The following is a 70,349-nucleotide window of genomic DNA, read 5'->3' as shown; positions in this document are numbered from 1 at the left end:
ACTATTTTGATGATTAAATTGTATAACCGAGAGGAGTGCATTTAATTTTTCAAGTTTAGCAATAAAACATAAATATAATCGGGAGAGGTATTTATACATTTTTGAGAAAAAGAAATAGAGGAATAAAGAGTTTAATTATAGAAATATTGAGTGAAGTCAAAATCCCAACACCTTAAACATATTTGAATATATATATATATATATATATATATATATTTGTTTTCTACCATTTGTTTTTTAGTTAATTCACCATTCAACTATTTCTGATTTTCTCAAATAGTAATTAAAACAAGAAACATCCGTAGAATAGATAAAACCAATCTCTGTGGGTTCAACATCTTTCTATACTATTATTTGATAGAGGCGAGTAAAAAAATATATATATGCCATTGACTCGTCAAGAACCCTTGGACTTATTAATTTGATAATCTCGCATATTCTCCGGTAAGAATTTAGTTGTGACTTATGGATAAACTTCGGACTATCAATTTTTTGGTAACCTTGCACACTATCTGGTTAGGATGTTGTTGCGGCTTACGGATGACCTATGGGCTATCAACTCAGAGGTAATCTTGCACACTATCTTATTTCAAATAATATGACTTATAGATGATCCTCAAATTGTCAATTTCAAGGAAATCTCATATATCGTTGGCTTCTAGATACCGACTTAAAGACATCCCTTTGAATCATGTACTTTTGATGTATTCAGATGCTGATTCATAAAATAATAAGATATCTTCGACGCCAGCGTATGCTATCTCGCGTGTCGATAGTTATTAGATGTTGATGATATCCTCGACGCCAGCATATGCTATCTCGCATGCCAACAGATATTATATGCTGATGATATCCTCGACGCCAGTGAATGCTATCTCACGTGTCAACAGATATTAAATACAATGGCCCTCTCAGGAATGAAATGAGATGAAATAGACCTCTTGGCAATGGCATGAAATAACCTTCTCGAAAATAAGATGATATAAAATGGCCCTCTTGGCAATGGCATGAAATGGCCCTCTCAGTAATTAGATGATATGAAATGGCCCTCTTGGCAATAGCGTAAAATGGACCTCTCGGCAATGAGATGATATGAAATGGCCCTTAGAAATGGCATAAAATGACCCTCTCAGCGATGAGATGATATGAAATAGCCCTCTCGATAATGACATAAAATGGCCCTCTTGGCAATGACATAAAATAGCCCTCTTAGCAATGGCATGAAATAGACCTCTTGGCAATGGCATGAAATGGCCCTCTTGGCAATGGCATGAAATGTCCCTCTCAAAAATGAGATAATATGAAATGGCCTTCTCGGCAATGACATGAAATGACCCTCTCGGCAAAGCCATGAAATGGCCTTCTTGGCGATGAGATGATATGAAATGACCCTCTTGGCAATTGCTTGAAATGGCCCTCTTGGCAATGGTATGAAATATCCCTCTCGGAAGTGAAATAATATTAAATGGCCCTCTCAGCAATTTTAAAATAGTTTCACCTGAGTCTGTTTGCCTGCATTTTGCTTTCTATATGTACCCGTACTCAAGGTAGACAGTTAGTAGACACAATGTTGCTCTCACTGGCGACCACACTCAAGCTTCATGATAGTTTAATAACAAATACAGAACATCATAATTTGAATGACTTATTATGCTATTAATCTTCTCTTTCTGAAAAAATGAATAGACAGCAGATCCACCGAACACAAGTAAATGGGGTAAAACCCTTGTTTGGCATTACTCAAATACCGTTGCTTCATTTTAAGGAGAATTTTGAGGATGAATTTCTGCTCTTCCTCCTGTTGAGTGATCCTTTTGATTGTCGTATTTATTGTCCCGACTCCTTTAAATGCACCCGAAAACATCGCACTTGAGTATTACATGCTTTGGTGTGGCTCGCAACTCACTTGGGGATTTTTTAAAAAAAGATTTCCATTTCTAATAGATGCCTAGGCAATAACTAATTAAAAGATTTGTATATATATTTTTAAAGTAGTCTTAATCTTTAGAAAATAGTTTCAAAAACTTCTGTAAAAGCTTTAGAAAATCTCTGTCAGTCATGTCATGTACAAGTTCGATGAACGTTTTTCTCTTATCTCTGACTATGTTTGACATTTGATGGAGAATTGCTAGGGACTCAGGATTGTTGGGGCTCTCTGTCAGAAGTCCTATCATAGACAGAGATTTAGTCTATCTAGACTTTGTCGCAGTTGGTGATTTTCAAAACTTGACTTTGACCTCTAATGCTGAGGGTTTTGAAATATATTCCAATATATTATTGGAAATTTTGAGGACCTACTCAAAATTTTTGCCCCAGTTTAAAGCTTCTTGAGACGATCTCAATGCGATAGGATTCGAAGTCATTGTTAGTCTTCGTTCTCTTTGTTTTTGAAAGATGATCTTCTTTTAGTGAATTTTTGAGATTCCTTCTCAAAAATTCTGCCCCAGTTTCCATTTCCTGGAGTTACTTTACTGAGCCGTTGGGGCACCTACGTATCCCATTGAAGCAGGAATCAGATCAAACGTAGTTCAAGACTACGCTAAGGACATATAGTAAATTATAGTGGGTTGACCAAAGCTGACATAGGCCGCCTACGTATCCCTTTCTTGGGAATTCAGGTCATTACGTAGTTTATACATAAAACAAAAGGAATTCTAGGAAATTACACATCGTAAAACAAATATTATCATAAAGGAGATTACAAATAAACCAAGGAAACAGAACTAAAACATCATTCAAACATAGTATCTCTTTACTGCATTAGAATTGTGTGTGCTTGCTAAGTGATCACTAACACTTGTCTCTTTGATTTCATCATGATCGCCTAAGTTGACTACTTCAGTTTCATCCAAGTTGGGCTTCTCTCAGTTTTTTTTCAAATTCCTCTATATTTTCCACTAACTTCTCCTCATTACCTTCTTTCTATTCCTCATCATTCCCTTTGCTTAGTTCGTCTAACCCTTAACATACTATGCCATTGGCAGGCTTTAAATTATTACTACTGAAACAAACCAAATTAGATCATATTTCAAAATAAATTCTTAAATAAGGGGAGACTTTTTGCGAAAATAAATAAGAACTATGGCTCATGACTCGAGCAAATGCGGGCCGATGCCTTTTTGAAAGCAGTAAAACATGAAAAGAAAATTTAAGACATAAAAGGATGGATCATGGGGCCTCCTCTGGATCATCACTGATTTTTAAAAATACTAGTAATTGCCCTTTCATCTATCACGATGGGCGATGAGTTATGAATGGAGAGGAGGTCCAGTTTTGCAACGACTTTCCTGGTGCAACCTTCCTCACCCCACCAAAATTCAGGAAATCCTTAGGTATGACATTGCATCCCATGAACATATTTTCCATCCCATCCCCAATACCATTACCCTATGACATTTCGTGCATAAGAAATGACTGGCACAGGAGTGGCAATGGTTTGGACAGAGTCATCTTTGACTTACCTTCAATATCATCTTCCTTTATTGGCTGATACCTTATCCCACACTTAGATGCTTTTCCTAGGACCATAATGGGCTTAATAATTCTTTCCAAATTCGTACTCAAGGCAGCCACGACTTTCTCTATCTTTTTCACTCCTTCTGTCTTTTTGGAATTTTGTGAATCCACCTTAGTAAAAGTCTTCCTAAATACCCATTCGCCTATTATTTCGATCATGCTAACTGTGTCTCCTCCGTGATTAGGAAATGGATTACTAGTGACATTTGGTGTCGACGCTTGAAGAGTGATGATCTTCTAATAAATCAAGTCTTGGTTCTTGTGTTTCAGATTGATGCAATCTTCAGTATTATGCCCTGGTGCTCCTGAATGATAAGAATAGACTTAATCGACCTGAAAGAATCAGAAATTAAGATTGGTAGGCTTTGGTAGAATAGGATGTAAATAACCATCTTTCATCAATATTTCGAAGAGCTGGGTACGACTTTCAACCAATGGAGTAAATTTTTTAGGAGGCTTTCTTTTTAGGTTTATACTAAGGGGGGGAGAGAGGGAAGGTTATACTGATTTTAATTAGCAGGAGGAGGTACTTGATGATAGTTTGGAGGTGCTTGGACATTTATTTAATTGTCTAGAAGAGTAGCTTGAATATGAGACTGATAATTTAGCTGCGGAATTTGGCACTGGGGTAAAATATTTGGAAATGGAGCTTGATATTGGGGTTGGGCGTAGAATACAGCTGAAAATTTGGTGACGGTGAAGAGGAAAAAAATATTTCTAGGCTTGAATTTCCTCTTCAAGTTATCAATGAAATTAGTAGAGACCATAGTCACATCTTCTCTTTTCTTCTTTGGAAACATGGAAGACCCAGATGATGTTGGAGTTTTGACAATCTTTCCTGTTCGAATGCCTTCTTCTAGCGATTCCCTAATTTTTACCAAATCTGCGAAAGTTGCCCTAACCATAGATACCATCCTAGTATAATATTCTCCCTCTTGAGTGGGAAAGAACACAGACACCATCTCTTCCTCAGACATAGGAGGTTATACTTTGGTAGCTTTTTTACTCCAACTGGAGGCATAGTCTCGAAAATACTCATCATTTTTTTGCTTGAACCGGTCTAATGAATATCGGCCAGGGACTATTTTAATGTTGAATGCAAACCTATCAAGGAACCTTTTAGCCAATGCCCTCCAACTAGTCCATTTTTTCAGTTCTTGAGATGTGAACCAATCTAAGACTTCGCCGCGTAATCTTTGGCTGAATAAGCACATCAATAATGCCTCATTTTTTCCTACTCCCACCATTTGATCACAATAGCTTCTCAAATGGGCCATTGGAGTTCCAGTACCGTCGAACATTTAAAATTTAGGGACCTTGTATCCTTATGGTAGATCTACTCTAAGATGAACACATAGATCATCGTAACCTAGACCATCATTGTCCCTCACCTTATGAGATTCCTTGATCCTCAAAAACTCTTTATTTAGAGCCAATAACTTCATTTCATGCTCGACCCTTCACTATTTTTCCTTCTCTTTGTAATGGTCTATATCGAGATTAGGAAGGGAATTGTAGATGTTAGGAGATATGATGACATGAAGAGGATTTGGAAGAGTAGCTTGGTTTTGAGGATGAAATAAAGTTGGTTGGTATGCAGGGAGGACTTTTTGGAAATTGGAAAAGTTTTGTGGAATTTGAGAGTAGTTTGGTGGGATCTGAGGATTTTGCAAATTTGGAAATGAATTTTGTGGATTTGGTGATAGATTTGGTAGACTCAGGGATGGATTTTTTAGATTTAGGAGCAAATTTTGTAGATTTGGGAGTGGGTTTTGTGTGTTTGAAAGCAGGTTCTTGGGATTTGGGAATAAATTTTATGGATTTGGAGACGGATTTTGTGGGGTTAGGGATGAATTTTGTGGATGGTAAGCATCTGGGTTATTTTCTTGATTGGTGTTTTGGACTAGTTGAGGAGCAGAAATGAATAATATGTTATTTGGATGGTCCCCGAGAATAGGCGTACTGAGGGGAAGGATTTGGAGTGGAGTCCCGCGTCCTCTTAGAGGGGGAGCACTGACAGTGATGGCCAGGTTAGCCAAATCTCGAGTACGATTCATCTCCTCTTGAAGCATTTCCAATTTTCTCGTGATTTTAGCAATCATCTCGCTTTGTTCCTCTATTACATTGTCCCTGATGGTCAATGGATTTTCTTCATCACTCCTAGTCACGCTTGAATGATGATTAGGGGATGGGATCTTATACACTTTTGACCGAGTAAAGTAAGGATGTTCTGCCAGCTTATTTCAATATAGAGTAGTTTTCTATTACCTGTAAAGTAAATAACTCAAAGACAGATGTGTTAGTTTCCATATGTGATAAGTAATGCAAGATATTTGACAAGAAGTAACCACATAGAGTTGTTGGTGCCATACACAAACTGATCCACGGGAGCATAGTGGATAAATTTGTCTTTAACTCAAAAAAAATACATAAACACATAAAACAATTATATCATATAAACATTATAATAACGCGCATCCTAACTGGGGTGACCCTTTTAAGCCAATGGTTTGGGCCTAAAGGATTTTGAAGAAAATATATGCCCTTTTTAAAGACAGACCATTATCCCCCAAACTTTCATAGATCTGTAAAAGGACATAAATGCCTACAAAATATAACAAAAGAGGGATTCAATCGTTAGGGAAAGGAAAAAAGATAACATGAGAAAAAGAACAATGTCCCGCACAGGGGATAGGAAATACTAGTTCCTGAATGCTCTTCTATCAGCCTCCGCCCTCTTAGATTTGTCCACTTCTTGTCATTGGCAACATCTGTTGATGATCAAGATATTTTCCTATAACTGTGCTTTAGATGCAACTATCCAAATTGATCAATTTCTTGCTTGGTTTGCTTCAATTCCTCCCTCACTTGATATATGATATAGGCATCCTTATACAAAAGTAAGCAAATCAAGCTTTCTCCCGACCCCCAAAGGATATTGAATTGGATTAAACAAACATATATTTCTTCAACACATAAATATGATTCGTTTGTAATTGACTCGGGGTCAATATACACAGGGCAAATTTTTTAATAGGCCTAATACCCCCTTGGGTATTGGGTCATCCTAGGATCATGCCTAAAATAGGGTCTTAGTTTCATTCTATCCTAGGTGTCTAGAGTGGGTTTGGACACAGGTTTCCAAGCAGATAAATTGAGTTTGAAAATACGAACAACGTACGATCGCCTAACATGCCGGTAAACTATTGTGTTTCCAACAGTTTATTTAGAATTGAACAATAGGGGCCGAAACATCCACGAAACCCCAAAATAATTAAATAATCAATGCAGAAACATGCCATGAAATGCAATAATTAAATTCTGCAAAAATCAAAATACATTAACACGTAAGCATTTTAAACAGTTAGTCGAAAGATGTAATCAAACATTTGAGTAAAACCTAGTTAAATATCCCCAGTGGACTCACCATTTCTGTTTTGCGAAAATTTTGACTTTTGAAGAGTCGCCACTTAATTTTGAAAAAGAATTAAGAAACCTTTCTACAATACTTTAAACGATCTAAAATAGAAAGAATCATTTAAGTTTCAAATATTCTGAGTAAGCGGTTCCTATTAACGTTTTAGGAGGATTTTAGGCACCTAAAACATCCACAAACTTGCGGTTATCCGGATTGTTTGAAAGTATTTTTTGACTAACTTCAAAAAGATTGATTGTTGAAAAGTGAGTGATTTTAGAAAGCGATTTATGTAAAATAGATTTGGACGACTTAGTAGAGATTTTAAACTAAGTAAAAACAAATGAAAGGCAAATAAATACATAAAAGGGGAAAGGAAGGAGAGAGTAAAGGACTTAGGCCATCAGGCCCAAATCAACAAAACATGTCCTAATCTAGTTGGACTTTCAACCCATTTTTCACCTGTCCTAATCTAAGTATTGGGCCTCTTGACCCACAACCTATCCTAAATTATTTTTTGAACCTTTGGCTAGAGTTTTTGGTTTACCTGTATTAAATACAACTTTGGCTTCGAGGCCCAAATGAATAAATAAGAAAATAAATAAATGAATAAATAAATAAATAAAAGGAAACAATATATAAAAAAAAATGAGACTTTCAAGTCTCTTAGCCGTTTCAAAGATGGGACTTTAACCCATTTTCCTTCTTTCGACTTCTCGTATCCATATGCCACGCCATTATTTTTGGACTTTTTTTCGAAGTTGAATCAGGATCAAAAGGGCCTCAATGTCCCATTTATGAAATGCAAAGGGGAAGAGTCCATTTGGACTCCAAGGTAAATTCATGCAAGGAAAAGATGAAGGAAGATAAGGATTAGGAATTAATTCAACTATAAATAATTTAGAAAAGAATCTTAATCGATACATGAACACTGCAACATAACAACCAATAGTTCAATCAATATCAACATAATATTAATTATATTCAATAGGCAGAAAACCATCTAGATGTAGTGCTTGGAAGAACATCAACACACATTTGGCATTCATCAGTCTAACAACAGTGTCATGAAACCAAAAAAAAAAAGAAAAAATTAAGATAAAGTGAACAAAATTTGGTAGAAGAAATCTCATTAATCTAACACATGTTTAACTGCACCGAGCTTACAAAGCGAGAAAATAATACATAATCTAGTCATTAGCAAACAGTAAAGAACATTTTATCCTAAACTATATCCTTACTCTACTCCCCAAAAAAATAAAAATAAAGAAAAAAGAACTGCTTTCGAGATTTTGTTAAAAAGAGGAGCAATTTCAAATCAAGCATCCCTAATCTCCTTAGTTTTAAGCCGAAGGGAGAGTCATGGTATACCCAACTTCATATTCATGATAGAAAATCCAGAAAAAAAAAAAAAAGATAATGATTCTAAACCAATTGAACAACAATACACAAACAAAAACTTAAAAAAAGCAACAAAAAAAATAAAAAGACAACTCTTCAAATGGAGCTCAATATACGGAAATAGGAATAGTGTAGCAATCTTCACATATCGAGCAAAGAACTGAAATGGATTCAACACTAATTACAGAACTTCAAGAATTTCCCAATAAGGTACTGAAGCACACGACACAGTAACATGATGAACTTCAATTTTCAGTGAATGGAAACCTATGGACTTTTGAGGCTTCTACAACGAACATCCAGAGTGAACATCCAGTATACAAGGGAGAATTAAACTGTTTCTACTCTGAAAAAAAGAAATGATATAGAATCACGAGAAGGAAAATACAAAGTTGAGAAATTTACCTCTTTCGGGGCAGCGAAACGAGACTCGAGCTTTCGTTGGGATCGCAACCACTAAAAAACGATGTCGTTGTTAACTCGAGAAACTCCAACTAGTCAACGATCCTCATGAAAAAAATTACTTTAAGATAAGACTGTGGTTTTCTCAAAAGATCTTTTCAATCCTTCAAGGCTTGCCTCTTTAGCTCACAAAAAGGAGATTTTTATAGAAAGAATTGGACGCTCAAATTTAAGCTCCCACCGATGTGGGAACATCAATTAGGGGGTAATTTTGAGATTTCCAATGGGAAAAAAATTTGAATTCCCGCTCAGTATAGCGTTTCAAAAACAACAATTTATCAAAATTTGGATTCTTCATTTGGAAATTTGATGTGGAGAAACGGAATAATCGCTTAAGCCAATAGAATTCGCCCACAAATATACCAATTCGTCCCGTTATCCCGAGATTTGCAGGGTTAGCCATTGGGGGATGCCACCTAGGCTCATTCTAGAACGTTCTCGAGTCCTCTTCGTTCGAATTCGCGTGGGACGCATGACGAAGACTACAAATGGGTTGGTTGTGAGAATTAGGTTTAGGTTCGCCAGTAAGGGTCGGGTCGCTAGACGGTTCAGAGCAGTCCGATTTGAGATGGTTTTGTCGTTGTTGTCACGATTTGGTTGTTGTTGTAGAAATTTTTTATTTTAAGTTAAACTCAACCAACAATACTTGTACGAGGCTCCATTAACTTTTTGACACATGGATTGTGGGATCGATTTTATTAATTTAAAATTATAAAGGAAAATCAGGAAGAAAGAGAAACTAACATTTGATCAAAAGTTGAAAGTGAAATGTGGGGTCCACAGAAAAATAAATTAAATAACACTAATGTAGTTGAAAGTGGATTGTGGGATCCACAGAAAAATGAATTAAGTAATATTAAAGTTATTGAAAGTGGAGAGGTTAACGTGTATTTGCAATTACAATTTCCAAGCAACATTCAATGGTCTAGACTTTTCCTCTTTCCTTCTTCTTCATCACAACAATTTAATTCTAAACCAAAAAAATTTCTTTGATTTTTTATCTATACACTTTTGTTAAAGATCAAAACTGCATGTTCATATATTGATATTGAACTAATAATTTCTTTAAATATTAATGTTTCAAATATTGGTTAGCAATTTGGGATTCTACTAAGGTTATGAAAAAAGGTTGATTTGTTGAAGATAAAAAAAATTGAAAAATTATTGCCAGAATCTGATTCTTCACTCAAATTTAGCTCACTTACCTCATCTTCATCTGAAACTTCCGTTTATCCTTATTTTCCAGGTATGATTCTTGCTTCATTTTTATAGTTAAATTCTTTCTTTGTGACTCCAGATAAATTAAAAAAAGATAATATGAATGAGTAATAGATTATAGATCTCTACAAATTTTTGTTTGCATGCCATTTCTAGTGTCAAAATAGCAAAAATGCTTATCATATAAATATGTGTAGTGTACATAAAAGTTAGAATCTGCATTAGAGATCTACTAAGTTTCCTTTTCATTGGTACCAATATTTTTCAATGCATTTTTTGAATGCATTAAGTTTTGAGTTAATGATTGGCTGAAATTATTGTATGGATCTCCATATACCTGCATGTTTGATCAATTTTACAAAAAAAAAGTTAAGTTTTTAGATGAATTTTAATATAAAAAAATTATCAAAATTAGTAGATAAATAAAGAAACAAAATAATGATAAAAAATGTTTAATTTAATAAAGAAAAATAACCTCAGAATTTTGTTCCGCGAAACCTTGCATTGAAGTTGATTGCGTTTCGAAATTCGGTGCCATAGCATTCAAAGACTGATATTCATTTGATAATTGTGCTCTATTTTTCAATGTTTTTTGTGATGCTTTTTTTTTCCTTTGCTCACCTTTTGACTTCATTCTTCCATGTCCATTTTCCTTGTCTTTTTTTTTAATTGGATCCAGAACTTGATCCTTACACCCTGTAACAGAATCAGTTCTACTGAACTTGTTCTTACCCTTCTCATGATTTTCAGCATACAATTTACTTTGATGCTTGATTATCTCAATCTTTGCATGATATAAATATTTTCTAGCAATTTTCTCGAATTCCAAGTCATTTGTCGCTAAATTCATAACAGCAAAAGACTCCTTCATTAATCCATTTAGGCGACTTGCCATAGAGGATTTCATTGTCTCCTTCTTTTTGGTGTACTCCTCAAATTCACTGCCATGCTTAGCATTCTTAGTCCACCTTTTCAAAATGTATTTCTCAGGTATACAAAAAAATTTTAAGTCAAAGAATAAGACTTTTAATGCATGACAACATAGCCAGCCCATGGTTTCAAATATTTGACAACTACAGGAAATAGAATTATCAAGAGAATTGAATTGAACAGTTTCAATTTGCTCACTTTCACCCTTTAAAATTGTATATATAGTACAAGTTCCACTAATTTCCTGCTTGATTACTTTCTTGGTTGTCCCTTGCAGAAATTCATGTTAAAATCTTGTAAAAATTCTTCTTGTATATGCACTACCAGCATGCTTTAAGATCCCCCAATCTTCTATGAAAAGTTTAGGCTTTCCTTGGCATTTGTAATCCTCAGTTGCTTCGGTGTCATGTATTTCAGTCGTTCACTGCTCATATTGCTTTACAAATTTAGTTATACTCATTGTTTTGCATGCCATTTCTGTGAAAACTCTGTTTGTGCTTTCACTTCTTTGAGTTGATTTAATGTCCGTGGAAAAAAAGGAACGACTAAATGCAACAACACAATAACAACAAACCCAGTGTATTCCCAAATAGTGAGGTCTGGGGAGGGTAAGATGTACGCAGTCCATACCTCTACCTCTAAAGGAGTGGAAAGGTTGTTTATGATAGACCCCAGGCTCGAGACACGGAATACTAAACAAATTCATGGTAAAGCATGGAACAAGATGGCATAACATAAATACGACACCCACAAGTAATAGTAAACAGAGAAAAGTAAACAGATTCGTAATAAAGCATGAAACAAGGTATCATAACAAGAATAATACCGCCACCAAGTAATTCCCTACACTAGCAATCCAAATTGACCCTAGCCTTCTATTATTTGTACAATCCCAATCAGATATCATATTCTGTCATCTCACTTCAAATTCTAATTCTGACTTGCATCTCCATAAGAGAGTATCGAAGTAGTTTCGAAATCCTTGTTTCCAGTAAAGATGGGGTGTATTGTTTTGAGCATTTCTGATAATGTGCCATTCACATAACCGATGACATGTTTCAGGAAAAACCTCTCTAACGGCAGCCGCTATAGTAGGAGCTTGATCAGTAAAAATTATTGTAGGTGTTTTTCCTCCCATTCCCTTCAGAAATGCTTGAAATAGTCAAGTAAAAGAGCTAGTTGTTTCATTACACAAGAATGCACATCAAAAGAAAATATTTTTTCAATGATTATTTACACCAACAAAGGGAGCACAAATCATGTTATATTTATTTGTGCGATATGTGGTGTCAAAAATCATTACATCCCCAAAACACTCATATTGCATTCTAGAAATACTATCTCTCCAGAAAAAGTTGCACAATCTGCCATCTTCATCAACTTGAAAAGAATAAAAGAAATTTGAATCCTCCAATTGCAAATGCATAAAATGATTTATCAAACTTTGAGAATCTCCACCACTAATTATATTTCTCTTATGTGCTTGTATGAAGTTATGAGCATCTTTCTCAATAAATCCTGTATTTTCAATTCCACCTACTTCTTTTTGAAGATATCGAACCACTTTTTTTGTGCAAATACCAGCCTCAACCATAGAACCAAGAATATTTTTTGTAGCACTTGTAAGCTTTTGACCAGATTGTATGAAATGTCCTAAATTGTCTTCTATCATTGGATGGCTATGCACATCGTTAAATTCGCATACTTCCCACATATCATTTGATATTTTAAATTTTATACGAGCCAAGCATCCACATCTATATTCTAATCTTTGTCACTTCCTTTCTTGAAAAGGAGAAAGCTTATCAGATTGTCCTTCACAAGAACATAAAAACAAGCATTTTGTTATCTCGTTGTTTCTATTTTTAGTTTTTGGACCTTTTCGAACACCAAAACCTTTTGCCACAACATATGAATTATATGCATTGTATGATTCCTCTTCCAAATCAAATTTCATACCAATTTCAAAGACAAATTTTTTGTCGATGGTATAAACATTGTGAGCTCCTGTAAAATATTTTTGATTATTTACTTTGTGATTTTAAGATAGCAGTGCATAAATTAGAAGTAGTGTATAAATTAGAAGTATGAAAACACAAATAATAATAAACTATAAACTAAATTATTTATTTAATAAAATAAATTCATACTTGAACTAAGAATACTTTATAGAAGTGAGAGATTACCTTGTTGAACAAAAGAACCTTTCTCAACATTTACATTTTCCATTTTTTATTTGAACCACAAATAATCTGTACAAACAAAACAAAATAAAAAAAGTGTTAAGAACTGATAAAGTTATTATAGTGTAATAATATTTGCATAATTTTTCTTGTAATATTATAAAGTTTATGTTATAATTTAAAATATGTATGACTATCACTAAATTTGTTGGGATTATTATTCAAAATAAAATCAATATCAGATCTTGATTTTATTTTTATTTTCTGATAAAAATATTTTTATATTGACAGAGTTTTTCAATGTGTCGCAAGGATCACATATGACAACAACAATTGACGTACAGAAGTTCTCTATATAGATGAGAAAAAATAATTTGTTGCATATGCCAAATAATAGAAGCGCTATGTATATATGAGCATAATATAGATGATTTTATGTTGTCTTGCTGATGTATATGTATCAAAATAAAGTTTACTGATAAGTAAGTTTTTCAATTGCACAAATTCAAACAACAATAATAAAGAAGAATAAAAGAACTATAATAAAAAAGGTTAGAAGTAAGTTAATATATTTTCTACATTTAGAGTATATATTTAATAAATTTAGAGTACATAGTTTGTTGTTATAAAAATAAAAGAATAAAGAAAAAAGTGATGAATTTATTACATTTAGAGAAGAGTTTCCAGATTGATGAGAATAGATTTGTTCTCTTTAAGAAAGAAAGTGATCAATAATGTTGTAGTAGATTTGGTATCTCGTTAAGGAAGAAAGTAATCAACAATATTGTAATAGATTTTGGTGTTTGAGAGAAAGAAAGTGATAAACAAAGTTAAATCTTGAGTTGATAAATATGATCAATAAAGTAACTTTTTAAGGAGGGAAAATCTTCTCGTTCCCTCCATTTTTTTCTACAGTGCACTATTATTTATTTATTCATTTATAGAAATAGACCCCACAATCCATGTGTCAAGAAATTAATAGAGCCTCATACAAGTATTGTTGGTTGAGTTTAACTCAAAATAAAACTTTTCGTTATTGTACGCTTTTGTTGTTTGGCTGCTACTGTTTATTGATGAAGGAAAAAAATGGATTTATTGCTGGGCCGGGTCGGACTTTGATGTTGTGGCTGAGTGGGTGAATTGGGCTGGTAACTTTAAAGAAGAAATGGGCTGCTGTTGGGTATTTGGGCCACTAGACATAATTGGGTTTAAATTGGGTTTTAATTGGGGTTATTTAATAACCTCAATTAAATTTAATTAGGGTTAAAATAACCCCAATTAGATTTAATTGGGTTACAATAACCTTAATTAAATTAAAAAATTGGCAGTCTTCGAAATTATTTAGAAAAATAATCTCGATTAGACTAAAGGTTCTATATATATAAAAAATAATTCCAATTATGATCTAGCCTATGACCAAATTAAAAGTTAATTCGCTAATTCCATTGCAATTGTGGCCAATTTAGTTTCAATTATGATCAAATTTAATAGATTGGTTAAATTGAATTGAAATTTGATACGAATTAATACTTTGTTTAATCCCGAGCTTCTCGATTTAATAAAATCGAATAAAATTTTTCCAAATAAATTATATTCAATAATAAATTATATTTAAATCAAGATTTTATTCATTTAAATTTATTTTCCAAATAATCCTTAATTAAAATCTAATATTCCATAGAATAAATATTTAAGTAATCAAATTATATATCTCATATAATTGAAAACGATAATATATAATCGCTACTTAAAATGACAAAATTACGCACAAAATATTTTGAGAAGTTTTTATTTGGATGAAATAAATATTTCGATTTTATAAAAATTGAAGAAACTCAGGCTTAACTTAGTCTTGGAGGTCAAAAATCAGGAGTCAACATTAGGCTTTGATACCAAGTTTGTAACGCCTCGAGTTTGTACCCCAAACGCTATACGGTGCTTACGATCCCGAGGGACCACAAGCTAACCCATGACTAGTATCTGCTGTGAGCACTGAATAGTAATAGTGTAATAATGCGAAAAATAGGTTGAAATGCAATAAGGTTCATAATTTGAATACTGATAAAGAATAACGACTGTAATAAAATCTGATAAATCATCTGAAATCTGAAATACTGTCTGAACTAGTCTAGTCTAAAAAGCCTCTAACTAAACTGTCTGAAAGTGGAGTTGATAGGGCAAGCCCCCAACTAACTCCGACTTCTGAAATACTAAAGATAATAAAAATGTTAAAATAAAGCATATCCTCGATAGATGAGGACTCACTACTAAATCTACTGCCGCTATTTGAATCTGTCTATGCACGATCAGGAACCTGAGCGTCCGAACCTATGATATGAGACATCATAGCGCAAAGAGAAAGTATGCGTCAGTACGTGGAATGTACTGGTATACCAGATGAGGGAAGACTGAATGCAAGTGTTCATATACATGAACATTAACTGACTGAATGATATGAAGTAACTGAATAAGAGTACATGGTTAACTAAAACTACTGTAAAATACTAAGTATGCAATACTGTGCATATATGTGAATACTGTATCTGAGCTTTTACTGAAGCTGAAAACTAATTTCTGATACTAAGTAACTGATATCTGAGATTGCTGATAACTGAATTACTGATAACTGAGTGACTATGTCTGGCAGTCCAGATTCTGTAGAACTGAACTGAGTTCTATAATGAGACTGAAACTAAAACTGTGAAAAGTAATCATCTAACCAACATGCCCCAAATAAGATAACTGGGGTCCAACCTGTAACCTCCAGTTGGAAGGGTGTCAGTACCGTGCCACGGGTAAAGACAACTGAAGAGTTACCATCATTTGGCAGTTACTCAAATAAGAACGGTGATACCCTTAACTAGCAGGTTAAATATCTCATTAACCCTCAACTGGTAGGTTGATGTCTCAACCTACAGTGGCTACGTAGTTCTGGAATGCAAGGATTGCTTCTAAGGATCACACCCTTTACTGGCAGGTGAGCCCCCATCCTTAGGTTCACTCAATGCTAAATCCTTCTCCCAACTGAATAGATACTGAACTGATTGCTAAACTATACTAGGTTGGACTGAATTGTTATAGATCGTGTTAACTGATTGAACTGGACTGAGTTCACTGAGTTCTGTAACGGACTAAGTACTACTGTTTTGTGACATAACTGAGACTATTATGTAACTACTGTAGCTTTAGATAAATAGCTAGATTGTCGGGTATTAGATACTCCCAGGACTCGATAGCATGAAAAGTAAAGCATAGCATGATCTTGAAAAGCATAACAAGGTCCATTTGTTTATAATTTATTTATAGAGACATTTTATCAAACACTTGTAGGGCATAAGCTTGTACATATGCTAGCATGTCATGATTTCACCATTTAATTCACATGGACATTCTATCAAACACATGGGGAGCACAACTTAATGCATACAATCATGGACAAGATGTAAGCATTGTAACTACAACACCCAAACTTTCTAATTCCAGGATTATAATATCGGAATTACACAATTCAATATACATGCTATTTTCGTTTCATGGAATCTACAATTAATCATGGATTGAAAATCAATTAATGTCATGAACATGAATACAATTCAATTTCAAGCATGTAAATCATGAATCAACAATCTTGTAGTTTTAAAAATGGATTCTTGGACTCTATGGGTGAAAGGAACTCATAGATAAACACCTAACATACCTAAGAAGATGAGTTCTTGAAGGAATTCTTGAGTTTGTTCTTGATTTCTTTAAGCTAGGGTTTCGCCCTTTGAGAGAGAATGTTTTAATTCTTGAGAGAAAGTGAGTAAATAATGAGATAATATGTTATTTGGGGGTTTAAATCTCGTGTTTAGATTGATTAGGGCAGTGAAAAAAATATCAAATTCCCCCTAGGAATAATTAAAAATTTGTCACTGAAAATCTCGATTTTAGGCTTCACCCTGATGCGGTGGCATCGCAGTGAGCCACTGGAAACCTGGCTAGAACAGTGTAAAAGGGACGATTGGGAAATTGGCTCATGGCGCGATGCGGTACCATCGCGGAGCCTCACTGAAATTTGACAACTGGGAAATGGTCCTTGGCGCGGCGCGTGGGATCGCGGTCCCCCACTGAAAAATGACAATTGTGAACTAGAACATTGGCGCAATGCATCATTATTGCGAAGCTTCACTGGAAACTGACGAATGTCATTTGGCTGGTCTCCGTGACGCAGTGATGTGCCATTTGGCTCACTGTTTTACAAAAATGGCACTAACTCTTCGCCCGGGTACTGGATTTGGGCCAACTTTATATCGTTGGAAAACTGACTGAATTTCCTACGCATTGGTAAGCTCTCAACTGAAAAATTCTGAGTATTTCAAAAAATTTACATATAAATACTCATGTACTTAGAGTTAAATTAAGCTAGAAAAATACAGGGTATTACATTCTCATACTATGACACATGCATCAAGTGCAAAGGTCCATATAGAAAAAAATAAGATAAAATAATTTCATCTATATCAACCAAATGTCACAGTATTATAATATTAGGAAATTAATTAAATTACCATAAAAGATAAAATCATGACATAAAAGTAATTAATTGAAAAGATTAAAATTAAGTTGAAAACTTTTGTGAGGACTACCAAAGTCCTTGAATTGTCTCTTATATATAATAGTAATATATATATATATATATATATATATATATATATATATATATATATATATATATATATAATATTTAAATAAGAGGCAGTTCAATACACTAAAGCTCTCGTAATATGGAGGGTTCGAAAAAAAATTCGGCCACAATAATCTATTATCCGCAATCTTAACTTGGCATGCTTGACAAGAGGTTATTTCATAGGCTTAAACCCATGATATTAACTGTGGACATTTAACTAATTATGAAGTATTAAATTACAAAATCATAGCAAACAGTTCCAAATACTCATTTAATTCTAGCTTCTAACTACCAACTCAGTACAACAAACTTAACAAAAAAAAATAAAAATTGAGGAAGAGTTATATTTATTTGTATATTTTTATGAGTTGAATAGAGTGAATTAGATTAGGGTGTGTTTTATTTTTAAAAAATGAGTCATTTAATGTTGATTTGATTTTTTCTGTTAAAAAAAGGGGTATATGTGAAAAATTTCTTAACGGAGGATAAATTTGACCCCAAAAATATCACATCAAAGATAAATTTGATGTCATCAGTCAAACTACGACGAATAGAAATTTAGCTAAATTTTCAAAATATAAGGATAAATTTGGTTCAAAGTATGGCAGTGAGGATAAATTTAATCTCAAAATATAATAAAAGATATATTTAGCTAATTTTTTAAAGTAAAAAGGATAAATTTAACCCTTTTCCTTAAAATAAAATTACCAAACAAAAAATAAGATCAAAATGAAATGGAAAAAATAATCATGCTATCACATTAAATTGACTGTTATGAAAAATGAAGTAACACTTTGATTATGACAGTACAAAAACTTAATAATACAAGGACAAAATCTAAATAGCAATTAAAACAAATAGTATTGTGCTTAAAGCAACAATACACGTTCAACTAAAAGAATATTCTTAGGTGATGGATTCATATATAACATGTTCAATGTTAAATAATGAAAACAAAATATTAAACTTAATTGAAAAACACTGACAGAGAGAAATGAAAATAGCTGTAGTTCTTTTCTTATTACTCTTAGATCTTACAATGTACAATTAAAGGATATATATAGCCAAATTGCAAATTTCTCCACTAAGCCAATAGACAGGCAGTGGAAAAACTTATTTTACAAGAATGCCTTGGTGCATTCACATGGTCATCCATAACATATTATTTAATATCTAACACTCCCCCTTGGATGTCCATGTAGAGGATGATCTAGTAAATAAATATTTGAATGCTGCCTCATTAAAAACCTTATCAGAAAAAACCCAGTGGGATAAAAAAAAACCTTGGTTAAGGAAAAAAGAGTACAACGCGTATTCTTACTCCCCCTGATGAAGACCTCGATTCAATTAGTTCAGTCTTCGCATTCCAATCTTATGTACCATCTTCTCAAAAGTTGAAGTTGGTAAAGACTTGGTGAACATATCTGCTGGATTGTCACTTGAACGTATTTGTTGGATATCAATATCATCATTCTTCTGGAGATCATGCATGAAGAATAATTTTGGCAAGATGTGTTTTGTTCTATCTCCCTTTATAAAGCCACCTTTTAATTGAGCTATGCACGCTGCATTGTCTTCAAATATGATTGTAGGCATCTTGATATCGAGCTTCAAGCCACATCTCTGTTTGATGGAATGTATCACCGATCTCAGTCATATGCATTCTCTACTTGCCTGATGAATAGCTACTATCTTAGCATGATTTGAAGAAGTAGCAATGATGGACTGCTTTGTAGACCGCCATGATATAGCAGAACCTCCGAACGTAAACACATAACCTGTTTGAGATCTTTCTTTATGTGAGTCTGATAAATAACTTGCATCTGCATGACCAATAAGATCTGGACTAGCTTTGTTAGTGTAAAACAGACCCATATCAATAGTCCCTTTTAGGTATCTTAGTATATATATTTAACTCCGTTCAAGTGTCTTCGTGTAGGAGAAGAACTATACCTTGCTAGCAAATTAACAGAAAATGCTATATCCGGCCTAGTAGCATTAGCAAGATACATAAGTGCACCAATAACACTGAGATATGATGCTTCAAGACTAAGAATCTCTTCACCCTCTTCTAGAGGTCGGAACGGATCTTTACTCACCTCAAGTGATCGAACAACCATTGGAGTACTTAATGGATATGCTTTGTCCATGTAAAATTATTTCAAAATCTTTTCAGTATAGGTAATTTGGTAAATGAAGACCCCATCTGCTAAATGTTCAATTTGCAGACCAAGACAAAGCTTGGTCTTTCCAAGATCTTTCATCTCAAATTCTTTCTTTCGATATTCAGTTTTCTTTTGGACCTCTTCTGGAGTCCTAATGAGATTTATGTTATCCACATAAACAACAAGTATGACAAACCCGGATGTTGTTTTCTTAGTGAAAATAAAAGGACAAATGACGTCATTTATGTAACCTTCATTTATCAAGTACTCAGTAAGGAAATTATACCACATATGCACTGATTGTTTTAGACCATACAATGATTTTTACAATCTGATTGAATATAATTCTCGGGACTTTGAACTATGCTTCAAGCATCTTTAATCCTTCTGGAATTTTCATGTAAATATCATTATCAAGTAAGCCATAAAGATAAGCTGTAACCACATCCATTAGATGAATTTCAAGATTTTCATGTACAGCTAGACCGATGGGGTATCGAAACGTTATTGCATCCATAACGGGTGAATATGTTTCTTCATAGTTGACACCAGGTCTTTGAGAGAATCCTTGTGCAACAAGGCGTGCCTTATATCTTATAATTTCATTTTTCTCATTTATTTTACATACGAAGACCCATTTATAGCCAACTGATTTTACACCATTTGGAATTTGGACTACAGGTCCAAAAACTTCCCGTTTAGCAAGTGAGTTCAATTCTGATTAAATCGCCTCTTTCTATTTTGGACAATTTTTTCTTCGTCGACATTCTTCGACAGATAGGGGTTCAAGGTCCTCATTGTATTGCATAATATTTAGTGCACATTATATGCAAAAATACTATCCACCGTAATTTTTGATCTATCTAAATTTACCTCATTACTAGTAGAACTTATTAAAAGTTCTTCATTCACTTGAGTCTCGGGTTCACTGATTTCTTCAGGAATATTAGGATTAACCAGATTTTGAGTCTCTTCAGGAGAATCTTTTATAATATTAGCTTTATCATTTTTCGCGCTTCTTTTTCTAGGATTTTTATCCTTTGAACCTAATGTCCTACCACGCTTCAGGCGTTCTTGGGATTCAGAAGCTATGATATTAGTAGATGGTCCTTTTGGGACTTCAATTCGGACATGCACATTCGCTGTAGGGATGTGTGACTTAGTTATTCTTTTCAAATAAGTAAATGCATCTGGCATTTGATTTTCCAGTTTTTGTAAGTGAATGATATTCTGGATCTCATTTTCACATATGGGAGTACGTGGGTCAAAATGAGATAATGTTGAAAATTTTCACGCAATTTCTCTTTTCAGATAACATTTTCTCCCCTAATACCGGAAATTTGTTTCATCAAATCGACAATTTGTAAATCGAGCAGTAAAGAAATCTCCCGTCAATGGTTTAAGATAGAAAATTATAGAAGGTGACTTGAATCCAACATATATTCCTAACCTTCGCTGAAGGCCCATCTTAGTGCGCGGTGGTGGTGCAACTAGCACATATACAACACATTCAAAAATTTGTAGATGGGCAATATTTGGCTCATGATCGAGGACTAACTGTAATGGAGAGTACTTATTATAATGAGTTGTCCTGAGAAGAACAAGTGATGCTGCATGTAAGATAGCATGACCCAAACAGTAGTGGGCAATTTCATTTTCATAAGCAGTGGTCTTGTTATAAATTTTAGGCGCTTAATGAATGACTCTGCAATGCCATTTTCAGTATGGATATGAGCAACCGGATGTTCAACTCTTATCCCAACTGACATACAATAATCATAAAAAATTTGGGATGTAAATTCTCCAGCATTATCAAGGCAGATAGACTTAATAGGATAATCTGAGAATTGCGCCCTTAATCATATTATTTGTGCCACTAGTTTCAAAAATGCCAGGTTGCAAGATGACAAGATGCACACATACGACCATCTTGAAGATGCGTTTATTAGGAACAGAAAAATATCTAAATGACCCACTAGGTGGGTGAATAGGCCCACATATATCTCCATGTATACATTCTAGAATCAGAGGGGATTCGACGCTAACTTTTAGTGGCAATGGTTTAGTTATCAATTTGCCTTGATAACAAGCAACACATAAAAATTCATCAGTTGTAAGAATCTTCAGTTTCTTTAACGGATGCCCTTTTGAATTTTCAATAATTTGTTTCATCATTATTGAGCCAGGATGGCCTATTTGATCATGCTAAAGCACAAACGTATTTAGATCAGTAAACTTCTCATTTATAAATTAGTGTGCTTTAGCTGTATTAATTTCAGCATAGTATAAGCCGAAAGACAAAGTTGGTAATTTCTTCAGCACTTGTTTTTGACCTGAGACATTTTTGGTGATGCCAAGATATTCAACATTCATTTTATTTATTGTCTCAATATGATATCCATTTCGGCAGATATCCTTAAAACTCGGGGATTTAGAAGAGAACAATGCATTTTCTATATCTAATTTTGTCCCCGTAGGTAGAAATATATTAGCTCTTCCAAAGCCTTTAATTAATTTTGAATTACCAGAAATTATTATAACATTTTTTTCTTCTAAGTGGGAAAAGTATTTTTCATCTTTAAATATTGTGTGCGTTGTCCCACTATCGATTACACAAATATCCTCACAATCGATTGTTGATCCAAATAAGACTTGAGGAGCATTCATATTTTCTTCAAGATGAAAATATAAATAAAGTAAATATTACAGCATTATTAGCACATAATGTATTTACACAAACTTTAGTTATTTATAAGAATAGTGAGATATTATTAATAGAAATGTAAACTAATACAACTTGAACAGAAAAGTAAAATAATCAGACTATTTCATAATCATCACCGATAGGGTGATTAACATGTTCTTCAGGAACTACAAAGAAATCTGAAACTTCCATGGGCTTAACATTATCTTCAGAGAGGAAGTTTGCTTCTACATCATTATCTGTTTTCTTAAGGGACGCCTAATAGAGCTTCACCAGACACTTTGGCGTACGATAGGTGCGCGACTAGAGCCCCTTTCCTCTGCATCGATAACATTTACTTTCAGAGTTCATCCTTGGCGCTGCTTCAGGAGCTTTACCCTTATTTTTGCACTTCTGGTGCTGAGGGTTTTTATTTATTGCAAGGCGATCATCCTGATTAAAATAATTTCCATGACCATGACCTCGACCACGACCACGACCATGACCACGACTGGGGTCAGGACTTCTTTCACGCCTGGTTGGGTAAAAATTTGCAGCATTCACTTCAGGGAATGGAGCAGTACCAGCAGGTCGAATTTCATGATTTCTCATTAAAAGATCATTATGTTGTTTAGCAATAAGAAGATGAGAAATCAATTCAGAATATTTTTTTAAATCCCATTTCTTTATACTGCTACTGTAAGAGCATACTCGAGAAGGGAAAAGTAAAGAACATTTTCTCTAACATGTCATTATCTGTGATATCTTTTCCGCATAAATTAAACTACGATTTAATTCTAAACATCGCATAATTATAAGAGGTTATATTTTTAAAATCTTGTAACCTCAGATAGGTCCATTCATAATGAGCTTGTGGAAGGACGACCATCTTTAGGTGGTCATATCTTTCTTTTAAATTATTCCACAATATCAGGGGATCCTTAATCGTAAGGTATTCCATTTTCAATCCTTAGGTGATGGATTCATATATAACATGTTCAAAGCATGTACCCAATTTTTTTAGTTTTATTAATTAAGTACAAAGTGTGTTATGTGGATTAAAGAACGTCTATGCATAAAAGTCTAGTAATTAAATGGAGAAGACATTAATATACAAAAGTGTGATATGTGGATTAGAGCACATCACATAATCAAATCTTATGATAAATAAAGGAAAAATTAATTAAGAAAACACCTTAACTTTTCTATATTACTTTAAATACCATACTACTAAATATATTACAAAAATCCCTTTTGAGACCTAATACACAAGCTTTTACTGATACATTTCAATCCATATATTAACATAATACCCAAATACTATTCTGTCGCCTAAAATCATGGGATTGTTGCAAAGATTATGCCAAAATCTGATCTTGAAGCAACAACCATTATCTTCCATTATCTTCCATTACAATTACTCCATTAACTTAATTATTCTAAATTTGTTTGAGGTTAGTTTGTTTATACTTGATAATATTGTTTATTAGTTTTGAAATTGAACAAATCCCTTTTTAATTTTATGTTCTTCGAACATTATAACATTATTAATGGATTCTGCACCCTCTTTTAGTTTGGGGCTTACTCAAATTCAGTCAACTTCTAATGAAATTAATGTGTCTGGGTTTGTTCCTGGTGATTTTGATTATAAATATGTTGGTTTTCATGAAAATAGATCTAAGTATCGGAATGATCCGACAATCATGAAAAAGTTATGGGATGCTGCTAGTGTTAAAGGGAAGAAGACTATTGTTGCTAGTTCAAAGGAAAAAAATGATGTTGTAAAAAGAGACCCATTACCACAGGTATGATATTTATGTGTTTGATTGATGAATTTCTTCATAATTTGTTATTGTTAGTAACAAATGTTAGTGTTACAAATTAGTATGATACATATCGAGGAAGATAATGTTTGTGCATGCGTTATGATACATCACAAATTTGTGCATATGATACATAAGTAAGAATTTATCAATATGTCTGATACATATGTTATAGTTATATATCATAATCTATGATGTAATGACTCTCAATGCTAATTATTAATCTGATACATAACTTATGTATATAACTATAATCGAATACGTTTTGATACATCACTGTTTCGAACTAAGTAAGAATTTTACATGGATTTTTGCTACAATTTGATACATAAGTAAGAATTTTATCAGTATATTTGATACTTATGTTGGAACTTATGTTGGAAGTTATGTATTATATTCTGATACATATGGTATAGTTATGTATCATAATCTATGATTAACAACTCTTAATGCTAATTATTAATCTGATATATAACTTATGTACATAACTGTAATCGAATGCATTCTGATACATCAATGTTTCAAACTAAGTAAGAATTTTACTAGAATGTCTGGTACAATCTGATACATAAGTAAGAATTTTATCAGTATGTTTGATACTTATATTACAAGTTCTGTATTATAATCTGATACATTACTTATGTATCATAAGGTCAAATAAATGTGTCATGATACATCATGTTTCTTAATGCAGGGGATGAAATACGTTATCAAAACTGTTCTACCTCATCCTTTGAGGTTTGGCATTTCATTCAAACATAACTTTGCGACTGATGTGGAATACTATGTGGGCAAAAAGTGCTAAATATGTTTAAGGAAACATGCTTTGGTGTGTTTGTTGATATGCCTAAATCAAATTTTCAAGGTCAAATAACCAAATGTTTGTTGATGCTTGAGTATAAACAAGATAACCCAAATGAATTCCATGTTTATGTCAAGGGAATAGTTCTGAAATTTATGATATTTGAATTTGCTCTCATTAGTGGTCTGAATTGCACCTCAAACATTGAGGACTTTCAGTATTCGACTTCAGATGGCTCTGTTTTAATGACAAAGTATTTCCCAGTGGCAAAAAATAGAATATCCAAAAAAAAATTTGTTCAGTGGTATAAGATGGGAAATTTTGACAATGACCAGGATGCATTGCAGATGACCATATTATTTTTTATTCATGCATTTTTGTTGTCTGAAATTGATGATGCAGCTGTTAGTTATATAGAATTCAATATGGTAGCGGATGGTCGATATGAACAATATCCGTGGGAGAAGATTTCCTTCAACAAGTTGATGAACTCGTTGAGACAGGACTTTTTTGTTGAAAAGCAGCTTTATCGGTTAGGAGGAATGCCATATGTTCTCAACATCTGGATGTACAAATGTTGTTCTGAAGTAGATAAAGATATTGCTTGTCGTATTGGTAATGGTATCCCGAGGATATGTAACTGGTTTGTTGTTGGAACAAAGCCTAAATTCAAAAAGTTCATGAATGGAATGTTTAGCAAGGTAATTTCTATTTATTTTCAATCTCTTTTTGTAGTTTGTGTTGCACACATGGAATTTTCTTTTATGTTTTCAATATATATATTCTTGTCAATATATGATTAAGCATGTAACTTGTTTATACTATAGTATATATGATGATCAGACATCTTTCATATCAATCCATGCAACAAAATAAACTTTTTTCACTGTTTCATCATACATTACAGTACTCATATGATACATTCACATACTTAACAGTATAGTTTTTGGTATACCACTACATGTTATATAGAATACTGATACATTATTGCCATTACATTCATATCACTATATTTGTTATTTTTTTCAATCTTAATTATAGTATGTGTACACCAACATTAGTCCTACAGTTGATGAGCTAAAATGTCTTCAACTGCCAAATCATGATGGAATGGATTTGAAAGATTCTGTCAATTCGACTTTGCCATCCACATCTTGTAGACAACTGATAAAAGTTGATCAGAAAGGTAAAATGTCAGCTGGTTCATTACTCTTGGATGATTTTGATGATTTTACTACACCACCGCCGGACTGTTAAATAGGACAAAAGCCAAGTCTGCTATAACTTTGGCACCGCCTTCAAAAAGAAGAAAGACAAACATTAAGCAAAAGGAATCGGTGACAGATCAAGAAAAGATTAAATGTCACCCCTCTGTTAAAGAAGTCAATAAAGCACCTTCTGGCACATCAAACACAATTACTGACCCAATCAATGAAGAAGCTCCATATGAACCATCTTTAATGGATTTCGGCAAACAGACACCAATAGCAGAACAAAACCAACCAGCTGTGGAAAGTGTGTGTGAGTCTACACAAAAAAATAATGTGTCTGGAGGAACATACCATGAACAAGTTTTGATGAAAGTTGATATGAATGCAATTGAATCATTAGTCAAGACATATGTAAGTGCAACATGAGTTTTAAAAAAAAAATTGGCTTTATTGACATAACTAATTTACTCTATTAAACTTATGCAGGTTGATAAATGATTTGATGACATTGAAGCATTAATGAAAAAACATCATGAAGAAATGAAAAAACAACATGAAGAAATGATGTTAGCTATGAAGGAGAACCATGATGCTCCACAAAAAGTAACTTTTAATATGATCACATCATATTTTATTAAATTTTATATATTTGTATTTTTTGTAAAAGTTATATGTTTTTCAGGTTATTATTGAAACCGATAGTCCAAATAAAGATGTGGAAAAGAATGAGCCACATGGTGATGATTTGGGAACTCCGAAAGAACATCCAAAGGATATTCCAGAAATGGTAAAGTTGTAGGGATGTTAAAAAAAAGTGTCGTATACTATTTTTATAATTTAATGAACTTTTTGTGGTTCAGAATGATGATGGAAATGATGTATATACTGGAGATAAAAAGCGGGATGAAAACCCTTCAAATGAGTCTTCTCACAACTTTAATTTTGATGATCCGGCTTTTCGGAGACAGACTATTGAAGTTCAAAATGTACAGAAGGTACTGATAGTGCAACAATCATATCGATTGTATGTTATTAATATGGAAAATCATTATGTTCTCAACAGTGTTGTTATTTCATCATATATAAGTCTTACGTGTTCTTTAATATCTAATTATTTTTATGTTTCAGGAAAGTGAAACTGAGGTTAAGAATGCTGCATTTCAGCATTCCATTAATAACACCATAGATGACTTTTCCTCACCGGTTAGTGCAATACAATCTGAAGAGCTTTTACAGAAAGAAAATCTCCCTGATCTCATTTTACCAACAAATAATACTGGAGTTCAAAATGAACTGCAGGTATGTAGAACATACGGTTGTGGATTATTTCATATGAGATATCTTTCATCTAATTAATGTTAATATAATGCTATAACTGTTTGTAGCTGTATCTAACAATTTGCATTTTCCAAGTGTCCTGCACTGTGATATCATTTGAAGCATTTCAGGAAATGATAGATAATATCATAACTGACATGTCTACACCAATCATTGCAGTGGCAGTAAACTCCGAAGATTTTTCTAAAAAAGCCAATCTTCCTGATCCGTCCTTACAAACGGCCAATGTTGAAGTTCCAAATGAAATGCGGGTACGGATAACACACGAAATTTGAAATATATATGCTATTACTTTGGAATATCTTTGTGTAAAATAAGAATAAATACGTTATATAATTTACCTGATACATTACATACACCAAATTAATTTGTTATGAAATGTATCAGACCTTTATTAAATATTATGATACATAACAGTTTCACAAAACTGTATGAGTACTATATTATAATACGGCCACATAATGTTAATGGTGTATTTACTCTATAGATGTCATATTGGTTATCATACACATTTAATTTATATCTAACAATTTTTGTTTTTCAGGAGTTTACCAATGTTATTTCAACCGATTCGTCTCAGGAATCGATAGATAACATTATAGCTGGAATTTCCACACCAGTTGTTGCAATGAAAATGAAGTCTGTTAGTCCCACTGAAATGAACGACAATGAATGTCAAATCCATGGTGCTCGGTTTCAATCAGATCTTCCCGAAGTAGAATTGGGTAAATAGGAAGCCATTAAAACACGTGCTCTAAGAAACAGGAAGCGAACTACAATATTCAGGTCACCATTTACAACTGAATTTGGTTCAAGTTGTAAAGGCAAAAAATCTGCAACAGTTGATTTTCCTCAAAAGCATCAGTTTGATGGTTATCTTATTTCCGATGAAATGCCGATGGGACTAATAGAAGAGTACTTTGATTGGATTGTCGAAGGATTATTAAAGTTTCATGAAAAGAAGTAAGATATTTTTAGTTTTTTCATTATTCTTTTATAATTTTAAAATCACAAAGATTTTATAATTTCATTATAATCATGTAGGAAATTGAACGACAATCACTACAAAGCTAATAAATCAGGAATTAGTTTTAGTTCGTTGGATTTTGTTATTGCGCAACCAGATTCAAAGAACTGGTTCTACACAATGTCACAGCCCAACACCTGCTGGAATGATAAGGTATTACAAAAAAATATTACGTACATGTACAATAAACAGATTTTGATACATATGTATACATTATTATGCATTCTGATACATAACTTACATAAAAAGTACATAACTGTCATTCTTAAATTTTATATACCAAATTAATTTTCTTACTTGAGTAGACTTTATGGATATCAATAACTTATTTATTTTGTTATTTTAAGCAGCATGTAGATGTTATATTCTACTACCTTCGGAAGAAATCAAAGCAACAAAAGCATCAAGAATATCGATACACCACTGTTAATTGCTTGTTCAAAACATACATCGATGTGACATACAAACATTACATTGAGGATGCAACGGGTGATTCTCTCTCAACTCAAGATGATTACAAAAAAATGAGTTTTGTTGCAAGCAATGAAGGAGCACTGATAAACATCATCAAAGGGTTCAACATACCAGTTGCTTTGCCGTGGCATTTAGTCGATGAGGTATACGTTCCTGTAAATTGTGATGGAAATTTTCACTAGGTGCTAGCTATGATATCTTTAAAGAAAAGATGTATCAGGGTGTATGAATCAATGTTGTCATCGCAACATAGAGAGCCATCACATGAGATCAAAAGGTTATCTGTGATGCTTCCAAAATACATTAGTTACAGTGGATTACTGGAAAACACTGAAAGAACTGTATGGTCAAGTCTCGAAGCTTATGAAGATAAGATGAGTAAAGTGGCCGGTGATTTGAATGACACCCCATTTGATGTTGAATACATTGAAGATATTGCACAACAAGTCAGTGAAAGTTTGTAAGTATATCCTCACAGTTTTATATATCTTAAAATATTTCATCTCAGTTTTTATTTTTGAAAATTTTATAAAGTAACATAATTCAAGCTGACAAATTATTATACATTTACTGTCCATTTCCATAAGTTTTGATACAACAATAATTCCCACATTATTAAGCATCTAACTAAATGATTCTTCATGCTTAGGTACTGTGGCGTATTTATGGCAGCTTATGCAGAATTTCTTAGCGATCAAATGCAGATTTCTTCATCAAATCTTGATGCAGAATATCTTCGAAAGAGATATGCAACACTCTTATGGAACTATGGAGTTAAAAAGTCTAAGAAGATTTATTCTAGTGACCATGACGATCCACCAAGAGTACGGCCATTTTATGTCCCTCGGACTGATGCGTCTAATATTCTAGCCATAGAGTAGATGCTAGGTTGTGCCATAGCTAAGTTCTTAACATTGTTTTTGTTGCTATCTTATAGGCCTCGATTAATGTAATTTCACACTACTTTTAATAGTAATGTTTTTGTGGCAGAAAATTTTCATCAATTTTTTGAATCAATTAACATTTAATTTATGATATGTTAAATTTTCATCGACACATGAAAAATGATGAATTATATATGTTCCAATTTTCAAAAAGTTTTTCTTGTAAAAACATGTATCATACAAAAATTTTAAAACTAATATATGAAACATATATGCAATGTATCATATTAATTCAAAGTAAATCAGATCAAATCTGAAACATATTTAAAGCAAATTAATAGGTAAAACAAATATAACTAAAAAAAACGTCACATTCAGTTATGATAAATCGCATATTCATCTATCATATATTTTGAGGTTATAGTACAAATATCTATAATACAGTTATTATAAAGTTGACAATAATAAACAATGTTTACAATTACTTCTTGCAATGTATCATAATACAAGCTACGTTGTATCATGAATCCTAAACTAGCATCAATTATGCGTAAACTATAAAGTTTTTAGAGCAATTACATACAAGAGTTGTTTTATGAAACTAATTATACCGAAAAAAAACAACAGTAAAATGAATAGCCTTTCATGATAGAGTTGCTTTCTAATTCGAAGAACGCTAAAAAATTGTATTTTAATAGATTACTTAAGAAACATATTAAATAGTAAATGAAATTAAAATGAAAAGGCAAAAATAAGCCACTTAAAACAAACACTAATTCAAATTAAACATTGTTCAAACATTATTCAAACATAGCCAAATTAAAACCAAAATAACAGTGATGAACTAAACATAGATCATTCAATGTATCAGGTAACCAAAACATCAACTCTCCTTTGGAAAGAAGTTGCAAGTACATCTATTGTGAACTTTTCGACCACATTTACCACAACAATTTGTACTGGAGGATAGTTTTTCACTTGCTTTCTTACTCCTACTCTTTTTCGGCCTACCAGGTGGTCTTTTGTATTTGGGTGGTATGACTTCTTCTTTTTCGACACATTTAGGCATATGCCAATTCTTCTTATCTGGCATAGGTACTACAGAAAGCTCATATGTCTTCACTAATGTCACAGACTTATAGTAATCAGAGCACCACGGACAAAATTTTGTAACATTTATACTCTTCAATACTGCAATCGCGTGTGGACAAGGAATTTCATCAATCTGAAATCTACAACAGTTGCATTTGTTAGCATCCAAGTCCAAAACTTATATTCTTCTAGATTCATAAACTGAATAATGATACTCTGATGCAACCTTGACCTAACAAACAAAAAATCACACACAAACAAAATATAACGTACAAGAATTTTTTATTCAATAAATAAAATATAAAATGAGTAATTATTAATGCATACTATCATTCTAGATGCTTTAACTCCATTAGCTTTGAGGATTTTGTCAAACCTTCTCCCTAAAGTTGTTTCTGTATATGAAGCAATTTCTCTATTTTTACAGTTCCATGCTCCAAATAATTTTCTGACTTCCTCCAAAAAACCTAAAATCGGCAATTTACGCGCCTCCACTAAATAACCATTTACACATTCTGTAATGTTAGATGTCATCATCCTACCTCTATTTATAGGAGAATGAACTCTTGACCACTTTTCATATCCTGCATCATATAGATAATCTTTCACCCGATGATCAATTTTATCAACCTTTGACATAATATATTCAAAATCTTCCTTTCTGTACACTTTGGCCATCGAATAAAACAGGTCGTTAAGTCTGTCCTTGCTCCTTCTGAAATTTGTACAAACGTTCTTCCAAAGATTCCAAATGCATGCTAAGTGAGGAACATTTGAATAGACATTGCCGACACTTTTAATTATTATTTCATTGCGATTTGATACAACACACATGTTCTCACGCTCTCCAAAAGCATTCTTAAATTGGTCGAAAAACCATGTCTATGCGGAATTATTTTCCGAGTCAACAACACCATATGCAATTGGTAATATGCAAACTAAATTTTTTTTTTAAAGCATGACTTTTAATAAATTGTTGTTATTAACAAGTTTATACACCTAAAAAAGAATACGATAAAGTTTCATATAAACAGTTATGTATCAGAATATATAATGATGTATTATAAACTATATAGTTATGTATCATAATATATTCTATATGTTCTGGAACTTATTGTAACAATTATTAAAGATGGAATAACATACAGTTTCGTATATACAGTTATGTATCAGAATATATAATGATGTATCAAAAACTATACAATAATGTATCATAATATATTATATATATATTATGGAATGTATCATAACAAGTATTAAAGATGGAATAACAAGATTAGTCATACCTGCACCATCAAGAGTGCTAGCAGAAAGAAAAGTCCCTTTGTAACGCCCCAATTTTTTGAACCAAAATGCTACACGGTGCTTATGACCCCAAAGGACCACAAGCTAACCTATGACTGATATCTTTACCTATAACTGCATAATATACATATAAAATGCAGAAACATGAACAAAGAGGGCGTAAGGTTCAATCTTGAATAATAAAATATCTGAAATAAGGTGGTATCATAGTACCAAAACAAAACTGAAAATATGAAAGTCTGAATATCTGAAAGCCTCTAAACTGTCTGAATAAGGAGTTGAAGGAACATGTCTCCAACTAACTCCCTAAACTGAAAATAAACTAAAATACTGGAATAATAAACGTACGATCATGTCCTCGAAAGATGAGGACTCACTTCTTATTGAACTGCTACTGCTGATCTGGAATCTGCACCTCAGAACCTATGGTGTAACATAAAAAGAAAGCACCATAGCGTAAATGCATTAGTACAACTAAAGTACTGAGTATACGTGGGGGTAGGCTAAATGCATGGGGTTTATATGCATGAGCATACTGACTAATATGAATATGAGAATACATACATACATACATATGTAACTACTACTGAACTCGTGGAGATACTAACTACTTGAGTTTGAACTCTAGCAACATGAGTTTCGTGATACTGAGATACTGAAGGACTGATAACATGGATGACTGTATCTAACAGTCCTAATTCTGGGGAAAACTATCTGAGTTCCAAAATGTATCTAAACATCTAAGTCTGAGATCAGTCCTAGGTAACGAGTGATTTTTAAAATTGATAATGAGAATACTCGACTGAATCTAAGATTGAGATCAAGCCTGTCTGCCGGGTGACCTCTAGATCCAATAATAAGCATCTGAATATGGGACCAAGCCTATCTGATGGGATGGTCTAGGAATCAATGAAACTATCTGAGTTCCTTACTGAGATTGATGACTGTATCTGACAGTCCTGATTCCTGATTTCTACACTGAAGACTGACACTGAAACTGTAACTGTAATTGTGGCTGTGGGAGGTAGTAACCTAATTGACATGCCCCGATACTGTACTGGTGAGTTCTAATCTTTGCCCTAATTGGAAAGGTGTCAATACCATGCCACGGGTAGAGACCTCTACTATGGTCAAGCCTCTCTGACGGGTGACCCTGAACAGAAAATCAAGCCTAAGGCAATATAATAGTTAAGTATAGCCTTAATCTGATGGGTAACTCCTGTCCTGCACTGGCTACACAGTTCTGGAGTATAGGGATTACTGCTAACGGCTCTTTCCTTATAACGAGAAAAAATCGCTATCCCTGCACTCGCTCGGTGCTAGTCCGTACTCCCAACTAAAAAACTCTAAAAAGATTAACTGTTGAACTGACTAACTGAACTGAACTAATTTATAAACTGATTAACTGAGCTGATAATATTTTCTTAGCTGAACTAATCTGAATTCACTGAGTTCCATTGACTGACGGAAAAGCTACTTGAGATCTTAGGTCTGACTGAGAGTACTGAAACTATTGGGACTATTGAACTACTGAGATTTCTGAGTTTTTCTGAGTCACGTGACTAACTGAAATCTATGGAGTATAGCTTGATTGAGGATGTCTTGAAACATGACACTAGCTCTAGGCACACGGCTATAGTTTTCGGGTACAAGTACCCCCAGGACTCGATAGAAGGAAGCTGACACACATAACTGACTTGATCATAAGAGTAGAGTCCATAATTCACAATATCATAAGTAAGGATTTCATAATAAGAATGATTCTCAACAAACTATCACATGATCGGGAATGCATACAACATGTATATACTTGCATGGCTTCAATAACATGGTCATTCTATATCACAACAATATCATGAGCATCTCATACAACATCTTCAATTCAAGACAATAGCATGGGGATCACGTTGAACATAAACTTAGAACATGGACTTATTATGTCATAAAAGTATGATTTCCATTCCCTTAGGTATTTTCACAAACACCTTACATGCACATCTTAGGCATAGGTGGATTCATCAAGATTACAAATATTCAACCACCAATTTTACATAATTATACATTAAATAACACCATATCCTCACACAAAACATACAAAGATCCCATCTTAGGCATCATCAAACTCCAACCACATGAACATCAACCACCAACAACATAAAGATCATAATACATAATTTAGAAGATGGTTCTTGAGCTTCATGGACGAAAGGAGTCCATGAATCAACTCACACGTACTTAGAAGGAAGATTCTTGATGATTGACGGAGTAATTTCCTTGAAATTGGATCTTCAAGCTTAATTATGCAACCCTAGTTGTTTTTCTCTTTTAGTGCTCTTGGATGATGAACTTAAAATGTTAGTAGGGTTGTAATGTAATTAGGAGCTATATATTTCGTAGGGTTAAGTTTAGGAACGTGTAAGGAGTGTTAAAAGACTTAATTTCCCTCAAAATAACTCAAAACGGAGTGTTTAAGTCACTTGAAACCATAAGATATGCGTCGCATATGATATTGCATATATTTACATAGGCACCGCATATGATATCGCCTAAATTTATATAGGCGCCACATATGATATCGCCTATATCTACATAGGCACTGCATATGATATCGCCTATATTTACATAGGCGCTGCATATGCTATCGCATATGCTTTCCAGTGGCCATGTGCGATTGGTTAGGCGACGCACTCTACTTCGGAAAGCCATAACTCCTAGATCGGGTGTCAGATTTTGATGAAATTGGTATCGTTGGAAAGGTAATTCGATTCTCTATAATTTGGTGGGTAGAAATATGAAGAAATACCACATTAAAATCGAGTTATACTTGTTCAAATATGACCCTTACAAAATCAAACACTAAAACTTAATGGATTCAAAAACTCTTAGCTTGTATTACCTTAAGTGACTCATATGAACATGCTTAACGCATCATAAGATATCTAATCGCTAGGATACTCATTGTAAGTCATATACTCAAGTATGAATCACAGGATAGGAGATTTCATATGTAGGAAAAATGGTTCGTCTCCTAACTTAGAAACATGCAGGGTATTACACCTTTGGTATGGTCCACTTAAATGAGCACCGTCTACCACAACAACTGGCCTACAATGCTTTAAACGATGGATCATTGGTTGTAAAGATATAAAAAATATTTGAATTCATTATCTACAGCCTTATGCATCCTGATGTATGATCCTGGATACATAGAGTTTAGCATGTAGATGTATCTCGGCATTTGTCTATATCCGTCAGCAGCTCCACCCTAAGCATTTCTATAGCACGCTTCTTCGCACACCAAGCTTTCATGTAATTGATGTCAGCACCATACACAACTTTCATTTCTTCAATAATATCTGCTGGAGTGTGTTTCCTCTTGTAGTTTACTAACTTTGGCTTTGTAAAATTACTAACAAAGTTAACTGTAACCTGCAGCTATTTTAGCATCCTATCACTCGTTGAACACGTATATTCATCATTGAATTTTTGAATTTGAAAAAGATCAGAATGCAAAAAGCAAGATGCTTTCATGTACCAACTGCACTTTTCATTACGACATTCCAATCAATAACTGCATATTAAAACAAATAATCACAATTTAAAAAAAAAAAACTAAATATCAAAACAATAATGTATCAGATACTTTTAACTGTTAAGCTACTTTAAACAATTTTTATAGTTTTTATAACAACATTCTGTCATTTGTTTGCTTTAAACCAATTCACCTTCATATACGATATTGTTTATGAATAACACAATCAAAACATACTTTACAATGTATCCTAATACCTATACATAAACGCCAATCACACACAAAAAACCAAGAACAACATAGTTTATAATACCTTTTTTTGTCAGATCTTGATGCTCGAAAATTAAAACTATGATCTAACGCATACTTTTCCATTACAGTTTTCAGAGTTTTCTTATCCTTATACAACTGCTTCACCTTAACTTCAGTGTTTTGGCAATCAGTGATGAATTTTGTTGTTTCAATTTCTGGTACATACAAAGAGTATTGATTATTCGCCTCAACAACAGCAAGTGCAGCTGCATCTGATTCTGTTCCTTCGACGTACATTATCGCACCAGTTTGAGCATCAAATTCTACATCTTCATTCGATTTAGAGCTTGTTGTAATGCATAATGGATACATTACAAAATCTGTGCATATCTTTTTCAATTCAATGTAAACCTTAACACCATTGTCGTTTCTAATCACCATTGGAGTTTTATTTCCATCAACAATGTAACGAACATCTATATTTTCTTTGCTTGGTCTATCTCAAGTTTCGTCGCAATAACAGAAATCAACCTGAAATACAAAACACTTTTGGTAACTACAATTCCATCACTCTTGTAATTTTCATAAATAATTTCGTTTTGCTAGAAATCAGAATGTCTCAGCAAAATCGAAATATTCATGACAAAAATTGTTTGAAAGAATCGACAACAAATTTTTTTTGGAAGCAATGGGGTAAAAAATAATTGAAAATGACATTCAAATTTCAAAATGGTTTGTTACGTGATTTATGTATTAAGGGATTTGATTAATCAGCATTATGCTTAATTAATGGCATTCAAATTTCAAAACGGCAAGTCCTATATTTAAGGGATTTGATTAATCAGCATTGTGCTTAATTACCTTTGTTTACTAATTAACTGCGTTTAATATGGTACTTATGTATCATACCACAATGTATCAGATAATCACGTAATGTAGCATAAATAAGATTTTTAGTAATTTTTTAAAATGTTGGGAGAGAAGGTAATTATATAAGAAACTATTGTTATTTAAGTAGTTTATACATAAATAAAATCTGATAGTTAAATGGAGAGGACATTCTATTAATGCACTACAAAGTGTGCTATGTGGATTAGAGTACGTCGCATAATCAAATCCTACTATAATCAAAGTCTGATTGTTAAATGGAGAAGACATTCTATTAATGTAGTACAAAGCGTGCTATGTGGATTAGAGCACATCATATACTCAAACCCTACAAAAAATAAAAGTCTGAGAGTTATATGGAGAAAATATTTTATTAATGCAGTATAAAAGTGTGCTATGTGGATTAGAGCACGTCACATACTCAAACCCTACGAAAAATAAAAGTCCGAGAGTTGTATGAAAAAAACATTCTGTTAATGCAGTACGAAAGAGTGCTATGTGGATTAGAGCACGTCACATACTCAAACCCTACGATAATAGAACTCTGATTGTTAAATGAAGAAGACATTTTGTTATTGTAGTACAAAGTGTGTTATGTGGATTGAAGCACGTCACATACTCATGCCCTATGATAATAAATGTTTGATCGTTAAATGGAGAAGACATTTTGTTAATGCGGTACAAAGCGTGTTATGTGGAATAGAGCACGTCACATACTCAAATCCTATGACAATTGAAGTCTAATTGTTAAATGGAGAAGACATTCTGTTAATACAGTATAAAGCATGCTATGTCTATTGGAGCATGTCACATACTCAAACCAGACGACAAATAAAAGTTTGATTGTTAAATGGAGAAGACATTCTGTTAATGCCGTACAAAACGTGTTATGTGGATTAGAGCATGTCACATACTCAAACCCTACTACAAAGAAGTCTGATTGTTAAATGAAGAAGACATTCTGTTAATACAGGACAAAGTGTGCTATGCGGATTGTCACATACTCAAACCAGACGACAAATAAAAGTCTGATAGTCAAATGGAGAACCAACAAACAAAAGTCTGATAGTTAAATTGAGAAAACATTGTGTTAATGCAGTACAAAGCGTGCTATGTGGATTAGAGCATGCAACCATAAAAGTCTAGCAGTTATATGGATAAAACATTCTGTTAATGCAGTACAAAGTGTGTTATGTGGATTAGAGCACATCACATACTCACCTACAACAAATAAAAATCCGGTAGTTAAATGGAGAAGGGTAGAAAGGCTAACTAACTTTACACCAAATACACCAAAAATTGAACTGGAAGCCACCAACCTTCAAAAATTTCTCAATCATCAAGAAAAAAGAAGTGGTAGAACTAGTCATTACAAGATTGCATAGTTCATGAGTGGAACAATTTCTCTCTTGTTTTCAGCATGTATGTTGCAAAATCTTATAAAATCCATTGCACTTCTGAAACACTCTCATCAAAACCTACAAATATTTACTTTCATTCCGAAACTATTCGTTCAAAAAACAAACTTTGAACAACTGAAATGGATCTTGAATCATTCATAACTTGTATACGCCTTCAGCTAAGTCAGTGAGATGTAAAACTATGTTTGTTAAAACGACGTGTCTAATCTGTAAGAAGCAAATCAGTTTGCGACTTGAATCTCCCAAGAACCAAATATGGCATTATAACCATGCAAGCCATGAATAGAGTGAACCGCAAAACATAGAAGACAAGGCAATGTTGTTCAATAAGATTTAAGAAACTAGAAAGCTAAACAACAAATGGAAACGAAGTGGTTGCCTCAAATGATGTGCTAAATATAGATGATTCCTTTTTCTTTTTCTTTTTTTTTGCCGAGGAACGATTGGAAACAGTCTATCTATCTCTACGAGTTAGATATAACATCTGTGTAGACTCTACTCTCCCCAGACCCCACTTGTGGGATTACACCGGGTATGATGTTTTTAATGAATGGGCGGACAGCCAATAGCACACGGATCAAAACATGGTGGATAATGCAGCAGAATTCAAGCCATGTATGTTAAGACACACATCACTTACTGCGTTCTTACCACTAAACCAAAGCCCATGGGGCACCATCGTGATTTGATTCTTTTACATCGAGTTATTTCAATCTGGTAAACTGTTTATCCATCAAACAATCCGAAATAGTTCTACTGGTAAATCGGTAACATAAAGGGGTAGTAATAGTGGAAGGAAAATAAATCACATTTAGCAAAATTCAGGACATACCACAAGAGGAAGGGTCAACAAGCTCCATATCGGCCACAGAGCATAACAGAACTTGAAACAAATGACTTGTTCTTTTACCAAAACAGTCTCATTTGATCTAGACGTTTGAATTGAAACTATATCTGTATGTTATTATTTGAATGCATGTGTAATTCATGTGATCGTAATGTCTCTTACAAGAGGAAAGATAGGATCCCAAGCATAGTGATGAAGGGAAGTGCAGCTGTACTGGAAATCTCCCACATCTCATACAACTTCCGGACGCCCAAAGCCAATATACCTGTATATATGAAAAATAAAACATTCAAACCAACACCATACATCCCAATGTATAATGGTATTCTGCAGCAGAGATGTGAAGAATCAATGAAGGTACTTGATATCAAGATATCAAACAACAGAAAGCTCCGACATCATGCCAAAAATGGTGAAAGATGCATTTGCTCAAGGCATTATAAGTGAAAAAGTCAAGCAGCTAGTGATTCCTGGATATCAGATGCATGTTGCTAACAGGCTAACAAGTCCAATTTTCCAAGTCATAAGACCCTAACACGAACGAACTCTGTAGAAATGGCAGTAAACAAACACGAAAGAGTGCAAGTAAAAACAGATTTTACAATTCAGATATTTCGTATTTACAAAGATATTTGGATATATTTGTATCCGCTGTTCTACAAAAAGATCTTTGAATAGTTGCTCTTCACCAGACTTAATATTTATATTAAAACGACATCTTTACCCAACAGGTTATGAACTAAGTTCATGATGCTAAACATTCAATTTTTCATTTCTCAACTTGTCGTGATTTTAACATAAGGCTTTCAATGGAGACGTGGAAGTGAAATGACACGGTCCAAAATTAAGCGCTTGTTGAGCTTTATATATATGAATGAATCCAAAAGATCACAATTAAAAATGCACCATATGTTATTTTATTTCTTTGATCTGGAGTACAATTAAAAGTGATGAGGGCAGGACAACCAGGTGCACATAGCATCCCGCAGGGTTCGGAGAAGGGCAGTGTCACGATCCGATTTTTCTAGTCGTGATGGCGCCTACTTTAACCCACCAGTAGGCAAGCCAAACCATAGTCCAGAATGATAAGTAACGGGCTAACAGGCAGAGACCAAATAAAGGATCATGTATAATAATAATAAGTAAAAAATAAGAAAGGAGCTTATATATTACATCAAAATGAGATGAGGAAAAAAAAAAAAGACCAACTTACAATGAATCCCTCCCAAGACCTGATAAGGTCAGTACTAGAGCCACTACTAACAGATACCCAAAGTACTAGACAAAAATAAAATAAAACGTACACAATATACACAAGCAGTCTTGAGTGCAAAAGACAAACTGGAATAAATAGAGGAAGATTAGCCTCGGACGACAGCAAACTCACTCTTCTCTGAGTCAGTAATGGAAGATAGGAATCACATCAACGTCGACTGCTGGTGCCCGGATCTGCATCAGAAAAAGATGTAGAAGTGTAGATGAGTACCAAAAACCACGGGTACTCAGTAGGCATCATCGGCCAACTGAGCTCAATACAGAAAAGGTATAACTACAATGCGAAGGCGTAATCTGAGTCATTAGTAAAAAGGGATCAAAAGGTAAACAACTACCAAGCTACACAACGACTGTAAAGGAATAAACTGATGCGATATCGAAAAATAATAGTGCAGTAATAATAGACAAATCAAACATAACCTAACTGGGACCTCATAAGCCCGCTAGACACAACATAAACTAAATGGGCCTCCATAAGCCCGCTAGGCATACTGAAGAAGGCAATTAACCTAACTCCCATAAGTCGGTGGGACAGACAAGTAATGAAAATAAACATAAATAGTCTATAACTGCGCTGATTCCCATAAATCATAATAGTTTTCCAGATGTGCACCGGACTTGAACCGACACCAATGGGTAATAACGAGAGGCCAGATATATAGAACCCATAATCAGATGCCGGACTCAAACCAAAACTCATAATAACCATAATAATCATTTGCCGGACTCGAACCGGAACTCATAGTAACCACAACCATAATCAGATGCCGGACTCGAACCGGAACTCATAGTAACCATAATAATCATTAGCCAGACTCGAACTGGAATTCACAGTAACCATAATAATCATTTGCCAAACTCGAACCGGAACTAATAATAACCATAATAATCATTTACCGGACTCGAACCGGAACTCACAGTAACCATACCCACCAGAAATATTAAAATTCATACCATATCATAACAATGTCAATGTCTAAATAATCATCCGTTAATCTTAATTAAAAAGGGATAAATTCAAGGTTTTGCAATTTAATTTTACATCCCAAAGTGATAGATGTTTTATTATATTAAAAGATACTTTTTCCAAAAATTTACTAAAACGGGGTCCTAATACAGATAAATAAGACAGTTTATATATATATATATCAAAAATACGCATCTACAAGGATTTATCCAGGCTAACATAATAGTTAACATTTTCAATATATAAGCTCAATCTAAAAATAGGGGTAAACCTAGCCTACCTTGGCGCCAAAGCTATAATATCTGTTCGCGAAACCTTCAAATAGTACTAGCAGAATCCGAGCTTGGATAATATCAAAGAAACTATTTTTCAGACACCTCCTAACTTATAAGTAATTTGTAAGACTCACTAAGAACCCCAACCAATTTAAAAGAAGCAAACGAAGGTTCAGATATGGAAAAACAAAAAGCAACATATGTATTATGTACTAACAGTGGATGGTCACTTTTCTTTTCCTTTAAATTGGACAACAGATACGAGACATACATACAAACATATGCGCGTTGCCAATTATAAAAGTAAAGTTGGTCTGCTAATAAGCAGCAACAAGTTGTTGCCAATCTTCTTCACCCACGTGTACGGTTCTAACAATTTCCCTACATTGCGTATAAAATCGGCTATTGCATAAATTCGTGGCAAAATAATTATAATATTTTGAATATACCATAATTAATAGAAAATATTTCTAACAAAACTTCTATTATATAATAATAATATTTTAATGTTTTTAAAAAAATTTACTATCTCTGTTTAAAATATTAATAAATTATAAAAGTCTATAATAAAGTGATATAAATATCTCATGACTTAAAGAATTTTACAAATATCGAAAATATTTTAGAAGGGTACTAAATTATATTTTTACCAAATGCCAAATTAAATTAAATAATCCACGATATATATTTAGATAGTACTAAAATTATATGAAAATACAGTAAAATGACCGTAAGGGTCATTACAACATCCACTACTAAAAGGACTTTCGCGAAAGTAAAAGATAAGGAAATACTTGAAGTCTCAAACAAGTAGGGATACTGGGCGCACATATCACACTCGATTTCCCAAGTAGCCTCCTCAACTGGACGGTGACGCCACTGAACCTTAACTACCGGAATGTCCCTGGAACACAACTGCCTGATGTCCCTTGCCAAAATAGATGCGGGCTTCTCTACAAATGTCAATTCCTCATCCAACTGAACCGAGTCCCACTGAAGTACGTGTGACTCATCTGGAATATACTGTCGTTACATAGATACATAAAACACCGGATGAATGGCTAAGAAGGCAGGTGGCAATGCCAATACATAAGCTACCTCCCCAACTCTCTGTAAGATCTCAAAAGGTCCAATATATCTAGGGCTAAGCTTGCCCCTCCTCCCGAACCTCATCACGCCCTTCATGGGTAATACTCACAAAAAGACCCTATCACCAACTCTGAAACTCAATGGACGACGTCTGCGATCAGCATAACTCCTCTATCTGCTCTAAGATGCTTGTAGCCTATCCTGAATCACTAGAACCAGGCCTAACAAATCACGAAGCAAATCTGTGCCACGAGTCCTAGCCTCAGAAGTCTCAAACCAACCAATAGGATATCGACATCGCCTACCATACAATGCCTCAAATGGGGCCATCTGTATACTCGAGTGAAAGCTGTTATTATATACAAACTCTGCCAAAGGTAGAAATGGTCCCACTGACCTCTAAAATCCAACATACAAGCGTGTAGCATATCTTCTAAGACCTGGATAGTCCGCTTTGACTGCCCATCAGTTTGGAGATGAAAGGCTGTGCTAAGGTCAACCTGGGTTCCCAACTCCTCTTGAAATGTCCTCCAAAAGCTAAAAGTGAATTGAGAGCCTCGATCAGAGATAATGGACACAGGGACCCATGTAGTCGAACCACCTCTTGGATATAAATATGAGCTAACCTCTCGGTACTATAGGAAACTCGAACAAGGATAAAATATGCAGACTTGGTCAATCGATCCACAATAAGCCAAATGCTATCAAAACCACGCAAAGTACGTGGTAATCCAGGTACGAAATCCATAGTAACTCCCTCCCATTTCCACTCGAGAATGGGTAGCTGCTGAAGCAATCCACCAGGTCTTTGATGCTCGGCCTTTACTTGCTGACAACAAAGACATCGCACCACAAACCCTGCTATATCTTTCCACATACCACTCCACCAGTAATGTTGCCTCAAATCTCTATACATCTTAGCTATCCCAGGGTGAATAGAGTATTTAGAGTTTTGAGCCTCATAAAGAATCAACTAGATCAAATACCCAACCCTTGGAACACAAATACGACCGTCAAACCTCAAGACACCCTTAGAATCTAGGGTAGCCCTCTGAGACTCACCTCTCAACACCTGCTTTCGAATGCTACGAAGCCTGCCATCTTCGAACTGACAACTTTGAATCTTCTCCAACAAGGTAAATCTAGCCTCAACACTAGCAATGATTCCCCGAGGGTCAGAAATATCCAAATGAACCATCATGTTAGCTAAGGATTGAATGTCCAAAGCCAGCGGCCGCTAAGAAGCTGCAATGAATGCTAAACTACCCATAATGACTTCCGAATTAAGGCATTTGCTACCACATTCGCCTTGCCTGGATGATAGAGAATAGAGATATCATAGTCTTTTAGCAAATCAATCCACCTGTGCTGCCTCAAATTAAGCTCCTTCTGGGTCATAATGTACTGCAGACTACGATGATCAGTAAATATCTCACAACAAAAACCATATAAGTAATGCCTCCAAATCCTAAGCGTAAATACTACCACTGCCAACTCTAAGTCATGAGTGGGATAGTTTCGCTCATGCACCTTCAACTGTCTCGATGCATATGCAATTACACGGCCACGCTGCATCAGAATACACCCCAAATCAACACCAGAAGCATCACAATAGAAAGTAAAATCCTTTCCCTCAACAAGAAGAGTCAGAATAGGAGCTTAAGTAAGCAATTCTTTAAGCTTTATAAAGCTTACCTCACAACTTGCAAACCACTGAAACGGAACTTCCTTCCTGGTCAATCTAGTCATAGGGGCTGCAATAGAAGAAAAACCCTCAATAAACCGCCTGTGGTAACCCGCCAACCCAATAAAACTACAAACTTTAGAAGGTAACGTAGGCCCAGCACAACTACGAATAGCCTCAATCTTTGTTGGGTCCACCATAATATCGTCCTTGGACACTACGTGCCCCAAGAAAGCTACACACTCAAGCCAAAACTCACATTTTGAGAACTTGGCATAAAGCCTGTGGCCTCTCAAAGTGTGGAGCACAGTCCTCAAATTTTACTCGTGCTCCTCCTTACTCCTCGATTATACAAGAATGTCATCAATAAATACTATCACAAAGGAGTCCAAATATGGCCTGAACACATGATTCATCAGATCCATAAAAGCTGCTGGAGCATTACTCAACCCAAAAGACATCACCAAGAACTTATAATGACCATAACGAGTCTTGAAAGCTGTCTTAGGGATGTTCGCAGCCCTAACTCTCAATTGATGGTAACCAGACCTCAAATCAATCTTAGAAAACACCATCGTGCCCTGAAGCTGATCAAACAAATCATCAATATGAGGCATAGGATACTTATTTTTCATCGTTACCTTATTCAACTGCCTGTAATCGATACACATACGTAAGGATCCATCCTTTCTCTTTACAAACAGAACTGAAGAACCCCAAGGAGATACACTCAGTCTGATAAAACCCTTACCCAGAAGATCCTGAAGCTGACTATTTAGCTCCTTCAACTCATCAGGAGCCATACGATATGGAGTAATATAAATAGGTCAGGTGCCTGGCTTGAGGTCAATAATAAACTCTACATCACGCTCGAGAGGAAGGCCAGGTAGGTCGGTTGGAAATACATCAAGAAACTCACGAACAACAAGGACGGAGTCAAGTGGGGGACTCTTAGCACTAACATCCCAAATATATGCAAGAAATGACTCGCAACCCCTTGATATCAGTCTTCTAGCCCAAATGTACGAAATAATCCCCATCGGCGCGCGACTAACATAACCCTGCCACACAACTAGGGGTATGCTAGGCAAAGCTAAAGTAATGGTCTTAGCAAAATAATCCAAGACCGCATGGTAAGGGGAAAACCAATTCAAGCTTAGAATCACATCAAAATCTACCATATCTAGGACAATGAGGTCAATATGAGTATCAAACTCTTGAATAGCCACCAAACAAGATTTATATACCCAATTCACTACTAAAGAATCACCCACTGGGGTAGCCATACGTAATGGCAGAGATAAAGACTCCGAACATAAACCCAGTCGTGATGCAAAATAAACAGAAACATATGAAAATATAGAACCGAGATCAAATAAAATAGAAGTTGGCTGATGGCATACGAAGATCGTACTTGTGATCACGACATCTGAAGTATCAACCTCTGGTCTACCTGGTACAGCATACAAATAACCCTGTCCAATACTGGATTGGGTACCTGCCCGACCGCCTGCCCTACTTTCCCACGGACCACCTCCATGACCCTGTACACCACCCCTACCTAACGGCAACACTGATCTGATCGGATACATAGTCAAATGGTTGTGTTAGCTTTCGATGACATCATTCAAAGTCAGTACGTGGGGCATCAAAATTTGGTCACACTAAGGACACGGGATCCTACATGGAGGGGCTGATTTGAGTACAACAAAGAGCAATCCCACGTGTGGAAGATTGCTTAGAGCATTGAAGATTGAGGACTCATGATTTTGGGCCTTCATTAAGGGAATTTTGGTCACTTAGCCTTGTTCAAGTAACACTCCATGACCACCCTTTTTCATTAAGGGTATTGTGGTTATTTTGTTATGTAATAAGTTATACTATAAATAGGTTCTATTAGTTCATTTGCTAGGGAGTTTATGAAAGAGGAAATATTGAAACACTTAAAATCCTCTCTTTTGAGAGTAGACCATCTTAGTGTAGTTTTAGTATAGGGCTTGGAAAAGCTAATATTGTTCTTTCTTGGAAATGGTGGATCTTGAGGCGAGTTAATTCCCTTGGAGGTCACCGTAAGAGTGTGGTTTTGATTATTACATTCATTAGGAGTTTTTGAGTTTAATACACTCTTTAGTTCTTAATCTTGTAATAATCTTGGTCTCACTATCTATCCTTTACTTTTGTTGTTGTTATCTTGTGTAGTGGACTGTTTTGGGTCATTTATTGAATCCGAAACTTGTGTTATTGTTGTTCATATTTTTCATCACATTTTATATCTGTTTTGGTGTTGAAATATACCATTGTATCTTGTATTCTTGTTGTTGGTAGTTATTCCGAGTGTGCTCTCTATCTTGATCCTCGAATCCTTAAGATTAATAGACTGATTTGGAGTATGTTTTGATACTTCCATTGTTGTTCTTGTATTATTTGGTATCAAAGTATGGCTTGATCTTGTTCCTACAATATCAAATCTTGGGTTAGCTCACTTGAAAAATAAAAAAAAAATTAAAAATCTGAAAATTCCAGAAAAAGAACAATCTGTCCAATTTGTGTTCTTGGCCAAAAATTGTGTTTTTTTGGTCTCTTGGCTGAGATTTTTACTTGTCATTGTTATTTATAGTGTTAGTTTTATCATTCACTAACACTTTTAGTCTAAATCTAAGTTTGAGCTTACATTGTTGATGTTGTTGTGAACTTGAAAACTTGAAAGTGTTTTGGACATTTTTGGTTGTGATGGACTGTTTTGGCCTTGTGTTCTTCATCTTGTTGTTGTTCTAAGCTTGTCCATGTGATATTTTTGTTCTTTGGTACCCTAAGAACCTTTTTTGATGAAGTTGTTGTTGATTGATGGAACTTGAGAAAGTGTTGATTGAAGTGTGAGACCAACTTGAACCTTAAACTCCAAGATTCAAAAGTTTGTGTTCTTGGTGTTCTTCACCAGTCTTCATCTTTTATTGAAATAAAAGTAGATGTTAGATCTAAAAAGTTTGGATTAAAAAGGAGTAAAATTTTTTAGTATTGAAAAAAAAACTCCTCAACCACCAAAGACCTTAACAACCACTTACCAAACAACTTCAACCACCAAAGAAGTTATTCACTTTTTTGTACTTTGGACAAATTTTAAGGCTTATATCTAAGAAGTTTTTGTGTTCTTTGTTTATTTCTAGTGTTAGGTTCTTGTTCCCTAACACTAAGTGAGTCTAAATCTTTGATTTGAGCTTAATCCGGGTAGTTTTGAGATATTCTCCATTGTTGAGTTAAAGGTTAAAAAAAAAACTAGAAAGGTGAATCTCAAAATTTTGGGTTGTTGTTGAGAATTGGTGGATTGAAAATGTGTTGCTGTTGTTGTGGAATTCATGTGTTCTTGAAGAAATAAAAAATCATTCAATTTGGAGGCTATTTGCTTAAGGTGCACTTTTGAGTGTTCTTGATGTTCTTCATGTTCTTCATTTATTGTTGAGCAAAGAACATTCAAAAGAGATGGTTTGATCTAAAGAATTGGAAAAATAAGGTGTTGTATTTTTTTGTCTTGAAATATATTCCAAGACATACGATAAAAAGAAAAGAAGATAAGAAAACATTAAAAAAAGTCTTGTTACCCAAAAGAAGGGACAAAGACTTTCAAAAAGCCTATGTCAAGGGAAAGGTGCAAGGAAAAGTTAAGGGTGGGGACCAATAGAAATTCAAACCTTTTGGAATATTGAAAAGGAATCCAAGCCTTAATTCCCTCCCAAATCTGATTTTTCACCATTCCAAATTGAAAAATTGACCAAAACTTGAAATTGGACAACAAAATTATGTGGGACCACGACCAATTACATGGCTACCACATCATCACATTTTACTATTCACGCAACATTATTAAGCTCAAATTATAGATTCTTGGTTGCATTTTATTGTTTCATTAGTTGCATTACTTGATTCTAGAATTAATTAACAACTAGTAATCACCAACTTAGTTGTAGATTAATTGTTGAATCTGTTTCTTTTGCGTCTTCGTTATTTGTGTGCTTTTCTTGTTTTTAACTCGTAGTAACTTCTTGTTTCAAGTTCATAAGTAAATTTTATTTTTGTCTTGAGTCGATCAAACAAGAATCCATTCCGGTCACCAAGTAGAATTGACATCCTATTGACTATCGGAGTATAAGCAACTTTCAATATTCATCGCTCCAATTGTAAGACTCACAAAGGTTGTATATGAGGGTTGATGAAAATCTTTTACTACTAATATTGTTTGTTTATTGTGTAGGTACAAAGGTGATATACGGGGAACATGTCTTCGATAGCCGGGGATTATTATGACTACAATATGGGAGACTATGATTGTAGTGAGGATTTTTATGGCTACGAAGTTGAGGGAGATTGCCGAGGCTATGAAACAGCCATGATCAAAATTTGGGCAGATTTGAAAGTTACTGTTTTGAGGGAGAAAATGAGGTGAATAAAGTGCCTAGTGCTTATGGTTACTTTGGAGATGATATAGGACCTTGTGATGGATCATATGATAATGTTGGGGCATGTGAGGAGTCTTACACTTCTTACTCCGAACCTAGATTTGGTGTTAGGTATAACCCTTTCATTCATAAAGTTTATGAGATGTATGATGAGAGTACACTTGAGGAGTGTTAATATTCATATTCTCCACCTTGTAGTACTTCTTATCAAGGTCGATATAGTGTGAATGGTTATAATAGCTATAGTGGAGGTTGTCCAATGAAAAGAAAAGGGTATGCATCTCCAAAACCGAGGGGTACTCGTATGCTTAACAATGTTGATCCAAGAAGGAGTGTACACTCTAGAAAGGTCACCATTTGTGGGATACCGGGCTGCCTTGTTGTGTTAAATGATAGGTACTATAGAAACTACATCATTCCATCCATGATTGACTACTTGGGGTTATTTTGCGAGCCTTTACTTGTTCCATACTTCTTGGACGGGTTTAAGGTTACCGAGATGGTAAAAGTTATCTTCTCCCAATATGAATACCATGAGAAGGTGTGGTACAATATTCTTCCATTGGCCTACGGTCATGTATACTTAGGTGCCGATTGGTTTGCACAACATCAATTTCCTAACGTGCAAAATTGGCCTAATATTATAAGAGACCAATGGGGGAATCGCCTCATGACTTACTTGCTGCCCAAGCCATGAAGAGAAATATCTACCTACTCCAATCTGAATTATTATGAGAGACAAAAGATTGAGAGGAGTAAAGGAGTGCAAGGTGGTAATCCGAGAGTGGAAAAAAGAGAGATTATGTGGAGCGAAGTGAGGGGATTACCACCCAACCGTGCTAACATTGGTTGTCCTTCTATTTCAAAGGACATTTGTGTAGGTACCAACATGGCAAGAGAAGGCGAACAATGCCAAAAGAAAGTTGCTGCCCAAGCTTGTGGAGGACCTTCACACCATGACAAAGAAGAATCTACTCAAGAACTTCAAGGTAAAATAGCTAACGCTTACACTTTTGTGCATGTGAATGATAATTGTGTGGCTAGTAGCCCATTAAGTGTGAGTTGTAGCTTGCTTATATGTGAGTCTATTATTTTTTTGCCACTTAATGATGATGTGAATGTTGTGAGTATGGATACACTAGTTGATCCTATTGATGACCGAATCAACTATTCTTGTAAGATCGATTTATGTCCGCCTAGTGTTGACACTATTGTGTTGAATGAAAGTATATTATCTTCTGAAATTTGTATTGATCAACTTATGTGTGAAAATTACCCACCACTTGAGGATGTGTATGATGTGATTAATGAACCTCAAGTGTGTGATGATGTTGAAAATGATGATCAAAGGGATAGGAGTGAACTCGAGAGCTATTCTTGGGATAATCTTGCACTTGAAATCTCTTTAAAACTTGATATTAATCTTTTAGAGAGTGATGAACGTATTTGTTTCGAATCTGCCCGTGAAATAGATTATGCTCTCTTTAGGTATAATGTCTTGTTTGAAGATGATATAACCACTCCTAATGAACCTAGTGGTGAAAATGATGGTATAGCTTAAATAAGAAGCTATAGCCAATATGCTAACCCACTATAGTGTGACAACATTCTCCTAAAGATGGAAATCTCTTCTTCGGAGATGAAAGTATTCTTAAGGGTAAGGGATGTGTGGTCGTGGAAACTACTTCTCCTTCTACTTTGTGTGACTTTATTGTTGAGAGTAGTCATGGTCATAATTGTGAAACTAGTAGTGAATACACACATGAGTATATCTTAGTAGAAGTCGACTTGAGTAATACCTTTTTCTACTCTCTATTTGCTTTGGATAATATGTATGCTATTGTAGAAAGTATGTCATTTAGTTTGGGTAGAGACCATAGGAAAGCAGAGTGTTGTCCAGACCCGTGTCTATGGCCACTCTCCCCGTTTGACCCCGGTGACAGATATAGATTTGATGACGATGGTGCACCCAACTTGTTGCTTGGTTTACATGACAAGAAAAGTATCATTGTTGGTGAATTCCATAGCCAAATCCTTTATTCATTTTTCATTAATTATTTAATATTTAGTTCAAAGGATCCTTGGTTATATTCTAAATATGTGGAACCTTGGCATATTGAGGTGATTTATCGTGCTAACCCTAACCCTCATGCCATGAGGAGTATGTATTTGTGTGTTATTTCCTTGGTAAGGTTTGGATTCGAGGTCTAATCCTTTTCAAGAAGGGGGGGATGATACGAGTCAAATGGCTGCCTTAGCTTTTGATGACATCATTCAAGTCAGTACATGGGGCGTCAAGCTTTGGTCGCACTGAGGACATGGGATCCTACATGGAGGGCCGATTTGAGTACATCATAGAGCAATCCCACGTGTGGAAGATTGCTTGGAGCATTGAAGATTGAGGACTTACGATTTTGGCCCTTCATTAAGGGCATTTTGGTCACTTAGCCTTGTTCAAGTAACACTCCATGACCACCCCTTCTCATTAAGGGTGTTGTGGTTATTTTGTTATGTAATAAGTTAGACTATAAATAGGTTCTATTAGTTCATTTGCTAGGGAGTTTGTGAAAGAGGAAATATTGAAACACTTAAAATCCTCTCTCTTGAGAGTAGACCATCTTAGTGTAGTTTTAGTATAGGGCTTGGAAAAGCTAATATTGTTCTTTGCTTGGAAACGGTGGATCTTGAGGTGAGTTGATTCTCTTGGCTGTCACCGTAAGAGTGTGGTTTTGGTTATTACATTCATTAGGGGTTTTTGAGTTTAATACACTCTTTAGTTCTTAATCTTGTAATAATATTGATCTCACTATCTATCTTTTACTTTTGTTGTTGTTATGGACTGTTTTAGGTCATTTATTGAATCCGAAACTTGTGTTATTGTTGTTCATATTGTTCATCACGTTTTATAGCTATTTTGGTGTTAAAATACACCCTTGTATCTTGTATTCTTGTTGTTGGTAGCGAATCTGAGTATGGTTTCCATCTTGGTCCTCGAATCCTTAAGATTAGCGGACTGATTTGGAGTATGTTTTGATACTTCCATTGTTGTTCTTGTATCATTGAACTAGACGACTAGGCTGACCCGAATGCTGAGAAGACTGCTGATGAGGGTACCTACCATGAAATTCTCGGCCTGAGAACTGTGGATCGCTGTAGCTACCCTGGTAGCGTAGTTTCTTATCGTTGTCTCTTTGGGCCTCATGATCCATCTCCTCTATGGAATAAATATACACGGCTACCTCCGAAAAAGAATTTCCTGAAGTCACCAAACTCTGTGTAGCTCTACGGAGTGACAATCTCAATCCCCTGACAAAGCATCGAATTCGCTCGTATCCGTATCTAGAATCATAGTAGCGTGTCTGGCTAACTCGGGCAATCTCGCCTCACATTCAGCCATAGTCATAGAACCCTGTCTCAATGCTGTAAACTCATCCCGGAGATGCCCATGCATGCGACGAGGCATATACTTCCCCAAGAAAGCCTCGGAGAACTGAGTCCAAGTCATTGGTAGAGATCCATCTGGCCTGGAATCAAGATAACCTCTCCACCACCTTCTCGCTGCCGTGTCGAATTGATAAGAAACAAAGTCCACTCCCTGTGCCTCAACTAAACCCAAATTCCGCAACTGCTACTCACAACTAGATAGGAACTCCATAGCATCCTCTCCCGGTATCCCAGCGAATCTGGATGGAGCTAATTTCAAAAATCTGTCCAACATCTTTCGCTCCTCTGAAGACATAACGGGCTGGACTACTGCCGTCTATGGGACTACTGGTGCTGGAGGAATCTCTACCCTAGGCGCCGCTACTGCAGGTTGTGCCCCTAAGTCAACACCACCCTGTACTGCTCTACCCTGCCCCTGATATCTGGGTCGACTTCGACCCCAAACTAGAACTCTAGAAGCGTGCCCCGACTGCTCGCTCTTGGACCTCGTATCCTAGCCATCTGGGTAGAGAGTGAACCAATGAAAGAAGATTACAACCAACCCAAACTCAACGCACAAAAAAATGGATCAAGAAAATGAGATTTTTTTCCCTAAAAATGCTCGGTAGCCTCCCAAGGATAGGATACAGATGTCTCCATACCTATCCGTAAGACTCTACTAAACATCGGCTCCAGTACTAATAATACCAGTAAGACCTAGGGTTTGATACCAAACTGTCATGACCCAATTTCTCTAGCCGTGATGGCGCCTACTTTAACCCACCAGTAGGTAAGCCAAGCCATAGTCCGGAATGATAAGTAACGGGCTAACAGGCAGAGACCAAATAAAGGATCATGTATAATAATAATAAGTAGAAACTAAGAAAGGAGCATATATATTATATCAAAATAAGATGAGGAAAAAAAACAACTTACAATGAATCTCTCCCAAGACCTGATAAGGTATTACTGAATATAATAAGTTAAACTTAAATTAAAGTAAAAAGAAAAAGTTTTATAAGGTAACTGTTCGCTTTAAAATCGAAAATGGATTTGATACAATTCAACAGAATCTAAGAAATGATCAAATTCTAAAATCATTTCTATTTTGATTCTATAAAAATTCAATTTTCATTTTTGAATGAAGTTAGACGTCAGTACTAGAGTCACTACTAACAGATACCCAAAGTACTAGACAAAAATAAAATAAAATGTACACAATATACACAAGCAGTCTCGAGTGCAAAAGACTAACTGGAATAAATAGAGAAAGATTAGCCTCGGACGACAACAAGCTCACTCTGGTCTGAGTCAGTAATGGAAGATAGGAATCACGTCAACATCGACTGTTAGTGCCCGGATCTGCATCAGAAAAAGATGCAGAAGTGTAGATGAGTACCAAAAACTACAGGTACTCAGTAGGCATCATCGGCCGACTGAGTTCAATACAGAAAAGGTATAACTACAATGCGAGGGCGTAATCTGAGTCATTAGTAAAAAGGGATCAAAAGGTAAAGAACTACCAAGCTACGTAACGACTGTACAGGAATAAACTGATGCGATACCGAAAAATAATAATGCAGTAATAATAGACAAATCAAACATAGCCTAACTGGGCCCCCATAAGCCCACTAGGCAAACAACATAACCTAACTGGGCCCCCATAAGCCTGCTAGGCATACGGAAGAAGGTAATTGACCCATTCAAACCCCCGTAAGCCGGTGGGACACAGAAGTAATGAAAATAAACATAAATAGTCTATAACTGCGCTGATCCCCATAAATCATAATAGTTTTTCAGATGTGCACCGGACTTGAATGACACCAATGGGTAATAACGAAAGGCCAGATATATAGAACTCATAACCAGATAATAATCATTTGCCGGACTCGAACCGGAACTCATAGTAACCACAACCATAATCAGATGCCGAACTTGAACCGAAACTCATAGTAACCATAATAATCATTTGTCGGACTTGACCCGTAACTCACAGTAACCATAATGATCATTTGTCGGACTCGAACCGGTCATAGTAACCATAATAATCATTTGTCGAGCTCGAACCGGAACTCACAGTAACCATACCCACCAAAAATATTAAAATTCATACCATATCATAACAATGGCAATGTCTAAAGAATCATCCGTTAATCTTAATTAAAAAGGGATAAATTCAAGGTTTTGCAATTTAATTTTACGTCCCAAAGTTTACGTCCCAAATTTTTTCAAAAATTTACTAAAATGGGGTCCTAATCCAGATAAACAAGACAGTTTATATATATATATATATATATATATATATATATATATATATATATATATATATATGTATATATCAAAAATACGTATCTACAAGGATTTATCCAGGCTAACATAATAGTTAACATTTTTAATATATAAGCTCAATCTAAAAATAGGAATAAACCTAGCCTACTTGAACTCCAAAGCTATAATATATGTTTGCGAAGCCTCCAAATAATACTAGCAGAATCCGAGCTTGGATAATATCAAAGAAATTATTTTTCACACGCCTCTTAACTTATAAGTAATTTGTAAGACTCACTAATAACCCCAATCAATTTAAAAGAAGCAAATGAAGGTTCGGAAAAACAGAAAACCAACGTATGTATATGTACTCAGTGGATGGTCACTTTTCTTTTCCTTTAAAAGCGACCAATGATACTATATATATATATATATATATATATATATATATATATATATATATATATATAAAAGTAAAGTTGGCCAAAATTGCAAACTTTTCCAAAAGTTATGGCTGCTAATAAGCAGCAACAAGTTGTTGCCAATCTTCTTCATCCACGTGTACGATTCTAACAATTTTCCTACATTGCGTATAAAATTGGGTATTGTATAAATTCATGGTAAAATAATTACAATATTTTGAATATACCATAATTAATAGAAAATTATTTCTAACAAAACTTCTATTATATAATAATAATATTTTAATATTTTTAAAAAAATTTACTATCTCTACTTAAAATATTAATAAATTCGAAAAGTCTATAATAAAGTGATATAAATATCTCATGACTTAAAGAATTTTACAAATATCAAAAATATTTTAAAAGGATACTAAATTATATTTTTAATAAATGTCAAATTAAATTAAATAATCCACGATATATATTTAGATAGTACTAAAATTATATGAAAACACAGTAAAATGACGTAAAAGTCATTACAGGCAGCATCCCGCAGGGTTCGGAGAAGGTTGCACCCCAAAGTGAGGAGAAGAGAGCTTATTCATTGATTACCAAGAAATATTTCAAATAACCTATCATTGATTGGATACCCTACACCTGATGCAGTGTTTTTTATCTCTGAAGAGGTTTCAGAGACTACGTCCTCGAATTCATGATTCAACTAAAGGAGAATTTTAGTACTTAACAAAAGGTGCATTACCAACTCAGTGGGAGTGCCAAATGGATCCAACCCGACGGATCCATATTAAGACATAGACGAAGCAGAACAAATGAAAAGATGACCAACGACTAATGTGCTCCAAGACATTCATGACATCTAAGTATTCGAGTGCCTTTAAACAGAAAAATAAGTTACTTGAAGCACTAGAGTGATTAGACATTTCTTAACATTAAAGAATTTCATAAACTAGAATTAAAGTACTTCTGCGAAACTAATTGTGACGGTGGAATTAATTGAATATACCTAATCTTTTTAAATAATAGTTAGGCAAAGAAATAAGATCCTAGATGTAGCTCATGTATATAGAAGACCTCTTTTTTGTTGTTGTCGGCTAGACCCGTTTTCATTATATCAACGTATTTTTTTCATATAAATGCATATCACTTTAAAGTAGTATTAAATAGTAATTATTTTATTCTTCAAATTATTATTTAAGACTTATGATTAAACATCAATTATTGGCCTTAAATTTTGGGGCTACAATTTTTTTTTTTCAATTAGTGTGAAGTATTTGCATTGAATTTCAAATTAATTTAATTTTGAGGTTGGTTCAATTTTGAGACTTAAAGGGAAAAATACTATCGAGCAAGATTTTTTGATTCAAAGTCTAGAATTCAAAATCTCTTGTGAACGGAGGACAAGGCTCAAATTTTACGTATAATAGATTCATAGGTGATGTGCTCTATAATTAAAGACTTAAAGTTTGTTTTAGACCACCATTTTTGTTCAGCCACCCGCCTATATATATGTGGATGGACCCCACAATATTGTCAATTTGTGAAGATCTGGCCACTTCACAAGACCTCTAAATCATCATCAATATTTCCACCTGTTCTAAGGCATTATAAATAAGAGTTGAGTTCTCATCATGATTCAGTGTATAGCTAGGTTGAAGAAAATTTTAATTTGCATTTTGGCCAAGTTCATTATCAGGTATTCCCTACTAAATTTCTTTTTATCAAGATCATTTTAGATAACAGTTTAATTTTGCAGAGAAGTCGCTTAATAAGTGAAGTATTATTAATTTTTTTCCTTTCTAGTAGCAATATATGGATAGTCAGTTCAAAATTCCATATGTAGAGAAAAATCCACTATACTCCCTAGCTAGGTGATTTTTAGATCATAAAAACAAGAGTTAATGGAACTTTTGAGGGTTGCATCATAACGACCCAGTGGAAAAATTAGAAATTTCATTGGTTTTAAAGGTTTAACATGTATAAGTAAAAAATAGTTTTTGACCTATATATGTTGTATAATTTTCTATATACAAAGTATAATTTTTTGATAAACGTTGTTCAAACTGATCATCCATCGATCTGTGTAGCTACAGTTAGAACATGCACATGAAAGCAACAATTCTACAGGATCAATAACTTACATAATATCTAGATAACATAACAAAAACGAAAATCAGAAAAGTTACCTCTTGAAACTTTCACACAATATGTTCAATACCTTGTTTGCCAGGTCTGCTGCCTCCTACTACTTCCTGATTAACTTTTTTAATCAATTTGTGTGGGCAAGTGACTTATTTTTACTGAAAAAGAATTATCTTACTTTACTGAAAAAGACTCCCTTATTTATGTCAATCTTCCATTGAAGAAGACAAGGGAAAAGATAAACGTTTTTTTTAAGCCATTATCTCTACCTTAATGGCACTAAATGGGCAAAATGTTTTTTTTTTTTCTTAATTAGCCCTATTAAGGGTAAAACGTTTTCAGCCCTTTTAATGATATTAAAAACCCTTGTTTATTGATATTAAAGACCCTTTATATAGAAGACCAGTAATATTACTTCTTCTAAAAATAATCGTTTTCCTTTTCAAAATTGATTAGTTAATCAGGCATATTAGGGACCGCAGATTTATTAACTGAGGCTTTCAATCGTGATATTAATTCAGTGATGAAAGAATTATCATATCATAATAAATTACAAATTATTCCACTAAAAACCTGTAATTCCACTCCTCGAATTAATTTCAAAATCTACCATTACATCTTATTTAACTCCCCATGTTAGAATTACCAACACTAATCAATTAAATTAAATTTTCTGAAAAATTTAACTCATTGATTAATTTAATCCTTTATTTATAATGCTTAACTTATTTCGCATGACGGATACAAAATCCACCTGCAGGGTTTTTCACGTGAAAACTTATAAGCAACCATAAAGGGGTGTCTTCTATCTCAAGTCTGAGACATGGTTCTATCAACTAATTAATATTTCACTAAGTGATTCATCATTATCCAACCTATCAGGAATATGTTGACTCACAAAACAGTCTCACCTTTTAATAGATTAAAACGACAAAACAAACCACATAGATCATAATAATTATATCAAGATTAAGAGTATAAGTACATGTAAAGGACTAGAAAAATCGTTTATTAATATTCAGAATATAAACAAATATCTCTAATTAGTCAGTTCAATACATACGAAATGTACTAGCACAAGAAGCCGGAATATTATCACTCCCATAATTAAAGATCAAATTATATTTAATCTTATGCTACAATCATCAAGATGTTTGTCCTACCTCATCTTTGATTGTGAACATTAATTTATTACTTATAAGAACCGATAATTTTAATCTTCCGTGCATGAGTTAAAATACTCCATACACAAAATTGTCTACTATACAAGTAAAGGACACACATGTTAATGCAATGATCTATTCAAATAAATATTTTATTAATATAATGAATAGTCTTTACATGGGATGAAAATATAATTTTATAACACAAATTACATGGTTAATAGTATATCCTAGCAATCTCCTACTTAGACTCATAACCATGAATGCACAATTTTAACACTCATTTCTTCCACATTCTTATCAAAAACCTTCTGGGTTAAGCCCTTTGTAAATAGGTCCGCCAAATTATTCTTCGACTCAATGCTCAAAACTCTCACATCACCCCTTTAAGTTATATCCCGAATCAAGTGATATTTTCTCTTAATATGCTTACTTCTTTTATGACTTTGTGGTTCTTTCGAGTTTGCAACTGCACCACTATTGTCACAATAAAGTGGTAGTGGTATTTGAACTGAAGGAACAACTCCAAGCTCTTTCATAAAGTTACCGAGCCAAACAACCTCTTTAGCCGCCTTACAGGCAGCTACATATTCGGCTTCCATGGTGGAATCAGCAATACATGATTGCTTGATACTCCTTCAAACAATAGATCCACCTCCTAAAGTGAACACATATGTTAAGATAGATTTTCTAGAATCTTTATCCGACTGAAAATCTGAATCAGTATACCCAATAGGTACAAGATCCCCAGAGTGAAAAACAAGCATGTAATCCTTAGTCCTTTTAAGGTACTTGATTATATGCTTAACCGCAGTCCAATGTTCTTGCCCAGGATTAGATTAAAATCTGCTAACCATGCCAACAGCGAAGCAGATATCTGGTGTAGTGCATAACATAGCATACATGAGGCTCCCTACAGCAAAAACATAAGGGAACGCCTTCATTCTCTCTATCCCATTGGTCGTTTTGGGTGACTGGTCTTTTGATCGAGTAATTCCATGCCTAAAAGAAAGGAATCCCTTTTTGGAATTTTGCATGCTAAATCTTTCAAGAATAGTATCAATATAAAGTGCTTGAGATAAGACTAATATTCTTTGTTTACTATCTCGCATAAGCTTGATCCCAAGGATATGAGCCGCTTCTCCCAAATCTTTCATATCAAAATGCGAGGACAACCACATTATTTCCTATGAGTAAAATGTCATCTATGTACAGAATAAAAAATTCTACTCTATCTCTATCCCATTATTTATAAACACATGACTCATTTTCATATTGATTAAAACCAAAAGTCTTAATCGAATTATCAAAACAAGTATTTCATGCTCTAGATGCTTGTTTCAAAGCATAAATGGATTTCTTAAGTTTACAAAACTTTTGTTCATTACCACTTTCCATGAAACCTTCTGGTTGTGCCATATTTAACGCCTCAAAGTTTTTCTTAGCTAAATTTTATCCCTAAAATATCAAGCATTGGATTCTAGAATGATTTATACTTATTTCCCTATGGAATCTCATAGGTTTCAACTTTTTATTATGTAGATGACTGAATAAGTTTTCCGTCGATATAAGATTCGTCCAAAAAGGACACTCGGTGAAGAAGTTATGGCTATTTTATGTGCTAGTCGTAAAACATCATCATTCTGGTATTTAGTGCGTCGCGGAGAGGGTTTAATTAGCAATTGTCAAATTCGAGTGGGACCTCATGATAGTGACGCATCACGGAGGATCCCAATTTCCAGTTCGTCAATTTCCAATGAGCCACCGCGATAGTGGAGCGTCGCGGTGGCCCATAAAATTGGGTTCCCAGTTTAATTTTTTCCAGCTTCGTTCAGAAGTTAACAAGGGTAATTTGGACTTTTTCCAAGCCTCTTAAAATGTCCAAACAGTAGATTAAGACCTCTACAAGCATAATATATGACATTCTCAAGATTTTCCTCAAAACAAAATCCCTAGTTCATATACTTCTCCTCCAAGAAACTCAATATTCAACCGTGGGTTTTTGAAATTAATCAGAGATTTGGAATCCCCAAATCATAGGCTTCAAGGATCAGCCATTATTCTTCATAATCGAGGTACGTGGGGTTTATCCTAAAAACTTCATGGGCTTGAAATTGTTAAAGCATGATTTAAAGGTTTTGATGCATGTATTTTATGGGGATTTTGAAAACTATATTATTGATTATGCATTTCGAAAGTTTCAATGCTACTATTGCTTTGGCCTTGTGGTCTTTTCCCCTAAACTGATTTACATACATATGTATATGTATGAATTTGAGATTTAAGATTCTTGCGAGTATAAATTATGAACTCCCTCTATTGTATTGAATTAAAGATTATAGTTTTGTAATTTGAAAGATGTTTTTACAATATCTTGGTATTTGAACATGATTTGGAATTGTTGAGAGGGTATTTCTTGATATCAATATGTTTTTATGTGTATGAGAAAGTCTTGCATGTGTTTACATGAGGTTTGAGAAAAAAGATTCATTGAATTGAATTATTGAAATGCTGGTCTCAAAACTTGTATTTTGAATACAGAGATTTATGATAGACTAATAATGGCTCAGAGATGTGACTTGCAAGTCAATGGTATGACGATACCATATGTATTTATGCCATAATATATTATGTTTTCAGAGCATGTTTTTAGAGTATGTTTTCAGATACTGCATGTTTTAATAGATTTTTAAAAGGGGCTTAAAGAGGGTTAGGTGGTTACCCGAAGAAGGCGCGAGTTCAAGCAACTCTTAGCCTGAAACTATATTTGCCGATATGGGTAGATTATTATTGTACGCTGGCGACGGTCGTGTGGCGTAGTAGATTCAGAGATTCCGACCCTTGCGGCACACTTGGGTCGGGGGCTTCGCTGTCGAGTTAATGGCAGTTTCCATATAGCCCATAGAATTTTTTAGAGTTGTAAGGTATACCACCTAGCGCAGAAGTAACACAGATTTCTCAGAGTTGAGATGATTTTTACAGAGTCTTTAAAATGCCCATGTGAATTCTTACTATTTGATATACTTATGAACTGTTTTAAATTGCTCTCATATATGTTAAATAATAAATCATTATTTTGGATATTCTCTCCGTACCAGTACATCTGTAATGACCCCCTCCCCCTACCTCTCAGGTTCAAGACTCAGTCTAGGGGTCCAGATAAGCAGTAGATAATTCAGACAGCTGATCAGATTGTGCAGTGGTGAGCCTTCTCTATTCCAGAAGGCCTGTCTTTTCAAATTATGTCACTTATTTCAGTTTTAGTCTACTGGGGGCCTTATCCCAGTTTCAGAAAGTTGTTAGATTTTTATGTAGTAGAGATTTTGCAGATTGAGTCAGATGTTATTTAGATGTAGTTGATTTATAGTTTCCATACTTATGTTGAATTCAGAATTGACCATGTTTTCCGTAGCAGATTATGTTTCCGTATCTTCTTTTATTATATGAATGTTGTGCGTTATTACCAGATAGAGAAGGGCATTTCGGTCCTTTATAATTCGGGATGTCCATCACGGCCAGGCCCTAGTTCGAGTCATGACAAACTTGGTATCAGAGTACGGTTCATGGTCCAGGGTATCTGTAAAATCGCATCGGGTAGAGTTCTGTTTATGGATGTGTAACGCACCACACTTATAAGCAGAAGGCTACTAGGCATTTAAGAATGTTTCTTTTTTTTTTTGATTTAGTTTGTGCTTCAGATTCTAATCTGTCCACTAATGAATGACCTCTTGCTTTTCAGAAAACCAGTGATGCCTCCCCATCGCACCAACGTTAATGCTCAAGATGATGAAGTTTGTACCACCCATGGGATGCGGACCCATAACAGAGCTCATACCCCAGAACCTGTTCCTACTTCGGGAGTACCTCCTATGCTGACCAATCCTCCTAGAGCTCCCCGGATGGGGGCCAATCGCACTCAGCCTTGTGAAGGAGAGGTTTTTAATGTTGAATTCAGACAATCTATTCACATGCTTGCACAACTGGTAGCTGCACATACTTAGAGTTCAGAGGATACTGGGTCTGCATCTGTTACTTCTAAAGTTACTAGAGTGGGCTAGTTCATGAGAATGAACCCGCCCAAGTTCTCTGGCACTAAGGTAGAAAAGGACCTGTAGGAGTTCGTAGAAGAAATGGAGATGATTTTCAAGGTAATGTATGTTGATCAGGTGAAGGGTGTTGAGCTAGCAGCATACCAGCTAAAGGATGTAGCGAACCAATGATACAACGAGTGGGAAGAATTGAAAGGTGACAGTGCTGAGCCCACAGTTTGGGACGAGTTTGTGGAAGCTTTTCTTAACCAATTCTTTCCTCTGAAGCTGAGGAAAGATAAAGCAGAGCAGTTTATAAACCTTAAGCAGGGTAAAACAAGTGTTCAGGAGTATACTTTAAAGTTTAACCAGCTGACCCATTATGCTCTTGAGATGACGAATAGTATGAGGGCCCAAATGAGGAAGTTTACTTTCGTCTTTTCAGATGATCTGGTACTTGAGTGTCAGGGAGCTATGCTGAACAAGGATATGAACTTTGCTAGACTGTCAGTCCACATGCAACAAGTTGAGGAGAAGAAGAAGAAGAAGAAGATAGCCGAATCTAGGGAAAAGGACAGGTAGGCAAAGAGAGTCAGAGCAATAGACCAAAGTCATAGTTAGCAGTAGAGTAGTAATTGGGGCTACAAATGGCAAAAAAAAGAATTAGGGTAATGCACAGTCGGAAGCTAGTGCTCTAGTTTCCAAACCCATAGCTGAGCAACGCACCCAGAATTTTTAGTCTAGTCAAGGACCGAGGATACAGGGTACGCAGTCATAGGGAAGTATATCCCAGACCTTTCGATCCTATCCGCGTTGTGGGAGATGCAGAAGGAATCATCCAGGGAGATGTCAGTTTGGCGCTTTGGTGTGTTATTCATGTGGCCATCCAGGCCATATCCAAAGAGACTATCCGACAGCAAAGAGTAATATTTGAGGAGCCAAGTCGCAGGCGAATTCATCTGCACCACCACCTCAGAAGGGTACCACTTCAGTCGCCGAAAATTATCGGAACCGGTTGTATGCTTTGACCAACCACCAGGAGGCAAAGGCCTCACCAGATGTAGTCATTGGTACATTGCAAATGTTTTCTCATGATATGTATGTATTACTTGATCCAGGGTCTACCTTGTCTTATGTGACCCCATACATGGCTGTTGGTTTTGGGTTTAAGCCTGATGTGATTGCTGAACCTTTTTCAGTTTCCACCCCTGTGGGATATTCTGTTGTGGCTAGGAGGGTGTATAGAAATTGTGTTGTGTCTATTTCAGCCAAGATACTAAGGCAGATCTCATAGAACTTTATATGGTTGATTTTGATGCCATCTTAGGGATGGAATGGCTCCATTCGTGCTATGCCACCTTGAATTGTAGGACCCGAAGAGTCACCTTTTCTTTTTTGAATGAGTCGGTGATAGAATGGGAGGGACATTCTCTAGCACCTAGAGGGCATTTCACATCTTATCTCAAGGCCCGTAAACTTATTTCCAAAGGTTGCTTGTATCATCTTATTTGGGTTAAAGATTCTAACACTGAAAGTCTTCCTCTTCAGTCTTTCCCCGTAGTGAATAAATTCCTGGAAGTCTTTCCAGATGATCTCCCAGGAATACCACCTGATAGGGAGATAGATTTTGGTACTGATTTATTGCTAGATACCCATCCTATTTCTATTCCAACATATAGGATGGCTCCTTCAGAGCTAAAAGAGTTGAAAGAATGGCTAGCAGATCTTCTAGATAAAGGTTTTATCCACCCCAGTGTGTCTCCCTGGGGTGCACCTATACTTTTTGTGCAAAATAAAAATGGTTCCCTTCGTATGTGCATAGATTACCGCTAGTTGAATAAGGTCATGATTAAAAATAAATATCCCCTTACTAGGATTGATGATCTTTTTTATCAACTTCAGGGTGCTAAATGTTTTTTCAAAGATAGACCTTCGTTCGAGATATCTCCAGTTGAAAGTTAGAGAGTTAGATATTCCCAAAACAACTTTCCAAACTAGATACGACCATTATGAATTTTTAGTCATGTCCTTCGGGTTGACTAAGGCCCCTACTGCTTTCATAGATTTAATGAATAGGGTTTTTCATCAGTTTCTAGATTTGTTTTTCATTGCATTCATTGATGATATTTTGGTATATTTTAAGAGCGAGGAGGACCATGCCAATCACCTTTGAATCATCCTTCAGACCCTTAAAGATCATAAGTTGTATGCAAAATTTTTGAAGTCTGAATTCTGGTTGAATGCTATTGCATTCTTGGGGCATGTTGTGTCTAGTAAGGGGATTAAGGTTGATCCCCAAGAGATTGAGGCAGTGAGAAAATAGCCCAGACCCACGACTCCAACCGACATTCAGAACTTCTTGGGTTTCACGGGTTATTACAGAAGATTCGTCAAGAGTTTTTCTTCCATAGCTTCACCACTTACTAAGTTGACTCAAAAAAAGGTAAAGTTTTTATGGTCTGACTCTTGTGAGAATAGTTTTGAGAAGTTGAAAGATAGGTTGACTAGTGCTCCTGTTCTGACTCTTTTGGAGGGTACAGAAGGTTTTGTTGTATACTGTGGTACGTCTCGAGTGAGACTTGGGTGTGTTCTTATGCAGCACGGTAAGGTAGTAGCTTATGCATCTAGGCAGTTGAAGGTGCACAAATAGAACTACCCTACTCATGACTTGGATTTAGCGGCTGTGGTTTTTACACTTAAGATCTGGTGGCACTATTTGTATGGGGTACATGTTGATGTATTTAATGACCACTAGAGTTTTCAGTATGTTTTCTCACAGAAAGAATTGAATCTCAGGCAGAGGCGGTGGTTGGAACTTTTAAAAGACTATGACATGAGCCTGCACTATCATCCGGGCAAGGCAAATATGGTAGTCGATGCCCTCAGCAGGTTTTCTATAGGAAGTATTTCACATTTTGAGGAAGAGAAAAGGGAGATGGTGAAGGATATTCACCTACTTACGACTTTTGGATTTCAAGGATAGAGGAGTGGTTGTTCATGAGATAGCTAAATATTCCCTTTGCGTAGAAGTTAAAGAGAAGCAGGTTGAAGATCCCATATTGATGTAGATCAAGAAAGATGTAGTTCAACAAAAGGTAATGTCATTTGAAATTGGTGGTGATGATATTTTGAGATACCAGGGTAGGTTGTATGTGCCAGATGTAGATAGTCTGAGGAAGAGAAGAAGCTCACACGTCGAGGTATGTTGTTCACCCTGGCTCTACTAACATGTATCAGGATTTGAAAACCATTTATTGGTGGAATAATATTAAGCGTGATGTGGCTAACTATGTTGCCAAGTGTTTGAATTGACAACAATTTAAAGTAGAACATTTGAGGCAAGGAGGTTCTTCTCAAGAGATAGCTTTGCCTTTGTGGAAATGAGAGATGATTAATATAGACTTTATTACAATACTTCCGAGGTCCCGAAACCAGTATGATTCCATTTGGGTGATTGTGGATCGGCTGACCAAGTCAGCTCACTTTCTACCTGTCAGGACAAATTATTCGGGGGAGGATTATACCAAGCTGTTTATTGCAAAAATAGTTCGTTTGCATGGGGCACCTGTGTACATCATATCTGACAGAGCTACACAGTTTTCTTCACAGTTTTGTAGATCGTTTCAAAAGGGTTTAGGTACCCAAGTGAATTTGAGCACAGCTTTCCACCCTCAGATAGATGGGCAAGCTAAGCGCACCATCCAGACTCTTGAGGATATGTTGAGGGCCTGCGAGATTGATTTTAAAGGTAGTTGGGTAGAGCACTTTCCATTAATAGAGTGCATATAATAATAGCTATCATGCCAGTATTAAGATGGCTTCGTTTGAGGCCTTGTATTGGAGGAGATGTAGGTCGCCTATAGGGTGGTATAAAGTGGGCGAGACCCAGTTCTTCGGGCCTGACCTTTTTCATCAGGCGATGAAGGATGTGAAAATTATTATAGAACTACTCAAGACAGCTCAGAGTTACCAGAAGTCTTACGCTGATGTAAGGAGAAGAGACTTAGAATTTGAGGTTGGTGATTGGGTATTTCTTAAAGTCTCTCCTATAAAGGGAGTCATGCAATTCAGGAAGAAAGGTAAGTTGAGTCTTCTCTATATAGGACCATACCAGATTATGAGAAGGATAGGTAGAGTTGTGTATGAGTTAGAGTTACCTGCAAGTTTGGGTTCCGTTCATCCAGTATTTCACATATCCATGTTGAAAAAGTGTATTACGGACCATTCATTAGTATTGCCTATTGATGAAATCAAAGTGATATACTCCTTATCCTATGAAGAAGAGAATGTAGAGATTTTGGATCGCCAACTTTGAACATTGAGGAAAGAGATAGCCTCAGTTAAAGTGTTGTGGAGAAACCAAAAAATTGAAAAAGCGACTTGGGAATCAGAAGTTGACATGAAAGCTAGATACCCAAACCTTTTTTATCTAATGGATGATGAAATGGAGGGTACAATCCTTGCCTTATTCTATTTATGCTTTAGTATTCTTGAAATTAGACTTTTCTGCACTCCGCGTCAACATTCGGGGATGAATGTTCCCAAGAAGGGGATATTGTAACGCCCCAAAGTTTTTCTTAGCTAAATTTTGTCCCTAAAATATCAAGCATTGGCTTCTAGAATTATTTATACTAATTTCCCTGTGGAATCCCTTAGTTTTCAACTTTTCATTATGTAGATGACTGAATAAGCTTTACATCGATATAAGATTCATCCAAAACGGACACTCGGTGAAGAAGTTATGGCTATTTTATGTGCTAGTCGTAAAACATCATCATTCTGGTGTTTAGTGCATTGCGGAGAGGGTTTAATTAGCAATTGTCAAATTTGAGTGAGACCTCGCGATAGTGGCACATCATGGAGGATCCCAATTTCCCATTCGTCAATTTTCAGTGAGCCACCGCGATAGTAGAGCATAGCGGTGGCCCATAAAATTGGGTTCCCAGTTTAATTTTTTCCAGCTTCGTTCAGAAGTTAACAAGGATAATTTGGACTTTTTCCAAGCCTCTTAAAACGTCCAAATAGTATATTAAGACCTCTACAAGCAGAATATATGACATTCTCAAGATTTTCCTCAAAATAAAAACCCTAGTTCATATACTTCTCCTCCAAGAAACTCAACATTCAACCGTGGGTTTTTGAAATTAATCGGAGATTTGGAAGCCTCAAACCGTAGACTTTAAGGATTAGCCATTATTCTTCATAGTCGAGGTACGTGGGTTTTATCATAAAAACTACATGGGCTTGAAATTGTTAAAGCATGATTTAAAGGTTTTGATGCATATATTTTATGGGGGTTTTGAAAACTATATATTGATTATACATTTCAAAAGTTTCAATGCTACTATTGCTTTGGCCTTGTGGTCTTTTCCACTAAACTGATTTACATATATATGTATATGTATGAATTTGAGATTTAAGATTGTTAAGAGTGTAAATTATGAACTCCCTCTCTTGTATTGAATTAAAAATTATGGTTTTGTGATTTGAAAGATGTTTTTGCAATATCCTGGCATGTGAACATGAATTGGAATTGTTGAGAGGGTGTTTCTTGATATCAATATGTTTTTGTGTGTATGAGAAAGTCTTGCATGTGTTTACATGAGGTTTGAGAAAAAAGATTCACTGAATTGAATTATTAAAATGCTGGTCTCAAAACTTGTGTTTTGAATACAGAGATTTATGATAGACTAATAATGGCTTAGAGATGTGACTTGCAAGTCAATGGTATGACGTTACCATATGTATTTATGCCATAACTGATTATGTTTTCAGAGTATGTTTTTAGAGTATGTTTTCAGAGCATATTTTCGGAGTATATTTTCAGATACTGCATGTTTTAATAGATTTTAAAAAGGGGCTTAAAGAGGGTTAGGTGGTTACCCGAAGAAGGCGCGAGTTCAAGCAACTCTTAGCCTGAAACCATATTTGCCGATATGGGTAGATTATTATTGTACGCTGGCGATGACCGTGTGGCGTAGTAGATTCAGAGACTCCGGCCCTTGCGGCACACTTGGGTTGGGGGCTTTGCTACCAAGTTAATGGCAGTTTCCATATAGCCCATGGAATTTTTTAGAGTTGTAGGGTATACCACCTAGCTCAGAAGTAACACAGATTTCTCAGAGTTGAGATGATTTTTACAGAGTCTTTAAAATACCCATGTGAATTCTTACTATTTGATATACTTATGAACTGTTTTAAATTGCTCTTATATATGTTGAATAATAAATGATTATTTTACATATGTTCTGCGTACCAGTATATCTGTATTGACCCCGTTCCCCCTACCTCTCAGATTTTGAGACTCAGTCTAGGGGTCCAGATAAGCAGTAGATAATTCAGACATCTGATCAGATTGTGCAGTGGTGAGCCTTCTCTATTCCAAAAGGCCTACCTTTTCAGATTATGTCACTTATTTTAGTTTTGGTCTACTGGGGGCCTTGTCCCAGTTTCAAACAGTTGTCAGATTTTCATGTAGTAGAGATTTCATAGACTAAATCAGAGGTTATTTAGATGTAGTTGATTTATAGTTTCCATACTTATGTTGAATTCAGAATTGACCATGTTTTCCGTAGCAGATTATGTTTCCGCGTCTTCTTTTATTATATGAATGTTGTGCATGATTACTAGATAGAGAAGGGCATTTCGGGCCTTCATGGTTTGGGATGTCCGTCATGGCCTGTCCCTAGTTCGGGTCGTGACACATATAAATGCACTCGTTAAGACTTCCATTTAGGAAAGCCGTATTGACATCCATTTACCAAATCTCATAATCATAATGAGAAGCAATAAATAAGAGAATCCTAATGTATTTAAGCATAGCTACCGGTGAAAAAGTTTCCTCATAATCAGTTCTTTCTTTTTTAGTAAATCCTTTCGCAACAAGCCTAGCCTTAAAAGTTTGCGCTTTTCCATCCACACCACTCTTTTTCTTATAGATCCATCTACATGTAATGATTTTGACTTCCGTAGGTGATTCTACAAGTTCCCAGACTTGATTGGAATACATAGACTCCATTTCAGATTTCATAACAGCAATCCATATTTTGGCATCTTTATCATGTACTGCTTCAGAGTAATTAAGAGATTCCATATTAGGCTCCTTGGGGATTCTATCATACAATTATCCCAAGATACAAACCGTAAAGGTTTTCTAATAATTCTCCCACTATGAAGACTAGTCACTACAGGATCTGCTTCATTTGGAACTAAATTTTGAACACCCTCAATGTCTTCCTGTACTATGACAGGTTCCTCAACATCATCCTGAATGTTTTCCTCCACAATTGCAGGCTGCTCGATGTTACTCTCACTACTTTGAGGTAGTGTAATGTCAAGTATTTGCTCTTGTGCAACCTCTTTCCTATTGACATTTCTCCCACTACGTGGATGCAATGGTATGTCAATAATAGTTTTTGAAATTTGTTCTTTTGTTTCATTATTCATTATTCTATTTCTCAATTTCTGTAAAACAATTTCACTTCTAGGAACGTGGTTCATTAAATAATCCTCTTCAAAATCTGGCATTTGTCGAAACAATTACCTTTTGTTCCTTAGGAAAGTAAAATAAACCCCCTTTTGTTCCTTTTGGATATCCAATAAAAGCGTACACTTCTGTCCTAGATTC

At 34.9% G+C, this 70,349-nt stretch overlaps 2 protein-coding genes, 1 long non-coding RNA gene and 1 pseudogene across 3 annotated transcripts; 2 read left to right on the top strand and 2 right to left on the bottom strand.

Annotated features, from left to right (window-relative positions):
• Positions 1 to 9,723: 9,723 nt before the first annotated feature.
• Positions 9,724 to 28,546, top strand: LOC107847274. Its single transcript, XM_047396382.1, has 8 exons — positions 9,724 to 10,040; positions 24,315 to 24,444; positions 25,157 to 27,078; positions 27,158 to 27,262; positions 27,336 to 27,470; positions 27,604 to 27,774; positions 27,861 to 28,064; positions 28,358 to 28,546. Exons 3-8 carry the CDS (start codon positions 26,995 to 26,997, stop codon positions 28,544 to 28,546), a joined length of 888 nt encoding a protein of 295 aa, XP_047252338.1. The 5' UTR covers positions 9,724 to 10,040; positions 24,315 to 24,444; positions 25,157 to 26,994.
• On the top strand, positions 27,976 to 30,292 carry LOC107847156. The gene is made up of 5 exons (XM_016691387.2): positions 27,976 to 28,064; positions 28,358 to 28,776; positions 28,858 to 28,993; positions 29,191 to 29,774; positions 29,964 to 30,292. The coding sequence occupies exons 2-4, from the start codon at positions 28,706 to 28,708 to the stop codon at positions 29,494 to 29,496; spliced, it is 513 nt and encodes a 170-aa protein (XP_016546873.1). The 5' UTR covers positions 27,976 to 28,064; positions 28,358 to 28,705; the 3' UTR covers positions 29,497 to 29,774; positions 29,964 to 30,292.
• Positions 30,293 to 31,081: 789 nt separating this feature from the next.
• LOC107846756 lies at positions 31,082 to 31,968 on the bottom strand (annotated as a pseudogene).
• Positions 31,969 to 39,475: 7,507 nt separating this feature from the next.
• LOC124887234 lies at positions 39,476 to 42,299 on the bottom strand. Its single transcript, XR_007044590.1, has 3 exons — positions 42,058 to 42,299; positions 40,923 to 40,984; positions 39,476 to 39,800 (listed from the first exon to the last, which is right to left on the bottom strand). It is a non-coding gene; the product is annotated as an uncharacterized LOC124887234 (long non-coding RNA).
• Positions 42,300 to 70,349: the final 28,050 nt, after the last annotated feature.

This window comes from Capsicum annuum, chromosome 9 (genome assembly GCF_002878395.1).
Source record: "Capsicum annuum cultivar UCD-10X-F1 chromosome 9, UCD10Xv1.1, whole genome shotgun sequence".
Classification (NCBI taxonomy): Eukaryota; Viridiplantae; Streptophyta; class Magnoliopsida; order Solanales; family Solanaceae; genus Capsicum; species Capsicum annuum.
Note: the sequence above shows the minus strand (reverse complement) of the source record. Positions and strands in the feature narration are given on the sequence as shown.

Excerpts from the sequence above, each read along its gene's own strand:
- LOC107847156 (XM_016691387.2), top strand. The coding sequence starts at position 28,706 with ATGCCGATGGGACTAATAGAAGAGTACTTTGATTGGATTGTCGAAGGA. Across the intron at positions 28,777-28,857 it reads TTAAAGTTTCATGAAAAGAA|GAAATTGAACGACAATCACT; the intron begins GTAAGATATTTT and ends ATAATCATGTAG. Across the intron at positions 28,994-29,190 it reads ACACCTGCTGGAATGATAAG|CATGTAGATGTTATATTCTA; the intron begins GTATTACAAAAA and ends TATTTTAAGCAG.
- LOC107847274 (XM_047396382.1), top strand. The coding sequence starts at position 26,995 with ATGAAAAAACATCATGAAGAAATGAAAAAACAACATGAAGAAATGATG. Across the intron at positions 27,079-27,157 it reads ACCATGATGCTCCACAAAAA|GTTATTATTGAAACCGATAG; the intron begins GTAACTTTTAAT and ends TATGTTTTTCAG. Across the intron at positions 28,065-28,357 it reads AAGTTCCAAATGAAATGCGG|GAGTTTACCAATGTTATTTC; the intron begins GTACGGATAACA and ends TTTGTTTTTCAG.